This window comes from Triticum urartu, chromosome 5 (genome assembly GCF_003073215.2).
Source record: "Triticum urartu cultivar G1812 chromosome 5, Tu2.1, whole genome shotgun sequence".
Taxonomy (NCBI): domain Eukaryota; kingdom Viridiplantae; phylum Streptophyta; class Magnoliopsida; order Poales; family Poaceae; genus Triticum; species Triticum urartu.
This window is the reverse complement of record NC_053026.1, coordinates 385,134,428-385,206,516: the sequence shown is the minus strand read 5'-3', so window position 1 is coordinate 385,206,516 and position 72,089 is coordinate 385,134,428. Positions and strand designations below refer to the sequence as shown.

Sequence of the window (72,089 nt, the reverse complement as noted above, 5' to 3'; positions counted from 1 at the left end):
AACCTCAGCTGTAATGTAAGAGAAAAATATTGATGACTTAGTTTGGGAGGCCAGTTAATAGCCCCCGGTAGTGTTCGGTGACAGTCGGGGTCAAGCCGTAAACACTTCGGCCAATGTTATGAACGGCCCATCATTTAACATAGTCATCGGATCGCTGACCAGTTTATGCTTATTGTGAAAGTCAGTTTTCGGCTTTCTCCACTGAGGTGCTTAACCATGTGAGCTGGAAGCACAATTGCAGTGGGTCCCGCTTTGCACGCCTAGCTGAACAAAACGGAACGTAGGAAGCAAGTGCAGGAGCCGGGCAACCCAACTATTGACCGAAGACGCAATTCGAAACCGATGCATATATAGCAATATCTGAGAATGTTTTTTCCGAATCCCTAAAGGTGTCCGGCGTTGCACTGCGAGACTAATGCTGGAAAAGCACAAATAGTTTAAAAGTGCCAAAAAGCTTGGAAAACCAAGAAACGTCAGTAAAAACATGACGTCCGAACAATATCAAGTGTTCGGCGCCAATCCGAAAGTTGGTCTTAGAAAAAAGAAGTGCTTCTGTCGTGCTTTAACATGATACATCCTATCTCAAGACTTCGAGCGGGTCAGCCTATGGCTTCAACCTCCTATCCCGAGGGCGGAGTACTTCTCATTGGGCCAGTTTAGCAAACTAAAGTCTAGCGGCTTTGAGAGAGAAATTAGGCTCCCCGGCTAGTGACCGCACACTCGTGTCGGAAAAAGGAGTGATAAATAATAATAATAAAACTTTGCAACGACTAAGAAGAAGAACACTTATTATAAAATGGTTCAAATAAACTTAAGAGCCCCCAAGTGACTTGGGTAGAAGAATGATTGCATGTACGGAAGTACTTATATCATATCTATGTTCAACCGAACTTTAAATGCGTCTTAACCGACCGTCAGCTTCTCCCTCTTCGGTCAAGGACCGAAAAGTGTTATGTACTTCATCGGTCGAGAATATCGGCGGTGTTTCCAATAACCAGGCAATCAGGCCATAAGGCTGTAACAGACAAAGCGTGCTCAGAAAACTTATGCTATATTAACGTGAAGTGTAAGAAGCATCTTCGAAGAAAATAGTACCCCCACCGATACCTTTCTTCGGTGCTCATTGTTATTATGAGACTTGTGCAATAGATTTTTTGTACTCATGAGTTCCGTTGTGTGCCGACCATCATTGAAAACTATAAGAGCGCTAGCTTTCGGCTTCACCCAGTCTGAGGTCCGGCTCGGGCGACCCGATCGTGACAATCGCAGAGGTGCTCCCTTTACTCCCTAGCCGAACAATCGGGAACGTAGGGGTAAACATAGGAGCGAGGCAACCCAGCTTGCAAATTGCTTAAGTCAATATGGTGCATATTGTGGCGTAATACACGAACAAGGAACGAAGCCGTACAAGTATAATCATATGCAAGTGGAAAAGCTTCATGAAGGAAGCCCCCAAATGAATTGGGTATTTGAATTTATGCGTCACAAACAAAGTTTGGACACGGAAATTTTTTACAAGCAACTTTTTTTCCAGAAAAGTATAATGTTTGGTCGAACCGAACACAAGTTAGAAATTAAAGCTTTGAGCATGAAAGCGACTTAGCTGGTTAATGTGTTCGGTATTGATGACGCGGTCCGAGCTTGATGCGGGACAAGGTTCCATCCCCCAAGCCGGTCCCGAGGTGGCGGAGCGGAGAGCTCGACACGCCGAAGTGGTGACATAGCACGGTCAATGCAGACCGGTAGAGTGACGCCGAAGTCCCCGGATCATTTTTCCTGTGCACAAAAAATAGTGCAAACCGGAGATAATAGTAATAATGATAATTAAAAAAATGTTGCATAATAAATAATTTATGCAAAGTGGGGAATAGAAGAAATATGGCTGTCGTCGAAGTCAATGTCGATGCAGGACGTCGGCATGATGTAGTAAAGGCGTGGCAAAGCCTGAATTCACAGGCCGGTTCGAGCTCCGGATGCGGCGTTCGCCGGACTATGTACGGAAACTGTTCGAACCACCATGCGACCGTCGTTAATGCAGTCACCATTTGATAGACCTGTGTACATATCATGGACAAACCAGAGTAATAATTCCTTGGGAAAAATGAACCCAAACAAGCAAAAAATACTGGGATTAATAGCACCTGGTTTATTTGTTGTAGCAATTCGAAGGAAGGTGATTCCCAAAATTGGAAATCGCTCCGCACACCCATTGCCTGATGGGCGATAAAACGACGGCATGACAATACTGGTAAAGGTTGACTCGCCGACGCAAAGCCCTCGGCCCAGCTAACGTGACGGAGCTGGTCGGCTAGTGACGCCGAAGTGTCCGGAGTAGGTTGATGAAGAGATGGCGAAGCCCCCGGTCTAGCCGAGATGTCGAAGCCTCGACGTCAGCCGATGAGTCGAAGTAGGTCGGCGTGATGGACACCAGCTTGAAGAAGCAATAGTGCGGCCCTGTCGATGCAGGTCGTGACGTGGTCGATGCCGGCTTGATGAAGCGACCGTGCGGCGATGCCGGTATGCCCGCTCCGTGTAATCCGTCGGGTGGCGATGTTGATGATGATTTATCCTTCGCGATGCGGGACTCTTGTTCGGCTTGCCGAGATGATGATCCGAAGAAGTTGAGCTCGGTTAAAGTCACGACGTGTCTAGCGCAGGTTGGCAGCCGTGGAGTAATATTGCCGGACTGGTTTGACACCAGCATGATGTTGAAGATCATGTTCAAAAGATCTTAAAGTTAGTGGGATGTGTTCGGGAACAAAACACAATACCCCATACAAAACTTCCTTCAAAAGGGATGTCCGAAATCCCGTTCATAAAAAAGATGAACTCGGGTCGGATTCGTTTTTGTGCAGAAAACAGATCTGAAAAGTGATGCACTGATCGGAAGGTTCCCGGAGTTTGGACGGTCGGATCGAGCTGAAATTTGGAGGGGTGGTAGATATGGGAATTCCGCAGTAGATGAACGGTTGGATCTTCCAAAGGACCTCCGAGCTAGGCTCTGGAGACCACGCCCTAAACTCGTCCAGATTCCCGTCCAGATTTGACAAGGCTCCGGTATATCGTAGATTGTTGGACATTCCTCCATCAGAACTCAACGAAATTTTCCAGAGTTGTAGTAGACTCAATTGCGCACAATTCCACCGAAGCAATCGTTAAAGAGACACTTGAGGAGGCAGTGGCGGTGGACACAAGTTTGCTGTCCAGAAAAACAGCATGGTCGCCCGAGGGCAATGTTGACGTTGAGCCCCCGGGCTCCCTGGATGATTCCTCCATGATCTTGATAGAGATCGGAGTTGATGTTTATAAAGGCCCTCATCCGACCATGACGATCGGAGGTAGGGCGCAGTCCTTGGTCGAACCGAGGTGACCAGTCAAGCTGGTGACGAAGATGTCGAAGTCGCAGTTGATCTGCAGGCGAGCCATCGATCCTTTTGTCGATCACACGGCGGAACTCTCAATGAAAGCACCAATGTCGGTGTCAAAACCAGCGGATCTCGGGTAGGGGGTCCCGAACTGTGCGTCTAGACCGGATGGTAACAGGAGGCAAGGGACACGAAGTTTTACCCAGGTTCGGGCCCTCCCGATGGAGGTAAAACCCTACATCATGCTTGATTAATATTGATGATATGGGTAGTACAAGAGTAGATTTACCACGAGATCGGAGAGGCTAAACCCTAGAAGCTAGCCTATGATATGATTGTTGTTCTGTATGTTCTATCGACTAGCCTGGCCCTGGATTATATAATGCACCAGAGGCCTAGGTTAACAAGAGTCCTAGCCGAATACGCCGGTGGGGAGGAGTCCTTGTCTTGATCGTCAAGTCTTGTGGAATCTTCCTTGTATGCGGGAGCTATCTGAACTGGCCCATGAGTATACGACCATGGGGGTCCTCGGCCCAATCTAACAGATCGGGAGATGACGTGGTGGGTACCCCTAGTCCAGGACACCGCCAGGGGGTTTTTAGCACCGGTTGGAGCCACCACCCAGTACTAAAGGGGTGTCGTTCCCGCCGCTTGGCTTGGCCAAAACATACCTTTAGTACCGGTTGGTGGCTTCAACCGGTACTAAAGGTTATTCTATATAAGAAAACACTTCAAAAAAATTGTCAGTTTCTCATCTCTCCCTCTGCTTCTTTCTCCTCTGCCCCATCGCCGCCGCCCCTCGTCACCGCCCCCGTCGCCGTCCGTCGCTGTCGCTGTCCCCGTCCCCGTCATCCCCGTCGCCGCGCCACGCCCCGTCGCCACGCCCCGCCCCGTCCTCCCGTCTTCCCCGCCCGGCCCGTCCCCGTCCCCGTCGTCGCCGCCACGTCCCCATCCCCGTCGTCACCGCCCGTCTCCGTCCCCGTCGCCGCCCCCCATCGTCGCGCCTCGCCGGTGAGCTCTTGCCCCGGCCACACACACACATGTTAGTTATATAGAAATGGTAGTTATATTAGAAATATTAGTTATATAGAAATGTTAGTTATATATAAATGTTTTTTAGTTATAGAAATATTAGAAATGTTAGTTTTAGTTATAAAATTTAGAATTTGCATATATGAAATCACAATCCATCATTTAAAAAATGTTACTTTACTTTTGCGGCATATAGTATCTGTTGTCGATGATGCCCGGCCCGCATCGTCGCCGTCGACCAGTTCATGACGACGTCCTGCTTCAGAGGACCCATGTCCGGGACTGGGCTCCGCTGGGCTGGCACTGGGAGGTGCTACCTTCAGGGGCGCGACGCTTGGTGAGGAACCCAGCCCCGGGTCCCGTCGTCGACCCTGATCTCCTTTGGTGGCGTTCGCGTGGGCCACTTTCGGTGCGGAGGGAGCCAGCCCCGTCGGAGGTGGTACGTTGTCGTGTCAGGGAGGAGGACGAGCACGTCCATCGCTACATGGCTGCTATGGACGTCAAGTTCTCCAATACCTGGCAGGTTCTTTGGGGAGATCACCCGAGCTATGATCCAGTGATGGTTCCTTCACTTTGGTTGTCCACCACCTAGATTACTCTCTAATATTCGATCTTTATTAGCTAGCTAGCTAGTGATGTATTCAATATATAATATTCGAGATGATTTATTCGAGATTATATATATTATTCGAAACAATGTATTCGAGATTATATCTATTATTCGAGACGATGTATTCGAGATTATATTAGATGATGCTTATTATGTACTATGATTGATTTAGTTTTTCCTTATTAATTGATTGCATTCATGCATTGTAATTTGAATATATTTCTTTTGGATTAGTTAAATAAAACCTATGGCGGATAATACCGGCAGAGAGGGAGAAGAGGTCCTGTTCAATATCATACGCAATCCTCGCGGGCCAGATGATGATCAGAATGAAGAAGATTATGACGACTCCGAATATCTAAACAACACCGGGGAGGGTGATATGATATTCGATCGCGACGACCGAATTGATGAAGTCATGAACTATGAACATGACAAAGAAAATGTTGATCTTGAAACAACAAAGACCGGCAAGGTATATTTATATAAGCAGGCATCTGGTGATCATCACATGTTTTAAATGACTTGAAGATATATATTAACGAATCGATATTTCTTCTTTCAGCCATCTAGATCGAGCAAATCTTCAGGCAACAGGACAGTATGAGGCCCGAACAAAAAGTTGAAGGAGGGCATAAAGTACAATATCGAGGCCATCAAACCTAATGGCGAACCATTAGCGCCTAAGAAGATTGCGGACAAGTTCATTCGCCAGTGCGGAGTTCTTGTGAAGGACCAACTCCCGATCTCCCTTCAAGAATGGAGAGAGCCAGCAAAGCCACGTCCAAATCTTACTTTTGTCGACGACAGACAAAAACTTCTGCTTTGGGAAATGCTCATGAAACATTTCACCCTACCAGATCATTTCACATATGCAGATGTGGAGAAAGTCAAGGACACTGCTCTTAGGAAGATGGCGGTTGCATTCAACAACCACAAGAATCGTGTATGGGACCAGTACGTCAAGGGAGGAAAGAAGACTCCAGTATTCAAGGGAACACTAGAGAAGCAAAGTGCTCATTGGGACGATTTCATGAAATTCAAGGAATCAGAATTATCTAAGGAACGGTCGAGAATAAACAAGGCCAATGCCGCAAAAAAATATAAGTTCCATAAGCTGGGGCCAGGTGGCTACGCGGTGGGAATGCCTAAGTGGGATAAGTCTAAGAAAGAGATGGAGGATGCAGGTATCACTCCAGAAACATTGAGCCGGCCCTCCAGGTGCAGGACTTGGTTCTATACGCATGGGGGGAGTTGGACCCTAAGACAGGCAAAGTTTCGAAGAAGGCATGTCTGGACGGAGCTGAAGATAAGCTACTTGTTGCAATAGAAGAGGCTCGATCGGGGGTGTTCGAGCCCAACAAAGAGAACGACGAGCTTACGCGTGCCCTGGGAAATCTTGAACACCCGAGAAGAACATGAGGCAAGGGCGCTATTCCGTGGTATGAGGGGTTTTCGGACTGGAACGCCGACTACAGAACCCGTGCGAGAAAGAAGATTGCGGAGGAGAAGAAGAGGAAGATGGAGGAGGAGCAGAGGAAGCTGGACTATGAACGCCTTCAAGGCCTAGAATCAGCGCACGCAGACTTGGCAGTCAAATTCCAGCGGCAGCAGGAGCAGATCGACTCACTTAGCCAGCAAAGGGGGTCTCAACAGCTGTAGCAGCTAGCGGATGATCCAGCATTGGATAGCACCGTCCCATCCATGCCGAGAAGTAGCGTGGGTTCCGCCACGGGCGACGCATTGCTGGATAGCTACCCAGTGGATGACATCATGGAGAACACTAACTGCGAGCTACACTTCAAAATGAAGAACATATCCATGAAGGTGGCGGACGCCATTGCTTTTACAAATCCCCCCCCGAGGCAACCTTCCATTGCAACCCGATTCCAGCGGGCTATGCTCGTGTCTTGGTTGATGAGGTGGTGGACCAATATTCAGAGCTACAGCTTGACATTCCTGGAGGTGACGAGGAGCACACACTGGGAGAGTCCAACCATGGTATCATCCTATGGAGAAAGGATTGCATCATCTTTCGAAGGCCACCGACACCGCGTCATCCGACTCCTCGTCGAAGTCCGCCACCGAGTCAGCAGACTCCCGCTCCTCCAAGTCCACCAACGCGTCAGTCCACTCCTCCTCCAAGTCCGACACAGCTTCAGGCCACTCCTCCTCCTCCAAGTCCAGCAAAGCGTCAGGTCGCTCCTCCTCCAAGTCCGGCACAGCTTCAGGCCACTCCTCCTCCTCCAACTCAGCCACATCAGCCGTCTTCGCCGCCTCAGCAATCACGAAAGAGAGCCTCCAAAGCTATGGTGCGTAGCGGTACAAGTCGAGGTAGTACTGGAGGTACAGGCGGAGGCAAGCGATTTCAATATGGTCCAAGCAGCCTCGCGCCTCTTCCGCAGAGGCCTTACGACAAGTCCGAGGAGGAAAACGCGGCCATATCGAAGGCCGAGGTGGAAGCCCATTTTGCATCGAAACCGCCACCGCCGCCAAGGGAGAAAGTGCCTGAGGAAAAGATTGACCACTTCATTCGTATGGCTAGAGCACCAGCTCCCAAGCCTGTTGACACAGACTATGAGCACCACCTCAGGAAGTTAAATCGAGCATGTCTACAGAAAGAGGCGAGCTCGAGCTCGAGCAAATCAGCTGGCAAAAGGAGCGGTAAAACCGTTCCCCAGCTGGGAGAACAGGCAGCGCAATCAACCCCCCCGCTTGTTGTGGCCAACAACACATGAGAGTACGTGCGCCCAATATTATTGTGGGCAAACCGTTAACGTTCCCGGGATGGGCGATGTGGTAATAACCGAGGAGCATATTGAGCAGGCTGAAAGGCTCATGATCACTGTTGGACAACTCCTCGACATCGATCCCATGTCTCGGATTAGAGAGGAGGAAATAAAACGGAAATATGTCCGGGGCCAACCTTTGGTCGAGCCAGACGAGGTCAAGAAGCTCCCAACGAGAATGTATGAATTGCATCAATGGTACATGGACATTACCAAGATTTCCAATCGAGAGTCCCTCATGGTGAATGTCAAGAAGGATCATTACTACCATGAGAAAGTTGTGTCCGTTGAGTATTCAGAACTATTTCAGTTATACAATCAAGACGCACTCGACAAATCTATCGTCAGTTGCTATTGTCTGTAAGTGATTTCTTTCTGTAATTTAAGTCTCAAGCTAGCTGTAGTGATCATTTTGATCAATCATTACCTGTAATTATCCTCACTATATTCTTTTCTGTGCTATTATGCAGGATGAGGATTTATGAAATGAAAAAAGGTGGACGTTATGGCATTAGGTTCATTGGCCCAAATACCATTAATGAATACACATGGAAATTAGATCCATATTATGAAAAAAGTGTAGAGGAAAGCATGCTAGAGTTCTTCAAGCGCCTCAATACCAATGAAGATATACTACTTCCTTACAACTTCGGGTGAGTCACACTGTCTTGTACTACAAATTCTGTTTTTGCCTACTAGCTAGCTACATGTTTTTGCTTACATATGCCCGCCTAATTAAGACATGCAAACGTGTGTGCATGCAGATTTCACTGGATCTTATTAATCATTAAAGTTGAGGAAGGAACAATTGAAATACTGGACTCACTACTTAAAAAAGCAAGTGACTACACCATCTTGTTTGGGATAGTCAACAGGTAATTTCAATCATTATTAATTATATCTCGGTCTATTTAGTTCGTCATTTCCTGATATGAACTATTTAATAACCCCTTTATTCATTTTCTTTGTCGGTGGGCAGGGATTGGGCAAAGTTCATCAGCGTCACTCCAGGCCAATGGAACCGAAAGCTGAAATGGTATCGACCGAAGGTAAGTAATTAAGTAGTACTAGCTAGCTAGCTGCCATCTCTTTAATTATCATGCTTGATTAATTATTATCTGATCAAATTCCATTCTTGTAAAGGCCCTGAAGCAGGCGCCGGGGAATAATCTGTGTGCATACTACGTTTAGTCCCCATGAATAGCAGGATTTTTGCTCGACCAGGTCATAGATCCCAAAGGAGAATACTATTACTCGCTACCGCCCCCATGAACCACTTCCAATTGTCATCGTGCTCCGAAGGCACCAATTAGGCTAATGCCACTGGCTCCAAAGGCACCAATTAGGAGAAAATGTATATAGCTAGCTAATTGTATATATATACATGTGTGTGTATATGTGTGAATTAATTAATGATGGTTGTGAGACATTCGATGATATATATATATATATATGATCGGTTGTACTAGAAAATTCTATTTATATATATGCATAACGTGTACAATATGTAGTATCGTAAAATACCAGCAAACGAAAAAGAATTAAATGGAAAACACAAAATTAAATGAAAAAGAAATCATAAACCCAAAACCCCCCAACCTTTTAATACCGGTTGGTGTCACCAACCGGTACTAAAGGGCTACCTGCCCCGGGAGCTGGCTCGTGCCACGTGGTTGCCCTTTAGCACCGGTTCGTGCTGAACCGGTACTAAGGGGGGGGGGGCTTTAGTGCCCACACTTTAGTGCCGGTTACCAAACCGGCACTAAAGGGCCTTACGAACCGGTGCTATTGTCCGGTTCTGCACTAGTGGACGCTGTCAGCTCCCCATATATGGACCAGGACATCACCCTCTGGGAGAGAGAGCACGTCCGGGCTACCCGCCACACCATCTCCCGTTGCCCCCACAACCCAAGAGGGGAGCCAACATCAACTCAATGATGCCCGCTGACGAGCAAGCATGTGAACCGACATCCGGTAGTGTTCATTGCTTAAATTTATTTTTTGAAATATAAAGGGACATATCATTAGAAGTGTGGAAACATCAATTATATGACACATTCCATGAGGGTGCAATGTGTGCACATGCAAGTAAACAAATATATCACTTGAAAACAAAGATTTGCAGCAATCGATATTAGTTGAATTCGCCATGATGAGAAAGTTCACACACAAAAAATGAAAAAACAACAAACATGATGAAAGGATCGATATAGTTGACTAGAGGGGGTGAATAGGCAACTAACAATTTTTAACTTTTCTTTACCAATTTAAACTTTGCATCAAAGTAGGTTGTCTAGATATGCAACTAGGTGAGCAACCTATATGATGCAACAAGAACAAGAACACAAGCAAGCAAGGGATATAACACAAATAAGCTTGCACAAGTAAAGGCACGAGATAACCAAGAGTGGAGCCGGTAAAGACGAGGATGTGTTACCGAAGTTTCTTCCTTTTGAGGGGAAGTACGTCTCCGTTGGAGCGGTGTGGAGGCACAATGCTCCCCAAGAAGCCACTAGGGCCACTGTATTCTCCTCACGCCCTCACACAATGTGAGATGCTGTAATTCCACTAATGGTGCCCTTGGAGGCAGCGACCGGACCTTTACAAACAAGGTTGGGGCTATCTCCACAACTTAATTGGAGGCTCCCAACGATACCACAAAGCTTCACCACACTGGAATATGGCTCTGCGGTGACCTCAACCATCTAGGGTGCTCAAACACCCAAGAGTAACAAGATCCGCAAGGGATGAGTGGGGGGAATCAAATTTCTCTTGGTGGAAGTGTAGATCTAGGCCTTCTCAACCAATCCCTAAAGAATCAATAAGTATGATAGGCTAGGGAGAGAGATTGGGCGAAAATGGAGCTTGGAGAGCAACAATGGAGTTTTGGGGGAGAAGAGGCGAGTCTTCTAGAGGAAGAAGACCCCCTTATATAGTGGGGGACACATCCAACTGTTATGCAGCCCGCGGCCCGCATCTGGGCGGTACTACTGTTGCTGGAGCAGTACTACCGCCTCCACATCAGTAGTACCACTGAGGCAAGCAGGCATAGGGAAACCAGGGCTGAGGAATGAGTACACACACTAGGCCGGTACTACCATCCTGCGGGCGGTACTACCGCCTATATAAGTGGTACTGCCGCTCCCTACAGCCGCTGGAAAACTGAGGAGGGCAGCAAGCTGAGCGGCAGCAGGAGCGAACGTAGGAGTGGTACTACCGCTTATACAAGCGGTACTACCGCGCCCTACTGCCGTCCCTACTATCGCTCCCCCGCGTGGTCCTTTACGGAAACCCGACATGAAAAATCGAGACCACAGCAGGGGCGGTAGTACAAGCGGCACTACCGCTGATAGGCGGTACTACCGCCCTGGCCGCGGTACCGCCACTTAGCTCACATCACCCCTTGTTTTGCACAACATGGAAACTCCAAAGAAGCAGGAAGAAGGCGAGGGTGCAAGGAGGGTGTGTACGTGATGATTCCACCCATACTCTTCCGAAACGGATCCCTTCTTGATAGTACGGTTAACCCTACGACTCAATTTCACCGAAAAAGAAACGAGGGAAAATAAACCATCTAAAGTGAAGTCCATGAGGGGAACTATCGCATAGTGCCCTTATATTAGATAACCTGCAAAGCTTAATGCACACGATTAGTCCGCAAAAGTATTGTCATCAATCACCAAAACAAACCAGGGAAAAATATGCCCTAATAATCTCCCCCTTTTTGGTGGATTGATGACAGCACGGGATTTGCATAAAATGTAGTAACTTGAAATTAAGCAAACCACCTCCCTACAAAATATAGACGGGATCCCCCTAAAGGTGTGCATCAAGGAAATTAGCATGAAAGGCTATGTGCACATTTTTAGGATCGGACTCCCCCTATATTTTATAGACAGGCAACATCCTTGCAAATAAGAATAATAATAAGAACAGCTAAGCAAGGATAGGCATGAGAGCAATAATATAAGGGACGGTAATGATGCATCTCATAAGGTAACAGAGTACTTGAGACTAAAGTAGATAAGATAGGGTAGTTCACATATGTCTTACACCATATGGTCTCACTCAACCGAACAAAACAAGAAAGTGAATGAACACGAGCGAACACGAACACGCGAACACAAAACTCAAAGCCCAAAGCAAATCCCTAACTCTCCCCCTTTGGCAGCAAGACACCAAAGGGAAAGGAACGACACGAGACACGATGGTAGTAGATCTCCATGGCATCACCAGTCATGCTCCTCCTCCTCAGAGTCCTCTGCAGCACAGGGAGAAGCGCGAACTCTGGTGCCCTCCTTAGTGTCAGACCACAGGCAGTGCAGTTTGTTCCAAGACTCCTCATCAGTGATCTGCTCCTAAGAGCCACTAGCAACCTCGAGGCCAACCTGTCTCATAATGGCCTTGTCACGACTACGAGCCATCTTGGGCTCCTTATGAGACTTGTATTGGCCCTTGGCTTGAAGGCAGAACAGATGCTTCATCTTCTCCTTGAGTTTCTTCACCCAAGAGGGCTCCTCAGATGTGGGCACATACTCCTGCCCATCATCATCCTCGTCATCATCATCAGATAAGACAGTCTCCTGCACTGGAGGTGCCGAAGTAGACGAACTCCACTTCTCCTTCTGACGCAGCTTGATAGTATCATGAGAAATCATATTGTCATTGACAAGCTCCTCATTCGGAAACTTGGCTGCCCAAGTGTCCTAGATTAGCTGCATAAGATAGGGTCCATAAATGATGCACTTGCACTCCATGAAATCAGAGTGAAGCTCATACCACATCACATGAGACACATCCAGTACCTGCTGAGGGCCCTGCTCTTCTTGACAGAATAGAAGCAAGTCAACAAAGTAAGAGTGCACCTGATCCAAGTTTCGGAAGATCCGATGCATGATGTCTAGGAAGGGTCAAAGCTCATAAGAAACCTTCCCAGTCTCAGACACTTTCCTGGTAGAATAGGGCCAAAGCTTTTCCTTATGAGTAGCGGCAATCTCCTTATGAGGGCGAAACCCAAGTGGGGTCTGGGCACCCTCATCATTGTATGATAAGCTGACCATGAAGTCCTTCCATGGTGCATACAGAATACAACCATTGGTCATCCAAGACAGAGTGCGGGCTGGATCATGCCCAAAGTGAACGGTGGCAAAGAACTGGGCCACGAGCTCGGCATCAAAGTCCTTGTTGAAAGTAATGATCCTCTTGATATCCAACTCCTCACACCTCTGCAGAGCACTCCCCAAGTATGGCAAGTCCTTCTCCATGTGCGAGAGATCGACAAACTTGACCTTCACAAACAAATTCTTCTTTTGCTTCAAGACATCGTGATAGATGGACTGCTGAAACCTGTTCCAGAACGGACGGCGCTGAAGAGCAGGCTCCTGGGCCACATGGTAGGGATTGTGCTTCCTCTTGATACAGAATTCTATTGCAGACATCTGATTAGCTTGCTTACGCCCAGCGGAAGTCTTCGACGTTGGGATCTTGGCCTTGCATTTTGGCGGCTCAGTCAAGCCACCCTCAGCAACAGTAGCAGCTGCCTCTGATACATCCGGAGAGCGATAACGCTTGGAGCCTGTTGCACGGTCTAGATTCTTGCGGCGAGCCTGATGCCCGGAGCTACTACCACCTGAAACACACACACACAAGAACCACACGAGCAAGAAAGCATAAGCCAAGGAAATACAAACACAAAAGATGGAAAATTAGGTAGAGACACATGGGCATTGGCATCTCAGAGCGGTAGTACCGCGCACCAGAGCGGTAGTACTGCTAGGGCGCAGCGGTAGTACCGCCGGAGCGATTGTCAGTGGGCTGACACCTACCGCGGCAAGATCCGGTACTACCGGAGATGCAAAAGTCCATATACCTATACCTAATCATCAATCTACCTAGTCTAGCAGTCTCCCAAGTCCTTCCTAAGCTTCGATTCAACAAGAAAATCGAGGAATGCAACGAATATAGCCCAAAGCCTAGATTCAAGAAAGAGAACCAAATGAGAGAAGAACGGGGGCAATACTGGCATCCATGGCAACAGGAGAGGGTGGGGAACGAGCCCACCGGTCAGAACCGAGGGAGACGGCCTGGATCCGCCGGCCCGGCGGTGGACCTCCGGTGCTTGGGGAGTCACCTGAGAGAGGAGAGGACGAGGGGATGGGGCAAACTGAATGGGTATGGGGGAGTGGAAACTCCCCCTGCCCGATACATAACCCACGCACCCAGCCCTAAGCGGTAGTACCATGCAGGGCGCGGTAGTACCGTTTTGGTGCAGATCTGAAGCACAACACACCCAGCTGCACCGCTTCACGGTAGTACCGTGTCGGTAGGGCGGTAGTACCACTTGTATAAGCGGTAGTACCGCTCAGGCGCCCCAAGGCAGGAACAAGGGGGAAAAGATGGCTTACGCACGACTAGAAGAACAATAAAAACACACAAGACACAAGACAAGCCAAAAACAAACCCCTCAACAAACCCGAACACGACCACGTACAAGAGCACAACCACTCAAAAGAGAGAAGAACAAGCAACAGAAAACAAAACACAGACAAACTCTCTAAAAGAGAGGGCGGTGGTCGGGACCACCTATGTTTGAGCTATATGGTATGGCGCCACGAAGATTTTAACCTTGGGCCCATGACCAACACTCATCTTTGAAGCACAAGTACCATAAAAAATGGCTAAAGTGAAAGACTTGATCAATTTATGCATAATGGGGGAGGGAGAGTTCCTTGAGAGAACACCACCCCCCTATGTCCATACCTACACCTAAACAAGATATCAAGAGGAGTATGAAGGGATGTGCAAGGGTTCAAGAAACATTGCCAGCTCATGCCTTAACTCGCAAAATCTTGCTTCATCCAAAGGCTTCGTGAAGATATCTGCAAGGTTATCATAGGTGTTGACATAGTTGAGCTCGATCTCTCCTCGCCTAATATGATCTCGGATGAAGTGATACCTGATATCAATATGCTTCGTCTTGAAGTGTTGCACCGGGTTGAGAAAAATCTTGATTGCACTTTCATTGTCACACCAAAGAGGCACTTTGTCACAAATGACACTGTAATCCTTTAAAGTTTGCCTCATCCAAAGTAGTTGTGCACAACAACTACCGGCAGCCACATACTCCGCTTCCGTGGATGAGAGAGACACACAACTCTGATTCTTGGAAGACCAACTCACCAAAGAGCAACCAAGAAATTGGCACCCTCCGGAGGTGGACTTCCTATCCACTTTGTCTCCCGCCCAATCGGAGTTCGAATAGCCCACAAGGTTGAAGTTAGATCCTCTTGGATACCATAGGCCAAAGTTTGGGGTATGAGCCAAATATCGAAAGATTCGCTTGACCGCCACATAGTGACTTTCCTTAGGTGCGGCTTGAAACCGTGCACAAATCCCCACACTCAACATGATATCCGGTCTAGATGCACAAACGTAAAGCAAGGAGCCAATCATGGAGTGATATATCTTTTGATCCACCGCTTTACCATTGGGATCTATGTCAAGTTGGCATTTGACGGGCATTGGAGTGGAAGCCGGCTTGACATCATTTAGCTTGAATCTCTTGAGCATGTCTTGAGTGTATTTGGCTTGGTTGATGAAGGTTCATTCTCTTTGTTGCTTGACTTCGAACCCGAGAAAGAACTTTAACTCTCCCATCATGGACATCTTGAACTTGGAGGTCATGAGTGCGGAAAATTCCTCATTGAAAGCTTTGTTAGGGGAACCAAAGATAATATCATCAACATATAGTTGGCACACAAACAACTCCTCTTTGACCTTCTTAGTAAAAAGAGTGGGGTCGATTTTCCCAATTTCAAAACCATGGTCTTGCAACAACTTGGTAAGGTGGTCATACCACGCACGTGGGGCTTGCTTAAGGCCATAGAGTGCCTTATCGAGTTGATACACATGATCGGGAAAATAGGGATCCTCGAACCCGGGGGGTTGCTTGACATATACCAACTCATTAATAGGACCATTCAGAAAAGCACTCTTCACATCCATTTGTTGCAACTTAAAGTTATGATGAGAATCATAAGCAATCAACATGCTAATGGATTCAAGGCGAGCAACGGGAGCAAAGGTTTCACCGTAGTCGATACCCTCGACTTGGGAGTAGCCTTGTGCTACCAAACGAGCCTTGTTGCGAATAATAATTCCATGGGCATCTTGCTTGTTCTTGAAAATCCACTTGGTTCCAATGACATTATGGTTCCCTGTTGGCCTTGGCACCACTCTCCACACCTTGTTGTGTGATAACCCACAAGTATAGGGGATCGCAACAGCTTTCGAGGGTAGAGTATTCAACCCAAATTTATTGATTCGACACAAGGGGACCCAAAGAATATTCTCAAGTATTAGCAGTTGAGTTGTCAATTCAACCACACCTGGAACTTAGTATCTGCAGCAAAGTGTTTAGTAGCAAAGTAATATGATAGTAGTGGTAACGGCAATAAAAGTAAAGACAACAAAAGTAATGTTTTTGGTATTTTGTAGTGATTGTAATAGTAGCAGCGTGAAAGTAAATGAGCGAGAACCAGTATATGGAAAACTCGTAGGCACCGGATCAGTGATGGATAATTATGCCGGATGCGGTTCATCATGTAACAGTCATAACCTAGGGTGACACAGAACTAGCTCCAATTCATCAATGTAATGTAGGCATGTATTCCGTATATAGTCATACGTGCTTATGGAAAAGAACTTGCATGAAATCTTTTGTCCTACCCTCCCGTGGCAGCGGGGTCCTATTGGAAACTAAGGGATATTAAGGCCTCCTTTTAATAGAGAACCGGAACAAAGCATTAGCACATAGTGAATGCATGAACTCCTCAAACTATGGTCATCACCGGGAATGGTCCCGATTATTGTCACTTCGGGGTTGCCGGATCATAACACATAGTAGGTGACTATAGACTTGCAAGATAGGATCAAGAACTCACATATATTCATGAAAACATAATAGGTTCAGATCTGAAATCATGGCACTCGGGCCCTAGTGACAAGCATTAAGCATAGCAAAGTCATAGCAACATCAATCTCAGAACATAATGGATACTAGGTATCAAACCCTAACAAAACTAACTCGATTACATGATAAATCTCATCCAACCCATCACCGTCCAGCAAGCCTACGATGGAATTACTCACGCACGGTGGTGAGCATCATGAAATTGGTGATTGAGGATGGTTGATGATGATGACGGCGACGAATCCCCCTCTCCGGAGCCTCGAACGGACTCCAGATGAGCCCTCCCGAGAGGTTTTAGGGCTTGGCGGCGGCTCCATATCTAAAACGCGATGATTTCTTCTCCCTGGTTTTTTCTCTCTGATAGCAAATATATAGAGTTGGAGTTGGCGTCGGAGGGTTTCCAGGGGGCCCACGAGGTAGGGGGCGCGCCCTAGGGGGGGCGCCCCCACCCTCGTGAGAAGGGTGTGGGCCCCCTGGTCTTCATCTTTGGCGAGGATTTTTTTATTGTTTTTTCTAAGACGTTCCGTGGAGTTTCAGGTCATTCCGAGAATATTTGTTTTCTGCACATAAAACAACACCATGGCAATTCTGCTGAAAACAGCGTTAGTCCGGGTTAGTTCCATTCAAATCATACAAGTTAGAGTCCAAAACAAGGGCAAAAGTGTTTGGAAAAGTAGATACGACGGAGACGTATCAACTCCCCCAAGCTTAAACCCTTGCTTGTCCTCAAGCAATTCAGTTGACAAACTGAAAGAAAGAAAGAAAAACTTTTACAAACTCTGTTTGCTCTTGTTGTTGTAACTATGTCAAGCCAGCATTCAAGTTTCAGCATAAATCATAACTAACCACATTTGCAATAAGTCTCAGGTCTCATAATTAATCATATCAATAGCATAATCAACTAGCAAGTCATAATAATAAATCTCGGATGACAACACTTTCTCAAACACAATCATAATATGATATAACAAGATGGTATCTCGCTAGCCCTTTCTGAGACCGCAAAACATAAATGCAGAGCACCTTTAAAGATCAAGGACTGACTAGACATTGTAATTCATGGTAAAAGAGATCCAATCATAGTCACACCCAACATAGATTAATAGTAATGAATGCAAATGACAGTTGTGCTCTCCAGCTAGTGCTTTTTAATAAGAGGGTGATGCCTCAACATAAAAGTAAATGGATAGGCCCTTCGCAGAAGGAAGCAGGGATTTGTAGAGGTGCCAGAGCTCGGTTTTGCAATAGAGATAAATTGAATTTTGAGCGGTATACTTTCATTGTCAACATAACAACCGAGAGATGGTGATATCTTCCATGCTACACACATTATAGGCGGTTCCCAAACAGAATGGTAAAGTTTATACTCCCCTCCACCAACAAACATCAATCCATGGCTTGCTCGAAACAACGAGTCCCTCCAACATACATCAGGTCCCAGGGGGAGTTTATTTTGCAATTAATTTTGATTTAGTTTGCATAAAGCATGAGACTGGGCATCCCGGTGACCAGCCATTTTCTCGTGAGTGAGGAGCGGAGTCCACTCCTCTTGAGAATAACCCGCCTAACACGGAAGATAAGGACAACCTTAGTTGATACATGAGCTATTCGAGCATACAAAATAGAATGTTTATTTGAAGGTTTAGAGTTTGGCACATACAAAGTTACTTGGAACGGCAGATAGATACCGCATATAGGGAGGTATAGTGGACTCATCTGGAATAACTTTGGGGTTTAAGGGATTGGATGCACAAGCAGTATTCCCGCTTAGTACAGGTGAAGGCTAGCAAAAGACTGGGAAGCGACCAACTAGAGAGCGACAACAGCCATGTACATGCATTAAAATTAATAAACATTGCATGCAAGCATGAGTAGGATATAATCCACCATGAACATAAATATCGTGAAGGCTATGTTGATTTGTTTCAACTACATGCGTGAACATGTGCCAAGTCAAGTCACTTAAATCATTCAAAGGAGGATATCACCCCATCATACCACATCATAATCATCTCAATAGCATGTTGGCACACAAGGTAAACCATTATAACTCATAGCTAATCAAGCATGGCACAAGCAACTACGATCTCTAATTGTCATTGCAAACATGTTTCTTCATAATAAGCTGAATCAAGAACGCGGGACTCATCATATTTACAAAAACAAAAGAGGTTGAGTTCATACCAGCTTTTCTGATCTCAGTCAGTCCATCATATATCATCATAATTGCCTTTCACTTGCATGACCGAATGGTGTGAATAATAATAAGAGTGTACGTGCATTGGACTAAGCTGGAATCTGCGAGCATTCAATAAATAGGAGAAGACAAGGCAATATGGGCTCTTTGGTTAATTCAACAATAATGCATATAAGAGCCACTTCAACAATTTAATTATGGTCTTCTCCTACTGACCCCCAAAGAAAAGAAAAGAAATAAAACTATTTACACGGGAAAGCTCCCAACAAGCAAAAGAAGAACGGGAAATATTTTTGGGTTTTCTTTTTAATTATTACTACTACAGCAGAAAAATAAACTACTACTAATTTTTTTTGTTTTTCTTAAGGTTTAACCAACACACAAGAAGAAAGCAGGAAAAAGAAAATAAACAAGCATGGATATTACAGTGAAAAAGTATGAGCACCGACATCTAGCAATGAGTGTGTGTGAACATAAATGTAATGTCGGTGAGAAATACGTACTCCCCCAAGCTTAGGCTTTTGGCCTAAGTTGGTCTATGGCCACGGCCGGCCTAGCGGATATCCATAATAATAGTTGTTGGGGTCGTACTGTGATGAGGAAGAAGAAGGCTCCGATTGCCACTGGCTGACAATCATCTCCGGATCCCACTGATAGTTAGACTGTCGTGAAGGATCAAATTGTGGTTCCGGTTCTGGCTCCTCGGCTGGTGCAGGGTTCCGGTAGGTGTGAATAGCCATCAACGGGACAAGGTACGTGCCTACAGTCAAATCAAACAAAGAAGGAGCAGGCAAGGTAATAGTCTCAGGATGATGTTTATTAAAGAACAATTGATATTTAAGCTCTCCTGCCCTATTCTTAACAATAAAATCATGTGCCACCATACTTTTATGATCTAGATAAACACGGGGCAGCACCTTTTCTTCCTTCTCAGCATGCCTAATAGGTATGTTAAAATGTGCGGCTAGGCGTGTAGCATAGATGCCTCCAAAGATGGGGCCCTTAGTACGGTTCATATTTAACCGTCTAGCAATAATACCGCCCATACTAAAAGTGTTATCACTGTATAAACCTTGGAGGAGAATAGTTATATCAGGGATACTAAGGTTTCCACAGTTTCCGCGTCCAATTAAACAACGACTAGCAAATAATGCAAAGTAACGTAAAACAGGAAAATGTATGCTAGTGATTCGTGCATCGGAAACCTTCCTGGTTTCTCCTACAGTGATATTATTAATAAATCCCTCCACATCATCATGATGTGGTTCTTCTGTCTTGCCCTCAAAAGGGACTAAACAGATCCGACAGAAATCATAAAGTGACATCTCCTTATGCTCATCATATAAATGAAACTCCACCGTAGGTGGTGAGTTCCTAGAATGAAAATGAAAGTTTTGCACAAAGGTATTTGTGAGTAAGAGATACTGATCGCATTGGTCATGGAGGAAAGTGGTGAGGCCTGCATTGTGAGCCAATTCATGAAAATCTTCATAGATACCGGCTGCTCTCAAGAAATTCTCGGAGGGCCATTCACACGCCCGAACCTCCGCGGTGCGTGGCAAATTATACTTAGGCTTGGGTGCTTTTTCCTTCGAGCTTTGGCTCGATGAGCCCCTCAAGAATCTCCTCATAATATTCTGAAAAATTCTGAAATTTTTAGTAACTTCAAAATAAAAGTAAACCAAACTCAATAAAACTGATAGCAACTATTCCTACAAGTGCCTAGAGCCTATATCATGCATCAAAACTACTTGGAACCATATAAATTTGACATGCAAGCTCAAGAACATGGTCACTTATGCAGCATCAATTTGCAATGAATAAAGCACTAGAACAAAAACTAATTGGACCAATGGAGGAGTCACATACAAAGGAACAATCTCCCCAAGCAGTTTTGCGAGAGGTGCTTTGAGAAAGGAGATCGAAAATCACAGCAAAAGTGGCTGGAACTCGTGCTTGAGTTGGTTTTTCGGGTTTGTGTGAGACAGAGGAAGAAGATGGGTGCTGGGATAAGTGGAGGAGGGCTACTGTGGGCCCATGGGCAAGGGGCGCGCCCTAGAGGGGGGGCGCCCACCACCCTCGTGGCCAGGTGGCAGCTCCTCCCGTGGTAATTTTTGCACAGTAAATCCTCAAATATTCCCGAAAAAATCATATTAAATTGGCATGGCATTCTGAGAACTTTTATTTTTGGGATATTTTTATATTACGCGGATAAGCCAGGAAACAGACAGAAAAATACTATTTTTACTTTATTTCTACTAATTAACAGAAAGTATAGAGAGGGTACAGAAGTTTGTGCTTCTAGTTTCATCCATCTCATGCTTATCAAAAAGAATCCACTAACAAGGTTGATCAAATCTTGTTAACAAACTCATTCCGATAATCATGAAACCAGAGAAATTTTGAATAACACTAAGTTACCTAAACGGGGATATGCACATCCCCTATAATAAGTATATCATATTTCTTCTTAACAGTAGGAAGAGGAAATTCAAAACCTCCAAATATAATCGATGGAATTTTTTCGATAGAATTGATACTATGAACTTAAGGTTGTTTCCTCGGAAAGTGTACCGTATGCTCATTACCATTAACATGAAAAGTGACATTGCCTTTGTTGCAATCAATAATAGCCCCTGCAGTATTAAGAAAAGGTCTTCCAAGAATAATAGACATACTATCATCCTCGGGAAATATCAAGAATAACAAAGTCCGTTAAAATAGTAACGTTTGCAACCACAACAGGCACATCCTCACAGATACCGATAGGTATAGCAGTTGATTTATCAGCCATTTGTAAAGATATTTCGGTAGGTGTCAGCTTATTCAAGTCAAGTCTATGATATAAAGAGAGAGGCATAACACTAACACCGGCTCCAAGATCACATAAAGCAGTTTTAATATAATTTCTTTTAATGGAGCAAGGTATGGCAGGTACTCCGGTATCTCCAAGTTTCTTTGGTATTCCACCCTTAAAAGTATAATTAGCAAGCATGGTGGAAATTTCAGCTTCCGATATCTTTCTTTTATTATTAATGATATCCTTCATATATTTAGCATAAGGATTTGTTTTGAGCACATCAGTTAATCTCATACGCAAAAAGATAGGCCTAATCATTTCAGCAAAGCGCTCAAAATCCTCATCATCCTTTTTCTTGGATGGTTTTGGAGGAAAAGGCATGGGTTTCTGAACCCAAGGTTCCCTTTCTTTACCATGTTTCCTAGCAACAAAGTCTCTTTTATCATAACGTTGATTCTTTGATTGTGGGTTATCAAGATCAACAGCAGGTTCAATTTCTACATCATTGTTATTACTAGGTTGAGCATCATCATGAACATCATTATTAACATTTTCATTAGGTTCATGTTCATTACCAGATTGTGTTTCAGCATCAGACATAGATATATCATTTGGATTATCAGGTGGTTCAGCAATAGGTTCACTAGAAGTTTGCACGGTTCTATCATTTTTCTTTTTCTTCCTTTTAGAAGAACTAGGAACATCAATATTATTTCTCTGAGAATCTTTCTTGATTCTCTTAGGGTGGCCTTCAGGATACAAAGGTTTCGGAGTCATTCTACCAGTTCTAGTAGCCACTCTAACAGCATAATCATTTTTCTTACTATTAATTTCATCAAGCACTTCTTTTTGAGCCTTAAGTACTTGTTCTACTTGAGTGGTAACCATAGAAGCATGTTTGCTAACAAGTTTAAGTTCATCTTTAATATTAGCCATATAATCACCCAAGCGTCTAATCATATAAGCATTTTCTTTTAATTGTCTACCAAAATAAGCATTGAAGTCGTCTTGCTTATACATAAAGCCATCAAACTCATCCAAGCATTGACTAGCAATTTTAGTAGGAGGGACTTCAGCTTTATCATATCTATAGAGAGAATTTACCTTTACTACCTGTGTTGGGATATCGGGATCAGGAGGTTCTTCAATAAATAAATAATTGAGATCATATGTTTCTTCAACAGGTGGTATATTAAGACCATGTATTTCTTCAATAGGAGGTAAATTCTTAACGTCTTCAGCTTTAATACCTTTTTCTTTCATAGATTTCTTTGCCTCTTGCATATCTTCGGGACTGAGAAATAGAACAACTCTCTTCTTTGGAGTTGGTTTAGGAATAGGCTCAGTAATTGGAGCAGGAGCTGGCTTAGGAGCTAGCTCAGGAGGTGCCCAATTATTTTCATTTGTCAACATATTATTCAATAGAATTTCAGCTTCATCCGGTGTTCTTTCCCTGAAAAGAGAACCAGCACAACTATCCAGGTAATCTCTGGAAGCATCGGTTAGTCCATTATAAAAGATATCAAGTATTTCAGGTTTCTTAAGAGGATGATCAGGCAAAGCATTAAGTAACTTGAGAAGCCTCCCCCAAGCTTGTGGGAGACTCTCTTCTTTAATTTGCACAAAGTTGTATGTTTCCCTCAAAGCAGCTTGTTTCTTATGAGCAGGGAAATGTTTAGCAGAGAAGTAATAAATCATATCCTGGGGACTACACACACAACCAGGATCAAGAGAATTAAACCATATCTTAGCATCACCCTTTAATGAGAACGGAAATATTTTGAGTATATAAAAGTGACGCGATCTCTCATCATTAGTAAACAGGGCAGCCATATTATCTAACTTAGTAAGATGTGCCACAACAGTTTCAGATTCATAGCCATAAAACGGATCAGATTCAACCAAAGTAATTATACCAGGATCAACAGAGAATTCATAATCCTTATCAGGAACACAAATAGGTGAAGTAGCAAAAGCAGGGTCGGGTCTCATTTTATCTCTAAGTGATTCTTTGTTCCATTTAATTAATAACCTCTTAAGCTCATATCTATCTTTGCAAGCAAAAATAGTGGCAGAAGATTCCATATCAAAAAGATAACCCTCAGGAATAATAGGCATATTTTCATCATCACTATCATCATCGTATTCAGATTCAATGGTTTCTTTTTCTCTAGCCCTAGCAATTTGTTCATCAAGAAATTCACCAAGGGGCACAGTAGTATCAGGCATAGAAGCAGTTTCATCATAAGTATCATGCATAGCAGAAGTGGCATCATCAATAACATGCGGCATATCAGAACGAACAGCAGAAGCAGATGTAGGTGTCGCAAACTTACTCATAATAGAAGGTGAATCAAGTGCGGAGCTAGATGGTAGTTCCTTACCTCCCCTCGTAGTTGAGGGATAGATCTTGGTTTTTGGATCTCTCAAGTTCTTCATAATGATAAGCAGATATAAATCCCAAGTGACTCAAATAATAGAGCTATGCTCCCCGGCAACGGCGCCAGAAATTAGTCTTGATAACCCACAAGTATAGGAGATCGTAACAGCTTTCGAGGGTAGAGTATTCAACCCAAATTTATTGATTCGACACAAGGGGAGTCAAAGAATATTCTCAAGTATTAGCAGCTGAGTTGTCAATTCAACCACACCTGGAAACTTAGTATCTGCAGCAAAGTGTTTAGTAGCAAAGTAATATGATAGTAGTGGTAACGGCAACAAAAGTAATGTTTTTGGTATTTTGTAGTGATTGTAACAGTAGCAGCGGGAAAGTAAATAAGCGAGAACCAGTATATGGAAAACTCGTAGGTGATACGTCTCCGTCGTATCTACTTTTCCAAACACTTTTGCCCTTATTTTGGACTCTAACTTGTATGATTTGAATGGAACTAACCTGGACTGATGTTGTTTTCAACAGAATTACCTTGGTGATGTTTTATGTGCAGAAAGCAAATATTCTCGGAAAGTCCTGAAACTCCATGGAATACCTTAGAAAGAATAATAAAAAATCCTCGCCAAATATGAAGACCAGGGGTCCCACACCCTTTCCACGAGGGTGGGGGGCGCCCCCCAGGGCGCGCCCCCTACCTCGTGGGCCCCCTGGAAACCCTCCGACGCCAACTCCAACTCTATATATTTGCTTTCAAAGAGAGAAAAATCAGAGATAAGAAATCATCGCGTTTTACAATACGGAGCCGCCGCCAAGCCCTGAAACCTCTCGGGAGGGCTGATCTGGAGTCCGTTCGGGGCTCCGGAGAGGGGGATTCGTCGCCGTCGTCATCATCAACCATCCTCCATCACCAATTTCATGATGCTCACCATCGTGCGTGAGTAATTGCATCGTAGGCTTGCTGGACGGTGATGGATTGGATGAGATTTATCATGTAATCGAGTTAGTTTTGTTAGGGTTTGATCCCTAGTATCCACTATGTTCTGAGATTGATGTTGCTATGACTTTGCTATGCTTAATGCTTGTCACTAGGGCCCGAGTGCCATGATTTCAGATCTGAACCTATTATGTTTTCATGAATATATGTGAGTTCTTGATCCTATCTTGCAAGTCTATAGTCACCTACTATGTGTTATGATCCGGCAACCCCGAGGTGACAATAATCGGGACCACTCCCGGTGATGACCATAGTTTGAGGAGTTCATGTATTCACTATGTCTTAATGCTTTGTTCTGGTTCTCTATTAAAAGGAGGCCTTAATATCCCTTAGTTTCGAATAGGACCCCGCTGCCACGGGAGGGTAGGACAAAAGATGTCATGCAAGTTCTTTTCCATAAGCACGTATGACTATATACGGAATACATGCCTACATTACATTGACGAACTGGAGCTAGTTCTATGTCACCCTATGTTATGACTGTTACATGATGAACCGCATCTGGCATAATTATCCATCACTGATCCGGTGCCTACGAGTTTTCCATATACTGGTTTACGCTTATTTACTTTCCCGCTTTTACTGTTACAATCACTACAAAATACCAAAAACATTACTTTTGCTGTCTTTACTTTTGTTGCCGCTACCACCGCTATCATATTACTTTGCTACTAAACACTTTGCTGCAGATACTAAGTTTCCAGGTGTGGTTGAATTAACAACTCAGCTGCTAATACTTGAGAATATTCTTTGGCTCCCCTTGTGTCGAATCAATAAATTTGGGTTAAATACTCTACCCTCGAAAACTGTTGCGATCCCCTATACTTGTGGGTAATCAAGACCTTTTTCTGGCACCGTTGCCGGGGAGCATAGCTCTATTCTTTGAGTCACTTGGGATTTATATCTGCTGGACACTATGAAGAACTTGAGAGATCCAAAAACCAAGATCTATCCCTCAACTACGAGGGGAGGTAAGGAACTGCCATCTAGCTCTGCACTTGATTCACCTTCTGTTATGAGTAAGTTAGCGACACCTACACCTGCTTCTTCTATTCGTTCCGATATGTCGCATGTTATTGATGATGCCACTTCTGCTATGCATGATACTTATGATGAAACTGCTTCTATGTCTGATACTACTGTGCCCCTTGGTGATTTCTAGAAGAACAAATTGCTAGGGCTAGAGAAAGAGAAATTATTGAATCTGAATACGATGATGATAGTGATGATGAAAATATGCCTGTTATTCCTAAAGGTTATCTTTTTGATAAAGATGCTTCTTTAGCTATTTTAGCTTGCAGAGATAGATATGAGCTTAAGAGGTTATTAATTAAATGGAACAAAGAATCACTTAGAGATAAAATGAAACCCGATCCTGCTTTTGCTACTTCACCTATATGTGTTCCTGATAAAGATTATGAATTCTCTGTTGATCCTGATATAATTACTTTGGTTGAATCTGACCCATTTTATGGCTATGAATCTGAAACTATTGTGGCACATCTTACTAAGTTAAATGATATAGCTGCCCTGTTCACTAATAATGAGAGATCACGTTACCTCTATTTACTCAAAATATTTCCGTTCTCATTAAAGGGCGATGCTAACATATGGTTTAATTCTCTTGATCCTGGTTGTGTGCATAGTCCCCGGGATATGATTTATTACTTCTCTGCTAAATATTTCCCTGCTCATAAGAAACAAGCTGCTTTGAGGGAAATATACAATTTCGTGCAAATTAAAGAAGAGAGTCTCCCAAAAGCTTGGGGGAGGCTTCTCAAGTTACTTAATGCTTTGCCTGATCATCCTCTTAAGAAACCTGAAATACTTGATATCTTTTATAATGGACTAACCGATGCTTCCAGAGATTACCTGGATAGTTGTGCTAGTTCTCTTTTCAGGGAAAGAACACTGGATGAAGCTGAAATTCTATTGAATAATATGTTGACAAATGAAAATAATTGGGCACCTCCTGAGCCAGCTCCTGAGCCAGCTCCCACTCCAATTAATGATCCTATTCCTAAACCAACTCCGAAGAAGAGAGGTGTTCTATTTCTTAGTCCCGAAGATATGCAAGGGGCAAAGAAATCTATGAAAGAAAAAGGTATTAAAGCTGAAGACGTTAAGAATTTACCTCCTATTGAAGAAATACATGGTCTTAATTCACCGCCTGTTGAAGAAACATATGATCTTAATTCTTTATTTACTGAAGAACCTCCTGATCCCGATATCCCGACACAGGAAGTAAAGGTAAATTCTCTATATAGATATGATAAAGCTGAAGTCCCTCCTACTAAAATTGATAGTCAGTGCTTTGATGAGTTTGATAATTTTATTGTCAAACAAGAAAATTTCAATGCTTATTTTGGTAGACAATTGAAATATTATTCCTATATAATTAAATACTTGGGTGATTATATGTCTAATATTAGAGGTGAACTTAAACTTGTTAGCAAACATGCTTCTGTGGTTACCACTCAAGTAGAACAAGTACTTAAAGCTCAAAAATAATTGCTCCATGAAATGAATAGTAAAAAAATGATTATGTTGTTAGAGTGGCTACTAGAACTGGTAGAATGACTCAGGAACCTTTGTATCCTGAAGGCCGCCCTAAGAGAATCGAGCAAGATTCTCAGAGAAATAATATTGATGCACCTAGTTCTTCTAAAAAGAAGAAAAAGAAAAATGAAAGAACCGTGCAAACTTCTAGTGAACCTATTGCTGAACCACCTGATAATCCAAACGATATTTCTATGTCTGATGCTGAAACACAATCTGGTAATGAACATGAACCTAGTAAAAATATTAATGATGATGTTCATGATGATGCTCAACCTAGTAATGATAATGATGTAGAAATTGAACCTTCTGTTGATCTTGATAACCCACAATCAAAGAATCAACGTTATGATAAAAGAGACTTTGTTGCTAGGAAACATGGGAAAGAAAGAGAACCTTGGGTTCAGAAACCCATGCATTTTCCTCCGAAACCATCCAAGAAGAAGGATGATGAGGATTTTGAGCGCTTTGCTGAAATGATTAGGCCTATCTTTTTACGTATGCGATTGACTGATGTGCTCAAAACAAATCCTTATGCTAAATAAATGAAGGATATCATTACTAATAAAAGAAAGATACCGGAAGCTGAAATTTCCACCATGCTTGCTAATTATACTTTTAAGGGTGGAATACCAAAGAAACTTGGAGATCCCGGAGTACCTACTATACCTTGCTCCATTAAAAGAAATTATATTAAAACTGCTTTATGTGATCTTGGAGCCGGTGTTAGTGTTAGGCATCACTCTTTATATCGTAGACTTGACTTGAATAAGCTGACACCTACTAAAATATCTTTGCAAATGGCTGATAAATCAACTGCTATACCTGTCGGTATTTGTGAGGACGTGCCTGTTGTGGTTGCAAACGTTACTATTTTAACGGACTTTGTTATTCTTGATATTCCCGAGGATGATAGTATGTCTATTATTCTTGGAAGACCTTTTCTTAATACTGCAGGGGCTGTTATTGATTGTAACAAAGGCAATGTCACTTTTCATGAAGGCAATGTCACTTTTCATGTTAATGGTAATGAGCATACGGTACACTTTGGAAGGAAACAACCTCAAGTTCATAGTATCAACTCCATTGGAAAAATTCCATCGATTATAATTGGAGGTTTTGAATTTCCTCTTCCTACGGTCAAAAAGAAATATGATATACTTATTATAGGGGATGTGCATATCCCCGTTGAGGTAACTTAGTGTTATTCGAAATTTCTCCGGTTTCATGATTATCGGAATGAGTTTGTTAACAAGACTTGATCAACCTTGTTAGTGGATTCTTTTTGATGAGCATGAGATGGATGAAACTAGAAGCACAACCTTCTGTACCCTCTCTATATTTTCTGTTATTTAGTAGAAATAAAGTAAAAATAGTATTTTCTGTCTGTTTCCTGGCTTATCCGTGTAATATAAAAATATCCCGAAAATAAAAGTCCTCGGAATGCCATGCCAATTTAATATGATTTTTTCGGGAATATTTGAGGATTTACTGTGTAAACATTACCACGGGAGGAGCTGCCACCTGGCCACGAGGGTGGTGGGCGCCCCCCATAGCGCGCACCCCCTGCCTCGTGGGCCCACGGTGGCCCTCCTCCACTTATCCCAGCACCCATCTTCTTCCTCTGCCTCACACAAACCCAAAAAACCAACTCAAGCATGAGTTCCAGCCACTTTTGCTCTGATTTTCGATCTCCTTGCTCAAAGCACCTCTCGCAAAACTGCTTGGGGAGATTGTTCCTTGGTATGTGACTCCTCCATTGGTCCAATTAGTTTTTGTTCTAGTGCTTTATTCATTGCAAATTTTTGCTGCATAGGTGACCATGTTTTTGAGCTTGCATGTCAAATTTATATGGTTCCAAGTAGTTCTAATGCTTGATATAGGCTCTAGGCACTTGTAGGAGTAGTTACTATCAGTTTTATTGAAGTTGGTTCATTTTTGTTTGAAGTTACTAAAAATTTCAGATTGTTTCAGAAAAATGATGAGGAGATTATTGAGGGGCTCATCAAGCCAAAGCTTGAAGGAAAAGGCACCTAAGCCTAAGTATAATTTGCCACGCACCGTGGAGATTCGGGCGTGTGAATGGCCTTCTGAAGATTCCTTGAGAGCAGCCGGTATCTATGAAGATTTTCATGAATTGGCTCACAATGCAGGCCTCACCGCCTTCCTCCACGACCAATGCGATCAGTATCTCTTACTCACAAATACCTTTGTGCAAAAATTTTATTTTCATCCTAGGAACTCACCACCTACGGTGGAATTTCATTTATATGATGAGCCTAAGGAGATGTTAGTTTATGATTTCTGTCGGATTTGTTTAGTCCCTTTTGAGGGCAAGACAGAAGAACCACATCATGATGATGTGGCTGGGTTTATTGATAATATCACTGTAGGAGAAACCAAGAAGGTTTCCGATGCACGAATCACTAGCATACATTTTCCTGTTTTGCGTTACTTTGCATTATTTGCTAGTCGTTGTTTAATTGGATGCGGAAATTCTGGAAACCTTAGTATCCCTGATTTAATTATTCTGCTCCAAGGTTTATATAGTGATAACACTTTTAGTATGGGCGGTATTATTGCCAGACGGTTAAATATGAACCGTACTAAGGGCCCCATCTTTGGAGGCATTTATGCTACACGCCTAGCCGCACATTTTAACATACCTATTAGGCGTGCTGAGAAGGAAGAAAAGGTGCGGCCCCGTGTTTATCTAGATCATAAAAGTATGGTAGCACATGATTTTATTGTTAATAATAGGGTAGGGGAGCTTAGATATCAATTGTTTTTTAATAAACATCATCCTGAGACTATCACCCTACCTTCTCCTTCTTTGTTTGATTTGACTGCAGGCACATACCTTGTTCCGTTGACGGCTATTCACACCTACCGGAACCCTGCACCCACTGAGGAGCCAGAACAGGAACCACAAAACGAGCCCCCACGACAATCTGTTTATTCTTGGGATCCAGAGATGACTGTCAGCCAGTGGCAGTCAGGGTCTTCTTCTTCATCACAGTATGATCCCAACTATTCCTCCTCATCATAGTACGACCCCAACAACTATTATTATGGATATCCGACAGGCCAGCCGTGGCCATAGACCAACTTAGGCCAAAAGCCTAAGCTTGGGGGAGTACGTATTTCTCACCGACATTACATTTATGTTCACACACACTCGTTGCTAGATGTCGGTGCTCATACTTTTTCGCTGTAATATCCATGCTAGTTTATTTTCCTTTTCCTGCTTTCTTCTTGTGTGTTTGTTAAACCTTAATAAAAAAATTAGTAGTAGTTTATTTATCTGCTGTAGTAGTAATAATTAAAAAGAAAACCCAAAAATATTTCCCGTTCTTCTTTTGCTTGTTGGGAGCTTTCCCATGTAAATAGTTTTAATTTCTTTTCTTTTCTTTGGGGGTCCGTAGGAGAAGACCATAATTAAATTGTTGAAGTGGCTCTTATATGCATTATTGTTGATTTAACCCAGAGCCCATATTGCCTTGTCTTCTCCTGTTTCTTGAATGCTCGCAGATTCCAGCTTAGTCCAATGCACATGCACTCTTATTATTATTCACACCGTTCGGTCGTGCAAGTGAAAGGCAATTATGATGATATATGATGGACTGACTGAGATGAGAAAAGCTAGTATGAACTCGACCTATTTTGTTTTTGTAAATATGATGAGCTCGTCGTTCTTGATTCAGCTTATTATGAATAAACATGTTTGCAATGACAATTAGAGATCATAGTTGCTTGTGCCATGCTTGATTAGCTATGAGTTATAATGATTTACCTTGTGTGCCAACATGCTATTGAGATGACTATGATGTGGTATGATGGGGTGGTATCCTCCTTTGAATGATTTAAGTGACTTGACTTGGCACATGTTCACGCATGTAGTTGAAACAAAATCAACATAGCCTTCATGATATTTATGTTCATGGTGGATTATATCCTACTCATGCTTGCATCCAATGTTTATTAATTTTAATGCATGTACATGGTTGTTGTCGTTCTCTAGTTGGTCGCTTCCCAGTCTTTTTCTAGCCTTCACCTGTACTAAGCGGGAATACTGCTTGTGCATCCAATCCGTTAAACCCCAAAGTTATTCCAGATGAGTCCACTATACCTTCCTATATGCGGTATTTACCTGCCATTCCAAGTAAATTTGTATGTGCCAAACTCTAAACCTTCAAATAAACATTCTGTTTTGTATGCTCGAATAGCTCATGTATCAACAAAGGCTGTCCTTATCTTCCGTGTTAGGCGGGTTATTCTCAAGAGGAGTGGACTCCGCTCCTCACTCACGAGAAAATGGCTGGTCACCGGGATGCCCAGTCCCATGCTTTATGCAAACTAAATCAAAATTAATAGCAAACAAAACTCCCCCTGGGACCTGATGTATGTTGGAGGCACTCGTTGTTTTGAGCAAGCCATGGATTGATGCTTGTTGGTGGAGGGTGAGTATAAACTTTACCATTCTGTTTGGGAACCGCCTATAATGTGTTTAGCATGGAAGATATCACCATCTCTTAGTTGTTACATTGACAATGGAAGTATACCACTCAAAATACAATTTATCTCTATTTCAAAACCAAGCTCTGGCAGCTCTACAAATCCCTACTTCCCTCGGCGAAGGGCCTATCCATTTACTTTCATGTTGAGTCATCACCCTCTTATTAAAGAGCACTAGCTGGAGAGCACAGCTGTCATTTGCATTCATCACTATTAATCTATGTTGGGTATGTGACTATGATTGGATCTCTTTTACCATGAATTACAATGTCTAGTCAGTCCTTGATCTTTAAAGGTGCTCTGCATTTATGTTTTGCGGTCTCAGAAAGGGCTAGCGAGATACCATCTTGTTATATCATATTATGATTGTTTTGAGAAAGTGTTGTCATCCGAGATAATCATATGACTGCTAGTTCTTGATTATGCTATTGATACGAGTAATTGTGAGACCTGAGAATTATTGCAAATGTGGTTAGTTATGATCTATGCTGAAAACTTGAATGCTGGCTTGACATAGTTACAACAACAAGAGCAAACAGAGTTTGTAAAAGTTTTTCTTTCTTTCTTTCAGTTTGTCAACTGAATTGCTTGAGGACAAGCAAGGGTTTAAGCTTGGGGGAGTTGATACGTCTCCGTCGTATCTACTTTTCCAAACACTTTTGTCCTTGTTTTGGACTCTAACTTGTATGATTTGAATGGAACTAACCTGGACTGACGTTGTTTTCAGCAGAATTACCTTGGTGTTGTTTTATTTGCAGAAAGCAAATATTCTCGGAAAGTCCTAAAACTCCACAGAATACCTTAGAAAGAATAATAAAAAATCCTCGCCAAATATGAAGACCAAGGGGCCCACACCCTTTCCACGAGGGTGCCCCCCCTAGGGCGCACCCCCTACCTCGTGGGCCCCCTGGAAACCCTCCAACGCCAACTCCAATTCTATATATTTGCTTTCGGAGAGAAAAAATTAGAGAGAAGAAATCATCACGTTTTACGATACGGAGCCGCCCCCAAGCCCAAAAACCTCTCGGGAGGGCTGATCTGGAGTCCGTTCGGGGCTCCGGAGAGGGGGATTCGTCGCCGTCGTCATCATCAATCATCCTCCATCACCAATTTCATGATGCTCACCGCCGTGCGTGAGTAATTGCATCATAGGCTTGCTGGACGGTGATGGGTTGGATGAGATTTATCATGTAATCGAGTTAGTTTTGTTAGGGTTTGATCCCTAGTATCCACTATGTTCTGAGATTGATGTTGCTATGACTTTGCTATGCTTAATGCTTGTCACTAGGGCTCGAGTGCCATGATTTCAGATCTGAACCTATTATGTTTTCATGAATATATGTGAGTTCTTGATCCTATCTTGCAAGTCTATAGTCACCTACTATGTGTTATGATCCGGCAACCCCGAAGTGACAATAATCGGGACCACTCCCGGTGATGACCATAGTTTGAGGAGTTCATGTATTCACTATGTGTTAATGCTTTGTTCTGGTTCTCTATTAAAAGGAGGCCTTAATATCCCTTAGTTTCCAATAGGACCCCGCTGCCACGGGAGGGTAGGACAAAAGATGTCATGCAAGTTCTTTTCCATAAGCACGTATGACTATATACGGAATACATGCCTACATTACATTGATGAACTGGAGCTAGTTCTATGTCACCCTATGTTATGACTGTTACATGATGAACCGCATTTGGCATAATTATCCATCACTGATCCGGTGCCTACGAGTTTTCCATATACTGGTTTACGCTTATTTACTTCCCCACTTTTACTGTTACAATCACTACAAAATACCAAAAGCATTACTTTTGCTGTCTTTACTTTTGTTGCCGCTACCAACGCTATCATATTACTTTGCTACTAAACACTTTGCTGCAGATACTAAGTTTCCAGGTGTGGTTGAATTGACAACTCAGCTGCTAATACTTGAGAATATTCTTTGGCTCCCCTTGTGTCGAATCAATAAATTTGGGTTAAATACTCTACCCTCAAAAACTTTTGTGATCCCCTATACTTGTGGGTTATGAGTAGGCACCAGATCAGTGATGGATAATTATGCCGGATGTGGTTCATCATGTAACAGTCACAACCTAGGGTGACACAGAACTAGCTCCAATTCATCAATGTAATGTAGGCATGTATTCCGTATATAGTCATACGTGCTTATGGAAAAGAACTTGCATGACATCTTTTGTCCTACCCTCCCGTGGAAGCGGGGTCCTATTGGAAACTAAGAGATATTAAGGCCTCCTTTTAATAGAGAACCGGAACAAAGCATTAGCACATAGTGAATGCATGAACTCCTCAAACTATGGTCATCACCGGGAGTGGTCCCGATTATTTTCACTTCGGGGTTGCCGGATCATAACACATAGTAGGTGACTATAGAATTTCAAGATAGGATCAAGAACTCACATATATTCATGAAAACATAATAGGTTCAGATCTGAAATCATGGCACTCAGGCCCTAGTGACAAGCATTAAGCATAGCAAAGTCATAGCAACATCAATCTCAGAACATAATGGATACTAGGGATCAAACCCTAGCAAAACTAACTCGATTACATGATAAATCTCATCCAACCCATCACCGTCCAGCAAGCCTACAATGGAATTACTCACGCACGGTGGTGAGCATCATGAAATTGGTGATGGAGGATGGTTGATGATGACGACGGCGACGAATCCCCCTCTCCGGAGCCCCGAACGGACTCCAGATCAGCCCTCCCGAGAGGTTTTTGGGCTTGGCGGCGGCTCCGTATCGTAAAACGCGATGATTTCTTCTCCCTGGTTTTTTTCTCTCCGAAAGCAAATATATAGAGTTGGAGTTGGCGTCGGAGGGTTTCCAGGGGGCCCACGAGGTAGGGGCGCGCCCTAGGGGGGCATCCCCCAGCCTCGTGAGAAGGGTGTGGGCCCCCTGGTCTTCATCTTAGGCGAGGATTTTTTATTGTTTTTTCTAAGATGTTTCGTGGAGTTTCTGGTCATTCCGAGAATATTTGTTTTCTGCACATAAAACAACACCATGGCAATTCTGCTAAAAACAACGTTAGTCCGGGTTAGTTCCATTCAAATCATACAAGTTAGAGTCCAAAACAAGGGCAAAAGTGTTTGGAAAAGTAGATACGACGGAGACGTATCATTGTGCTTGAAGTTGTTGAGTTCTTCATGCATGGCATTAAGCCAATCTGGATCCTCAAGCGCCTCATAGACCTTTTGGGGTTCAACACAAGAGACAAACGCGTGATGTTCACAATAGTTTGCTAATTGTCTACGAGTGCTTACCCCCTTTATTAAGCTTCCAAGCACATTTGTCATGAGATGATCTTTGGTGGATAGCTCGGATGCGATCTTGGCGGCACGACGCTCTAATTCCTCCTCTGGAGAGAGTTGAGGAGCGGTCACTTGATCATCTTGAGCGTCGTCTTGAGCTCGTTCTTGATCTTGAGCTTGCTCTTGATCTTGAACTTGCTTGGATGATAGAACTTGACCTTGGGCATCACTTGGTGATTCAACACCATCTTGAGGTTGATCTTGCCCTTGGTCTTGTTCATGAGGTTGAGGGCCTTCACTTTGTTCTTCGGAAGCGTGTGGGCCTTGAGTTGGTGATGGCTCCACGTGAGTGGAACATTGTCCTTGTCCTTCGGCCACAAGGGGATCCTCAATGGGTAGGATAAAACCAACACCCATTATTCTTATGGCTTGGGGAGGAATTTCATCACCTACATCACAAGTGACACTTTGCTCCACTTGGGATCCATTATTCTCATCAAACTCCACGTTACATGTCTCCTCAATAAGCCCCGTGGACTTATTGAGGACACAATAAGCATGGGAGTTTGTAGCATAACCAACAAATATGCCCTCATGAGCTCTAGCCTCAAATTTAGACAAATGAACACCTTTCTTGAGAATGAAACACTTACACCTGAACACCCAGAAGTACTTGAGGTTGGGCTTGTTACCGGTGAGTATGTCATATGGAGTCTTGTTCAATCCTTTGCGGAGGTAGAGCCGATTGTATGCATGACATGTGGTGTTGATGGCTTTGGCCCAAAAGTTGTATGGAGACTTGAACTCCACCATCATGGTCCTTGCCGCATCCATCAACATCCGGTTCTTCCTCTCTGCTACACCATTTTGGTGAGGGGTGTAAGGTGCGGAATATTGATGCTTGATCCCCTCATCACTAAGAAACTCATCCAAGGTGTAGTTCTTGAACTCGGTGCCGTTGTCACTTCTTATTGTCAAGATCTTTGCATTGTGTTGACATTGAGCTTCATTTGCAAAGTCAATGACGGTTTGTTGGGTCTCACTCTTCCTCTTGAAGAAATATACCCAAGTGTATCTTGAATAATCATCCACAATCACCAAGCAATACTTCCTACCCCAAGACTATCAAAAGATGGAGTCCCAAAGAGATCCATGTGAAGGAGCTCCAAAGGCCTCTTCGATTAAATTATAGTCGTGGGAGGGTGAGCCTTTTCATGTAGCTTTCCTTCGATACAAGCACTGCAAGCACGATTTTTGGCAAAACTAACATTTGTTAGTCCACGGACATGGTCCCCCTTGAGAAGACTTTGCAAAGATCTCATATTGACATGGGCTAAACGGCGATGCCAAAGCCATCCCACGTCAACTTTAGCCATTAGACATGTCGCGGTCTTAGTGAGTCACTCCGAAAAGTTAATCACATCGAGACAGTTTCCGACATGCCCAACAAAGGCTACTTTAAGAGTCTTGCTCCACAAGAGGGCCACGGTATCAACATCAAAGAAGGTGGAAAAGCCCATGAACACAAGTTGACGAACGGAAAGTAAATTGTATGCAAGGGACTCAACAAGCATGACCTTCTCGATCGTGAGATCATGAGAAATGACAACCTTGCCGAGTCCTAATACCTTAGAGGACGAGGTGTCACCCCACTCGATGTTGGTGGGCATAGATGAAATCTTTTGCACGTCCACCACCAAGTCCTTGCTTCCGGTCATATGATTAGTAGCTCCACTATCAAGCAACCATAATCCCCCACCGGAAGCAAACACCTACACGAGATCAATGCTTGGTTTTAGGTACCCATTTTGTAATGGGTCCTTTGATGTTAGTAACAAGGGTCTTAGGAACCCAAATAGACCATTCAATATACTCATAACAAGAACTAACAAATTTGGCATAGACATGTCCATCACTAGCATGGCATAACACATAAGAAGGGTTAAAGTCGCCGGCTTTGTTGGGAGGAGTAGCATTGCCCTTCTTGGCATCACTACCCTTCACATTGTTCTTCTTCTTCTTAGAGGCACCCTCTCCCTCTGACAAAAGTTTGCATGAGAGGAGGAGGTCGTTTGGTCTTGTTATTCTTCTTCTTGTTCTTGGACTTGGATGCAACCCAATCCCTTCCTTGGCCACAACTTCCTTTTGATTGCTCAAAAGGTCGTTGAGGTTCTTCTCGTCTTGTATGCATGACACAAGGCCTTTCTCAAGTTGCTCCTTCAACTTAGCATTCTCCTCCACAAGATGCACATGCTCACAACACGGGTTAGTAGCATTTGCATTATCAATTAAGACCATATGAGGAAATGTGGCTTTCTCCTTGGTTAGCTTTACTTGGAGTTGATCCTGAGACTCTTTGAGGCTAGCATGAGCACCCTTCAAGACCTTGCGAGCCTTGTCAAGTAAGTCAAACTCCTCTTTGAGTCTAGCAAGATCAACTCCAAGCTTGGCCTTCTCGGAGTTTAGCACACGAGAAACAACAAGAGCATGATCAAGATCTTTCTTTATTTAGCATGGTCATCGTTGTGTGAATCCTCAAGAGCCAAGCGATGACCACGCTCTTCCTCAAGAGCATTAGAGAGATCCGATATCTCATCGGCATAGTCACGACTATGCCCCTCCATATTGGAGATGGTGTCCTCGTGAGCCCAGATCATGTGATTGGCTTCACCAAGTTGTTCCAAGAGAGCAACAAAGTGCTTCTTGGATTTACCCTTAAGCTTACTCATAAAAGACTCAAACTCATTTTCCTCCACATTGGACCCCTCATGTTCATTAATGCAATCCGTCAAAGAAGGATTATTAATGATGGTAGTTTTGATGTTGGGGGTTACCTTGTTGGTGGCTTTAGCCATGAGGCACTTGGCAGTGATGTTCTCATTGGGTGAATCGAAGAGAGACACCCATGGAGTTGTCGCAATGCCAACGGAGGCCATGGCAACCGGCTCGCCGTCTTCATCATCATCATCATCATCATCATCATTGTACTCTTCTTGTGCCACCAACCCCTTGGGGGAGTCTTCTTGGTGAAGTTTCTCTTGTTGGGGAAAGCCTTGGCATTGTCCTTTCGGATGAGCTTGCCACCATTGTCTTCCCTCTTCTCATAAGACATTCCACAACAAAGTGGCTCATATTGCCACAATTATAGCATGTCCTCACTCGTTGCTTGACCTTCGCGCCACTTGAGTGGTTTTTGTTAAAGTTGGACCTTGTGTTCTTCTTGCTCCAAAATTGCCTTGAAGCAAGATCCATGTGTTCATGATAGGCATACTTTGTATCTTCGGGGTTGCTCTCCTCTTCGTCCTCTTCTTCCACACTAACCTTGGCCTTCAATGCAAGGTTGGGCTTCTTTGCTCTTTGAGAATGTAACACCGCATTGTCGGCGGTCTTGTCCAACATGCTCATAGCCACAAACTCATCCAACACTTCACTTGAGGACAAGGTTGTTGGAAATATGCCCTAGAGGCAATAATAAATTGGTTATTATTATATTTCCTTGTTCATGATAATCGTTTATTATCCATGCTAGAATTGTATTGATAGGAAACTCAGATACATGTGTGGATACATAGACAACACCATGTCCCTAGTAAGCCTCTAGTTGACTAGCTCGTTGATCAATAGATGGTTACGGTTTCCTGGCCATGGACATTGGATGTCATTGATAACGGGATCACATCATTAGGAGAATGATGTGATGGACAAGACCCAATCCTAAGCCTAGCACAAGATCGTGTAGTTCGTATGCTAAAGCTTTTCTAATGTCAAGTATCATTTCCTTAGACCATGAGATTGTGCAACTCCCGGATACCGTAGGAGTGCTTTGGGTGTGCCAAATGTCACAACGTAACTGGGTGGCTATAAAGGTTCACTACAGGTATCTCCGAAAGTGTCTGTTGGGTTGGCACGAATCGAGACTGGGATTTGTCACTCCGTGTAAACGGAGAGGTATCTCTGGGCCCACTCGGTAGGACATCATCATAATGTGCACAATGTGACCAAGGAGTTGATCACGGGATGATGTGTTACGGCACGAGTAAAGAGACTTGCCGGTAACGAGATTGAACAAGGTATCGGGATACCGACGATCGAATCTCGGGCAAGTATCGTACCGCTAGACAAAGGGAATTGTGTACGGGATTGATTGAATCCTCGACATCGTGGTTCATCCGATGAGATCATCGTGGAACATGTGGGAGCTAACATGGGTATCCAGATCCCGCTGTTGGTTATTGGCCGGAGAGTTGTCTCGGTCATGTCTGCATGGTTCCCGAGCCCGTAGGGTCCACACACTTAAGGTTTGATGACGCTAGGGTTATAGGGAATATATGTACGTGGTTACCGAATGTTGTTCGGAGTCCTGGATGAGATCCCGGACGTCACGAGGAGTTCCAGAATGGTCCGGAGGTAAAGATTTATATATGGGAAGTCATCATACGGTCACCGGAATAATTCGGAGGGTTACCGGTATTGTACCGGGACCACTGGAGGGGTTCCGGGGGTCCACCGGGAGGGTCCACCTGCCCCGGAGGGCCCTATGGGTTGTGTGTGGAGAGAGGACCAGCCCCTTAGTGGGTTGGGCGCCTCCCTCCTAGGGCCCATGCGCCTAGGGTTTGGGGGAACCCTAGAGGGGGGGCGCCCCCTTGCCTTGGGGGGCAAGGCAACCCCCCTTGGCCGCCGCCCCCTCCTCAGATTGGATCTGAGGGGGCCGGCCCCCCTATCCCTTGCCCCTATATATATGTGGGGGTGGGAGGGCAGCCGCACCCAAGTCTTGGCGCAGCCCACCCCCTCTCCCAAGTCCTCCTCTTCTCCCGCGGTGCTTGGCGAAGCCCTGCAGGATTGCCACGCTCCTCCTTCACCACCATGTCATCGTGCTGCTGTTGGATGGAGTCTTCCCCAACCTCTCCTTCACCCCTTGCTGGATCAAGGCATAGGAGACGTCACCGGGCTGTACGTGTGTTGAACGCGGAGGTGCCGTCCGCTCGGCACTAGGATCATCGGTGATTTGGATCACGACGAGTACGACTCCATCGACCCCGTTCACTTGAACACTTCCGCTTAGCGATCTACAAGGGTATGTAGATGCACTCTCCTTCCCCTCGTTGCTAGATTACTCCATAGATTGATCTTGGTGATGCGTAGAAAATTTTGAATTTCTGCTACGTTCCCCAACAAAGGTGTGGAAGTCCGGCCTTTGATGAATGACGGAGGACATTGCCTTGTGATAAGGCATCATGGCCTTGAGGAATTTGCGCTTGATCTAACTGTCATCTGTATCCTTACTCCCATGATCTCGGAGTGAGACCGCGAGTTTGGTTAATCTCCGATAAAGCTCACGAGGTTCTTCATCTTGTTTCATTGCAAACTCATCGGCTTCATCTTGCACCACTTCATAGTTGGAGCGTTGAATGCTTGCGCTTCCCCTGTAGAGGGAAACAACATGGTGCCATGCATCCTTGGCCGTGGTGAAGGGCCGGAGATGAGCAAGATCTTCGGGTGGAATTGCATCTTGGATGATCAAGAGAGCATTCTCATTGAATTGATTATCTGCGGCTTCTCTAGGGGTGAAGTTGCTTCGGTCATGCAGATAAAAACCTTCTTCAATGATTCTCCAAAGGTTAGTATTAACATGGTTCAAATGACGCTTAAAGCGATAAACCCAAGAATCAAAGTCCTCATTTTTCCCAATCTTAGGGGGAGGACCGGCATGATTCAAATGAGTGGAAGGAATCGGTCAACCATAAGTAAGCGGAGGTTCCACATGGGCAAAGATGTCGTTGCCAATTTTACCACTAGAAGGAGCCTTATCACTAGTAGCTTCCCCCTTGTCGGAGTTAGCATCCGTCACCTTGTTAGTGGGATCACCCACTTTCAACGGTGTGGTAGATAGTTTAAGCCCTTCTAAGAATTTAGTAAACATGCTTTCAACCTCGGTCTTCATGGAGGTTTTCAATGTGTCCAAAGTGAAAGAACATGCGGTGCCCCCATGTTTGGTTTTGGTAATTGATGACAATCTCTATGGACTAATGGTTGCCTTGAGTTATATTTGAAGGTTTTGTCCATAGGCTTTTCTTGGAGTACATGTGTTGGTTTCAAGGAGAGTTTGTGTCGACTAAGGTGCTATTCAAGGAATTACCTAAATATTGGTCTTGTGAGAGGTTGGTCAAGACTAAGTCAAAGAGTGAATCAAGTTGATCAACCCACAAAGCGTAGAAGATGTACCGAGAGGGATCAACCCACAAAGCATAGAAGATGTACCGAGAGGGATCAAGTGATCCCTTGGTACAGTAAGCATTATCAATTACGCTTTGTGTACTAACCCATGGTCTTCGTGAGAGTTCTTTGTGGGGTTAGGTTGCGGTGTGCAAGTTCAAGTGGAGCATCACGAAAAGATCAAATTCTTGAAGCTTGCCGTCCTTTGTGGTGACAATGGACTTGTGAAGATGTGCGGAAGAGTGGCTCACCCATAGTGGAGTATGGGGGAGCAATCAACTAGTCTTCATCGAGTCAACCCAATCAAGAAAGGTGGTCCAACTTGAGGGAGTCAAGATCGTCATCATCTAGTTCAAGTGGACCATGTGCAAGGAAAAGGTTTGCCCTTGATAGGTTTTCTATTTTACCAGTCTCATGATGGTAGTTGGGAGACCGGGTTATAGGATCAATTGTCGTACTATCAAGGGGGCTCTCGATAAGTAGCTTGATCGTATCGTTCATTGAGAGCTCAAACCATTGCATCCTTGCATCATATTTCTTGGTTCTTGTTTGGTTCTCTTTGTGGGTCTTAGAGCTTATGGTCATCTTGATGACAAGCTCGAGTTCATCGAAAACGGAGTTCACATGCATCTTCTATGATGTTTTCAATGTTGGAGGTTTGCCGGTTCTTCTCGGTTGGAGGTTTCACTCCTCTTTTTGTTAGGCATACCTCCCCTGCCTCTTCTTACTATAAGAGCTCATATGCAGAAGTTTCACTCCTATTTTTGATGCTACTCGTCATCTTGTTTCCAACAAGCTTGAGTTTGCTCAATTCAGAGCTCATATGCAGAAGTTATGGCAGTTCTTGTTTTCTTGAGAGTGGCTTTTGTCTGGTCCCAGCGGTAGTACCGCGAGCCCAAGCGGTAGTACCGCTTGGAGCTCTCAGCCGTAGTACCGCTGCAGTGCCGCTCTTCTACCGCCTCGATTTTGGGTCCAGCTCTTCTCGTGTCGGGTTCAGCGGCAGTAGGAGCGGTAGTACCGCTCTTGTGCGGTAGTACCGCTGGGCCAAGCGGCAGTACCGCTGCGGCCAACGGTAGTACCGGTGGCTACAGCGGTAGTGCCGCTCATACTGCTCTACCTCTCTGGCAGTTTTTCAGCTCGTATTTTTCTCTCTCGTTAGGGTGTTTTAACCATGCTAAGCGGTAGTACCTCTCCTCCAGCGGTAGTACCGCTCGTGTGCGGGCTGACCACATAACGGTTGGTTTCAGGAGCTCCTATAAAAGGGGGTCTTCTTCCGCAATGAACCTTATCCTTTGAGCTCGTGTTCTTCCCCCATTGTTGACCTTATTCGAGCTTGCTAACTCTCAATCCCTCCATGGATTCTTGCTAGTTTTTGAGGGAAAAGAGAGAGATCTAGATCCACATTTCCACCAATCACTTTCTCCTCTATGTGAGGGGAACCCCTTGGATCTAGATCTTGGAGTTCTTTGTGTTCTCTTTCTTGTTCTTCCTCCCATTTTCCTCCCTAGCATTAGTTGCTTCGGTGGGATTTGAGAGAGAAGGATTTGGGCACTCCGTGTTCCCTTGCCATTGCATTTGGTGCATCGGTTTGAGTTCTCCACGGTGATACGTGGAAGTTACAAGTTGAGAAGCTTATTACTCTTGGGTGCTTGGTACCCTTGAGCTTGTTCCTCTTGGGTGCTTGGGAGCCCTAGACGGTTGGTGGTGTTCGGAGCTCAATCATTGTGGTGTAAAGCTCCGAGCAAGCGTCGGGGTCTCCAATTAGGTTGTGGAGATCGCCCCGAGCAATTTGACGGGTACCGATGAACGCCCCCAAGGGTTGCCAAAGTGTATGGGTTCGGTGACCGCCCCCAAGGGTTGCCATTTGTACGGGTTCGGTGACCGCCCTCAAAGGGTCCCTTAGTGGAATCACGACATCTTGCATTGTGCGAGGGCGTGAGGAGATTACGGTGGCCCTAGTGGCTTCATGGGGAGCATTGTGCCTCCACACCGCTCCAAACGGAGATTAGCATCCGCAAGGGTGTCAACTTCGGGATACATCGTCGTCTCCGCGTGCCTCGGTTATCTCTTACCCGAGCCCTTTACTTATGCACTTTACTTTGTGATAGCCATATTGTTCTTTGTCATATATCTTGCTATCACATAGTTACTTATCTTGCTTAGCATAAGTTGTTGGTGCACATAGGTGAGCCTAATTGTTTTATGTTTTGTTCTTGGCAAATTAACCGCTAGGTTTATTCCGCGTTTGTTCAAGCCTAAACCGTAATTGAATTCCTCACGAGAGATCGCGGTTCCCCCATCGGCCGTAGACGAGACCGGATTCACACCGGAGTGCTCCTCCACACCGTCTACGGTGTCAACCATACTCTTCGGATGACAAAGTCCTTAATAAAGAGACGAGGCTCTGATACCAATTGAAAGGATCGATATAGTTGACTAGAGGGGGTGAATAGGCAACTAACAATTTTTAACTTTTCTTTGCCAATTTAAACTTTGCATCAAAGTAGGTTGTCTAGATATGCAACTAGGTGAGCAACCTATATGATGCAACAAGAACAAGAACACAAGCAAGCAAGGGATATAACACAAATAAGCTTGCACAAGTAAAGGCACGAGATAACCAAGAGTGGAGCGGGTGAAGACGAGGATGTGTTACCGAAGTTCCTTCCTTTTGAGGGGAAGTACGTCTCCGTTGGAGCGGTGTGGAGGCACAATGCTCCCCAAGAAGCCACTAGGGCCACCGTATTCTCCTCACGCCCTCACACAATGCGAGATGTCGTGATTCTACTAGTGGTGCCCTTGGAGGCGGCGACCGGACCTTTACAAACAAGGTTGGGGCTATCTCCACAACTTAATTGGCCAACGATACCACAAAGCTTCACCATAATGGAATATGGCTCCGCGGTGACCTCAACCGTCTAGGGTGCTCAAACACCCAAGAGTAACAAGATCCGCAAAGGATGAGTGGGGGGAATCAAATTTCTCTTGGTGGAAGTGTAGATCTAGGCCTTCTCAACCAACCCCTAGAGAATCAACAAGTTTGATTGGTTATGGAGAGAGATCGGGCGAAAATGGAGCTTGGAGAGCAACAATAGAGTTTTGGGGGAGAAGAGGTGAGTCTTCTAGAGGAAGAAGACCCCATTATATAGTGGGGGACACATCCAACCGTTATGCAGCCCGCAGCCCGCATCTGGGCGGTACTACCATTCATGGAGCGGTACTACCGCCTCCATAGCGGTAGTACCGCTGAGGCAAGCAGGCATAGGGCAACCAGGGCTGAGGAATGAGTACACGCACTAGGCCGGTACTACCGTCCTGCGGGCGGTACTACCACCTGTATAAGCGGTACTGCCGCTCCCTACAGCCGCTGGAAAACTGAGGAGGGCAGCAAGCTGAGCGGCAGCAGGAGCGAACGTAGGAGCAGTACTATCGCTTATACAAGCGGTACTACTGCGCCCTACTATCGTCCCTACTATCGCTCCCCTGCGTGGTCCTTTACGGAAACTCGACATGAAAAATCGAGACCACAGCAGGGGCGGTAGTACAAGCGGCACTACCGCTGATAGGCGGTACTACCGCCCTGGCCGCGGTACTACCGCTTAGCTCACATCACCCCTTGTTTTGCACAACACGGAAACTCCAAAGAAGCAGGAAGAAGACTAGGGTGCAAGGAGGGTGTGTACGTGATGATTCCACCCATACTCTTCCGAAACGGATCCCCTCTTGATAGTACGGTTAACCCTACTACTCAATTTCACCGAAAAAGAAACGAGGGAAAATAAACCGTCTAAAGTGAAGTCCACGAGGGGAGCTATCGCATAGTGCCCTTATATTAGATAACCTGCAAAGCTTAATGCACACGATTAGTCCGCAAAAGTATTGTCATCAATCACCAAAACAAACCAGAGAAAAATATGCCCTAACACATGATCCAAACAATATTACTTGAGAAAGTGAACAACTAGTGAGGAAAAGTTAGCCAACAAGATTTATGTCGTTTCTTAATTCTACATGCAAGATACATGTTTGGGCAAATAATGCATGCAAAACGCGTAAGTACTTTTAAACATGATAGATAACAATCCATATCAGACAAAGTAAAATAAAGTTTTACAAGACATAGGAAGGGATCACACGGGATCCCAAATAAGAAGAAGTCTTGTAACTCCAAAAAGGCACTAACATCTCACACACCCTCTTAAACAACTAAAGGGCACTTGCTTAAGCCTATGATATTCACATCTTCTCCCCCTTTGGCATCAAGATACCAAATGGTAAGAAAGAAGTCATCTACCCATCTACTAGGCTTGGGGCTAGGAGGAGGAGTTGATGATCCTTGGAATTTTTACTCTCCTACATCTTGAGAAAATATGCTTCTTAAAAATTCATGCATCTTTTCCAATTCAGCCATATCCCTTGTTGTTATGTCCTCTTTCCTCTTGAGAGTTTCTTGTCTCTTTCTATTAGTCTAATTCTTTTGAGCTTGAGTTTTTGGTGCAGGCTTCTTCCCGCTTCCAATTTAGGTGGCCTTAGTTGCTGGAGCTTTTCTTAGCCATTGCAGATCAAACAACTAAGCCTTGTGAAAGAGTTTAGATAAGAGCAAAGATAAGATACAATGAGAAGTTAAAATACAAAGCAAAATAAATAGCATTTTTTGTCCATTCTGATGATCTGGTAGTTCCAAGATTTTTTTTCCGGTATTACCTAGCAAGTTAAACTTGCTAGAGTACTACATGTAAACCACATCACCTATAATTCAACCTAGAGCTTGAATTCGCTAGCATCAAGTGAATTTCAGTGGTACTTTTGGGTCATCGGAGAAAAACCTAAAACTGACTGAAGTTTTGAAATTATTTTGATTTATTTGAAGGACAACCAGTTTGCACTTCATCCGTATTGGTTCCTAAGGTAGTCAAATAAAATATAGCCATAGATTGGACAAGGTATAGCCTAGGGTTTGCAAGTGCCCTAACTTTGCGGTTTTCACACTAAAGCGGAGATGGTTTTATAGTTTCGACAAGGATATCAATGAGCGGTCATCAGAAAGATGTTGTGAGTAATGTTGTAGGATGACAAAAGTTACAAAACTAGCGATCCAGAGGCTTGAGAGCAACTAGCGTGAGAGAATTTTGGAGTGAACTGAAAAACATGCCTTGGTTGTTCTTAAGTGAATTTTTGGTTTGCACACTGTACAATAGTACCTGAAAAGAAATGCCTATGTGCATTGCAGTTGCAACATGCAAATCCTATTCCGTGCGAAATAGTGACCAAACACGTACCCCCTAGCGATAATATTGGCCTTCCCATTGCAGAGTGGGGCAGGGCGCCCTTTTTTGTTCCTTAACTTTTCTTTTCTTCCCACGTCCTAGTTGGGCGGCCTAAGTGAGGCGTTTGTTTTCTTGTCTTTTCATTCTTTCTAAATTTGTCAGTTTAACATTGTTTTTTGGTTTATTTTTATTTCATTTTTCCTATAAGTTTCTTCGTTTTCATTTCATGCTTTTTTTACTTCAGCATTTTATTAATTTCATTAATATTAAAAAGTCATGAATATTATTTGTATCATTTATAAATTTAAATTCATGAACATTTTATTAATAACATACTTTTTTTAGAAAAACAAACATTTATGACCATTCTTTCAAAAATATGAATATAAAAAAATTCAAACTTATATAAGTTTTTAATTTATAAAAATCATTATATATATTGATGTACGGTCGATCGGCGCGTTACGGTACTTTTGTGTCCTATCAAAAGGGTGAAATCACAAGTTGAGGAGTACTTCTAAAGATCACTCCAACTCCCCAGGTTGCGACAAGTGACGCACATGCAGCGCGTCATTTGTCGCAACCTGAGAGTTTTTCCTTTTTTTTAGATCCGTTTATTCAAAACGTTTTATCTCTCAAATCGTGCATCCAAATCTCAAACCGCTTTCAACGTTGGATTCCTCGCGTGGAGATCTTAAAAACTAGATCCCGTATTGATAGGTTTTGACGAACTTTTTTCACGAAAAAATCGGACGAAAAAACTGAACCGGGAGCACGAGTTTTTTCCTTTTCGAAAGAGGCACGTCCGTGCCTCTCACGAAATCACAACGGTGACTCTCGCTGAAACAAAACCGTAACTCTCGTGGAAGGAAAAAAAGAAGAGAAAACGTGTTTTTTTCCGTTTATGAGGAGGCACGGCCACGACTCCCGCGAAAGCACACCCGTTCCTCTCGTGGAAGCAAAACCGTGACTCTCGCGAAAGAATAAAAAAATAGAACCCGTTTTCGAGAGGCACGACCTTGAATCCCGCGAAAGCACAACCGTACCTCTCGCGGAAGCACAACCGTGACTCCCGCGAAAGAAAAAAAACATAAAAACACGTTTTTTTTCGTTTCCGAGGGGCATGATCGTGACTCTGGTGAAAACACAACCGTGCCTCTCGCGGAAGCAAAACCGTGGCTCTCGCGAAAGGAAAAAATACAGATTCCAAAAGGACGGTCGTGCCTCTCGCGAAAGAAAAAATGCGTTATTTCATGCAAAAAACAAGGCCGGTGAAAAATCAAAACGTCAAAAAAACCTAGAAAACCCATTTAAATATTCGAAAACGCGTGCAGAAAAAAAAATTAGAAAAAACACGCAAAACGTGACACGCGGCAAATGGTTGATAGCAAGTCAAATGATACTGATCATTGCGAGGCTCTTAAAGAAGCGCTCGTTAACTAGTGGCTCCTCTAAAAAGGGATTGGAGGCAACAAATTTGTTCACGGGCCGAGCCGAGCCGAGCTCGGCCACTGCCCATCTCAGTTTTCGTCGTGACTTGAGCGGTAACAGCGCGCGAGTTTTAACTCTTTGTTTTGCTCTAAAGGAAAACGAGCTTTAACTCTTGTGGTAGTACTACTACTACCAACTTACCGGAAGGAAAGCTGGATCTGACCAAGAAAGAGCCTCACATCACAGGGGAAAAGGCCATTCACCGTCGACAAGGCTAAGGTGTCGCGCACCGAGCCCCACACGTCCGCCCGCGGCCTCCACGGCGGGCCCTGCACGTGCCCGCGCGGCCACCTGGCACCGCCGTGGGCTGCGCGACGGCGGACGACGCGTCCAAGACATCGGCCCACCCCCCGCGCCGGATTCGCGTCTTCCCCTCGCTTCCCTCCACCTATAAATACCCCGCCCCCCCGCCTCCACACAAAACACCAATCATTTCCTCCTCACTCTCGCTTCTCCTTTTCTGCCTTCCAACCGAAGCCCCATCCCTTGATTCCATCCATCGTTCGGGATCCTCCTCCTCTCGCGCGCTTCTAGGACCGGTCCCTCGAAGCTTCTTCTTCTCCTTGGACTCGTGCTTGGCATGGCGCAGACGACCGTGGTGGTGCCGGAGGTGGGCATGACGGCGCCCGCGCCCACGGCGTGCCCCTGCCCGGGGTCCCTGTTCCCGTACCCGCCGCCGCGTGCCGGGATGGCCGTGAGCCGCAAGTGCCTGCGGGCCGCGCAGGCGGAGCTTGGCGCCGGGATGCTCAGTGGCCTGGTCGAGTCCATGCGGGCGTCCTCCCCCACGCACGCAAGGGCCGCCGCGGCCCTCGCCGCCGGCGTCGACGACGAGCACGCCGCCTGGATGGCGAAGCACCCGTCCGCCCTGGGCAAGTTCGAGGAGATCGTGGCCGCGTCCAAGGGGAAGCAGATCGTCATGTTCCTGGACTACGACGGCACGCTGTCCCCCATCGTCGATGACCCCGACGCCGCCTTCATGAGCGAGACGGTGAGCCACTCCCCTGCCCACTCTGCTTCTCCAAATTTCATACCACCATGCACCTCTGCTCCCGACCTGCGGACACGTTATTAATTTTGTGATTCGGAAATGAGCAGATGCGGATGGCCGTGCGCAGCGTGGCCAAGCACTTCCCGACGGCGATCGTCAGCGGTCGGTGCCGCGACAAGGTACGCCCGCCAGCAATTAATGAACTCCCATTGCCATCGCCCACCACGACCACCGCCGCCGCTGACGAAACGAAGCTAACCGAACCGATGTGTGCGTGTTCAATTTCGCAGGTGTTTGATTTCGTGAAGCTGGCGGAGCTCTACTACGCCGGCAGCCACGGCATGGACATCAAGGGCCCGGCCAAGTCCTCAAAGTCCAAGGTGAATTGATGCTCCTCTCCTCTCGCCCATCATCTACTCCTAGCTAGCTGCTAGCATGGTCGCTCGATCCATCTATCTCCAGCTCCATTTTTGTGGGCACGAATATTCCCATATCTTGGCAAACTAAAGGCATATACCTTTTTGCCCCGCAGGCCAAAGGAGTTCTCTTCCAACCAGCAAGCGAGTTCCTGCCCATGATAGAAGAGGTACGCACCTAGCTTCAACCTCGCAGCCGCCCACTCATTCGCACCAGAAATCTGGTCAGTAGAAACCGTTCTAAACTCGAATCCATGCATGGTGTTTCTCCAGGTGCATCAGCGGCTGATAGAGGAGACGAAGCACGTAGCCGGGGCCAAGGTGGAGAACAACAAGTTCTGCGTGTCTGTCCACTTCAGATGCGTCGACGAAAAGGTAGGCGACGGACGGAGCAGAACGGAAATGGGCGCTGCCACCGCGAATGGCAGCCGCTTTCCTTCCCATTTATAGCTTTATCCCTCCCCACCACCCGTATTCATTCACTTAACCACCGCTAGTGCTCATAATATAAGATTGAACCTCCCTTTTGTCCCTAGTGGAGTAGTGGGGAGGTTAGTTAGGTTTAATCACTTAATAACTAGTGACTGATCAGCGTCGATGATGATGATGGTTTGCAGAGCTGGGGCGCGCTGGCGGAGACGGTGAAGGGCGTGATGCGGGAGTACCCGAAGCTGCGCATGTCGCAGGGGCGGATGGTGTTCGAGGTGCGGCCCACCATCAAGTGGGACAAGGGCAAGGCCCTCGAGTTCCTGCTCGAGTCGCTGGGCTTCGCCGACTGCCCCAACGTGCTCCCCGTCTACATCGGCGACGACCGCACCGACGAGGACGCCTTCAAGGTGCTGCGCCGGCGGGGCCAGGGCGTCGGGATCCTCGTCTCCAAGCACCCCAAGGACACCAGCGCCTCCTTCTCGCTGCAGGAGCCGGCCGAGGTCATGGAGTTCCTGCTCCGCCTCGTCGAGTGGAAGCAGCTCTCCAAGGCGCGCCTCAGGCTGCGGCGGCAGGCCGACGCCTGATCGGACGACGAGGATCGGCCGGCCGGCGGGAATGGCCGAACTAATTATTTCACTGCTACGTGTAGCTTAGCTAGTTAATGAAAATCCCCTGCTTGCTCATCCGAACAAAGCCAAAGGCTACGTACGTGGATGGGAAGAAGGAACGTACTACGGCGAACCTGCGGAGCATTGTTGCGCCACATGTTGTGTTCTAATTAACCGTCCTTCTTTTTCTGGGGATGTATACCGTACCTACCGATTATGCATGCATGTAAATTACCTTTGTCCACGTACAAGGGGAGGAACCATGGAATAAACAAAGAGAAATCTGAGTAAATAGCAACAACAAAGCCTTCTCTGTCCGTGCATGCGCACACCATCATCAAAATCTGTTTCAATTAATCAATCGATGAGGCAAATGTGTTGCCTCCGTTTCAAAAACTATTACTACACTACACTACAATCTTACAAGGTCATGTTATTCGTAAGCTGTATTGAAAATGTAATAAATTCGATCTTTCTGGCCGTTGGATTCAAATCCAACGGTTGGCATATTTCTTATTTCATCCTTTTCCCCCGCTTCTTCTCGAAGCCGTCTTTTTCCTCTTGCTCTCGATCGCCACCGACGTAGCCGCCACCTCCACACCCGCAACCGACGCCGCTGTCGCGCCTTTCTCACTGCCTCGCCATCCTCATGCCGCCACATCCGCCTCTGGCCATTCCTCTAACCCCGACCTCTTCTCTCCAGCCTTCCACCCTGCGCACCTGAACCAATCAGCTTCCCACTCCCTTTCACCGGTGACCACCCGGCCGGTTCGGCCTCTCGCCGCGCGATGCCCCGCCTCTTAATCGGAGTTGCACGCGAGAATCGATCGGCACGAGCTGTGAATTCAGGCGACTTACAAATAGCAAACGCGAGCGTACAAATTTATGTGTAGTGCATCCAAGATTCCGTGCCCTCGGACGGTCCCGAGTGAACTGCATGCAGATCGATGCAGGAGCAACGCAATACAAGGATGATCAGCTGCATGCATGCATGCATGCAATCATGCATGTGATGTGCGCTAGTGGTGTCGGTAGGGCACACGTACGCCTCGGCGGCTTGCCTACCAAAAACCGAAGCCAATGGTTTTCCCTTTACTTGATTGATCGAGGAGTTGCTCGCGCATGCGGCCAACGCTGGGGTTCACGTGATGGCACGCACAACAGCACACACAGCCCAGCCGCGCAGCGGTGACACGGCACCGTACGTCGTCGTTTGTCCCGCTCGCATGGTCCGTCCCGGTCTCCGACGTGGCCGTGCGTGGCTCGTGCCTTGCTTGTTAAGCGTAGCGCCTCCGAACAATCGTTGTACCCCCTCGGCTGTTTCCCTTCTCTGTGGGCGCCAACTTTGTTTGCGACCGTAGCTACAAATGTTGACCATGCCGAGGCCCATCGCTGCCCTGCCCAAAAATGTTGTGAGCGAACGATCCTTGTCGCGGCTCGAGTTAGCACTACGGTTTGTCATGGAGCGGGAGGTACAGTACGTACGTAGCTAGCACACAGTATAGCTGAAGCAATCAATGCTTGCACCCACCTGCAAACAGAGAAGCTAGCTGCACTACAGTGTGGCCACTTAACTTTGAATCGATCGAGCGACTCATCTGGTCACAGCTGCTTCTGCTGCTGCAGATGAATCATTTGGATGGGACTCCTCGGATGGATCCACCTACCAAGAATCCAAGATGGATCGGAACGTGGAAAATAAATGTCCAAGAACTGAACCTCGTACTCTTGGTCTTGGATGCCAAAACCTGTCTGATTCGCTCCTCCCTCCCTGCATCGACAGCCGGTGGGGCGAATGGCGAACCACCATGCATGCAAGCAATCATCGACCGATGCACCTCTTGGAGACCAATGATTTAATCCGTTTTACCACCATCTTTTAGTATAGATAGATAGATAGATCCCTTCCGAAGAATCGGAAGCATGCGGCCACCAATACTGGACGAAGCAAGTGCGGCTGGCAATACACAACACACGCAGCGATCAATCATCAACGGCGATATTTGCCAGTAGTAAAGGCGCACTAGATTTCACCTGATGGCGAGGCGATCCAATCTCGCACCACCATTGGCCAGCCCCACATCAGAAAAGAAGAAACAAGAGGAGATGGTAGTAGCAAAGCAGGCGAGTGGTGGAATCTAGGATAATATACAATGCATGTCGATCGATACATACATGTTCCCTGTTTTTTTTACCATTTGAGGATAATATCTGTGCATGCACCTGCGCTGAGCCCCCATGAAAGGGAGGCGCCACCACTTGGGCGCTGCGGCCACGAGAAGCCAAAGGGAATCTACAAGGAACACGCGTGATGATGATGATGTGCCTGCCTCTTCGGCGAGGAGTTGGATTCCACATTGGGGATGGCGACCTTAGAATGGCCGCAACTCCTTTTCGGCCCGTTTGGAAAGATGATGGCGTAGTGGGTGAATTTGGATGGGTTTTGGTTGGCCCATGGGTGGTCGATGCCGACTTGGATATTTTAGATGGTAAATTGGACTGCCACATTTGTTTATATCCGTGCGGAAACAGAGATGCATATGTCTGCAGTGATTTTTGAGAGGACATGGACGGCATGTTTGGCGATTTCCTTGGAGGTTTGGATGGATATGAAAATGATCCAAGATCAAGAGAGCGATAGATGCTCATCCGACTGGATTGGGACCGGTTCCTGTTCGTTCAAACAATGCCTTTGGCAATGCATAAATAGCTGGAGCGTGCAGGTGTACATTATCTATTTATCTTGCATCGAATGCAACGGGTCCCGTCTCGTGGAGGTCGCTTGTTTCCAGGGGGGTCATGGAGAAATGCATCCTCCATGTGTTAGGGGTTGATCGGTAGAGGCTTTCCCGGGGTGATCCCCTTTTTCAGAGAGAAAAGGTCGATCATGCGCTCACCGTTAACTGGCGGGAAAGCGGTGCACATACAAATCCATCCATCCAGCTCGTCCAATCGTTCTATCCGTCTAAACGTATATATAATCACCAAAAGGGACCATCTACAGATGTAGTCTAAGACCCTACGAACCAAGGCCTATCAGTTATCACCAAGTCTTTATCTTCAAGTAATTATCATCAGGATAAACATGCCATGGTCACATATAGTTAACCTAAAGTTTGAGAGGACATGCACATGGGCCAACAGATACGTAGGTGGCTAGGTAGATCAAATCAAGGTGGCCCTTCATCATAGCAAATCATGCATCTATGATGCTGTGTTAATTTGAGTGCGCTGGTTTGCCTTTACGTAACATTGCATATATTCTTTCTGTGGGGAAGTAACGTCTCTTATAGAACTACTAAAAAAACATTGCATATAGTTATCTTTCGCGATAATCCACTTCGGAGCTCGGGCTCAGATGAGTCAAGTGAACAGTAAAATCACCAAAAACAGAAACAAAAATCAAAAAATTATGATTCTTTTTTGCAAGCAAGATGTGCATGTGCGTGATGTTTGTGCAAAATTTAGTGATACTTGGACATTTGAGGCGTGCGAGGCAAAAAAGACAAATCCACGCATGAGCAGTACTGCTTTTCAAATATTTCTCTCAGACCTGAATTTGTTTTTTTTGCCACGAGCTCCTCGAATGTTCAAATGTCATCAAAATTTGCACGAACGTCACGCACTCAATTATATTTCACGACATTTTTTAAAAATTTGTTTCATATTTTAAATGCAGTTACTGTTCACTCCGGGCTCGTCTGAGCACGGGAGCCAAAAGGCCGCTCTCTATCTTTCGTCTTTTGTCTTTGTTCCATGAATCAGGTTTTCCATCAGATGAGAAGGCAGGTATAAATTTTCCTTTTAGATGAGGAAGACACCCTTTGGGGATCCACCCACAATCATCAATAACGAAACAAGATTCACGAAACAAAGAAGAAAGATACTACCATATGTGAAGTTTACGATTATGGTAATGAAATTCAGTACTAAATGCAAAAACTAATTATCCGCCCCTGCTAGTGAACAAGCAAATTATTGCTGAAATTTTTGAGAATTCATTGAATGCTAGGACAACTTTGAAAAGAAACCTGGTCATTCCCGTGCCAAGTTCATTTGCCATGGATGCTCTTTTATGCGGTATTGGGCACGTTTGCAAAATGGGGGGTGAACAAACTGAATAGGGAGCGGCGACAGCTTTGGAGCTCCATAAGAGCATCTACAGCCGGGTGTCTCAAACCCGCCTCATATGCCCGGGCAGGCCGCCCGGTTACTGTCCGGTCACAGAATTTCGACCCAGACGGGCGCCTCAAACGGATCTCAAATGCCCGCGCTAAGCGGCATCCCTCATATTCAGCCCAAATATGGGGCGGATATGGGGGCGCCCAGGCACGCCCGCCACGTTGGACCCGACAGCCCAATCCCACCGCAAATTGCACCAAATCCAACCCCCAGACCTATTGGATCCATTTGATATCTCTTCTCTTCTTCCTCCTCTGCGACGATTGTCTCGCAGCTCCACAACCGTTCCTAGCCTTTGCGCCGCCAGCTCCGGCAGAGCAGTCCTCTCTTCCGTCCTCGCCGCGGGGGACGTCTACGTCAGCTCGGACGCCACCGCGGTATGTCCGGCCACTATCTGGCTCCGTCTTGCGCTTCATGTGTTCGACACATTGTCTGAACGGATTTTTGAGATTTTATTAGGGAAACCGATGGATTCCAGTGCTTCGTCGGATGAGGAGTCTGGACGATGGAGCTTGATCAAATGATTCAAGATGAGTTCTTTGATTCCTCGGATTTGGATGAAGAAGTGGACATGATCATGCTCATGAGCATGCAAGAGGGAATGGATCGGCAAGTGGAGCATATTCTTGAAGGAAATATGCCCTAGAGGCAATAATAAAGTTGTTATTTCTATTTCATTATATCATGATAAATGTTTATTATTCATGCTAGAATTGTATTAACCGAAAACTTAGTACATGTGTGAATACATAGACAAACAGAGTGTCCCTAGTATGCCTCTACTTGACTAGCTCGTTAATCAAAGATGGTTAAGTTTACTGACCATAGACATGTGTTGTCATTTGATGAATGGGATCACATCATTAGAGAATGATGTGATGGACAAGACCCATCCGTTAGCTTAGCATTATGATTGTTTAGTTTTATTTCTATTGCTTTCTTCATGACTTATACATATTCCTCTGACGAGATTATGCAACTCCCAAATACCGGAGGAACACTTTGTGTGCTATCAAACATCACAACGTAAATGGGTGATTCTAAAGATGCTCTACAGGTGTCTCCGATGGTATTTGTTGAGTTGGCATAGATTGAGATTAGGATTTGTCACTCAGAGTATCGGAGAGGTATCTCTGGGCCCTCTCGATAATGCACATCACTATAAGCCTTGCAAGCAATGTGACTAATGGGTTAGTTGCGGGATGATGCATTACGGAACGAGTAAAGAGACTTGCCGGTAACGAGATTGAACTAGGTATGAGGATACCGACGATCGAATCTTGGGCAAGTAACATACCAATGACAAAGGGAATGACGTATGTTGTTATGCGGTTTGACCGATGAAAATCTTCGTAGAATATGTAGGAGCCAATATGAGGATCCAGGTTCCGCTATTGGTTATTGACCGGAGATGTGTCCCGGTCATTACTACATAGTTCTCAAACCCGTAGGGTCCGCACGCTTAACGTTCGATGACGATTTGTATTATGAATTATGTGATTTGATGACCGAAGTTTGTTCAAAGTCCCGGATGAGATCACAGACATGACGAGGAGTCTCTAAATGGTCGAGAGGTAAAGATTCATATATTGGAAGGTTATATTCGGACATCGGAATGGTTCCGAGTGATTCGGATATTTTACCGGAGTACCAAGGGGTTACAGGAACCCCCCGAGGGAATAATGGGCCTTAGTGGAGAGAGAGGAGGGCCGCACAGGAGGTGGCGCCCCCCTTGCCCAATCTGAATTGGACAAGGGGAGGAGGCGTGGCCCCCCTTTCCCTTTCCCTTTCCCTTTCCCTCTCCCTCTCCTTCCTATTCCCTTTGGTGGAAGAAAGGAAAGGGGGGGGGTCAAATCCTACTTGGACTAGGAGTCCAAGTAGGACTCCCCTCCATGGTGCGCCCCTCCTTGGCCGGCCTCCTCCTCCCCTCTCCTTTATATACGTGGGAAGGGGGCACCCCAAATCACAACAGACAATCTCTTAGTCGTGTGCGGTGCCCCCCTCCACAGTTTAACACCTTGGTCATATCATCGTAGTGCTTAGGTGAAGCCCTACGCCGGTAACTTCATCATCACCATCGCCACGCCGTCGTGTTGACGGAACTCTCCCTCGTCCTCAACTGGATCAAGAGCATCGTGATGAACGTGTGCTGAACACGGAGGTGCCATACGTTCGGTACTTGGATCGATTGGATCGTGAAGACGTTCGACAACATCAACCGCGTTACTAAACGCTTCTGCTTATGGTCTACGAGGGTACGTGAACACACTATCCCGTCTCGTTTCTATGCATCTCCTAGTTAGATATTGCATGATCGTAGGAATTTTTTTTGAATTACTACGTTCCCCAACAATGGCATCCGAGCCAGGTCTATAAGTAGATGTTATATGCACGAGTAGAACACAATGAGTTGTGGGCGATAATAGTCATACTGCTTACCACCAACGTCTTACTTTGATTCGGTGGTATTGTTGGATGAAGCGGCCCGGACTAACATTACATGACCGCCTTCATGAGACTGGTTCTACCGACGTGCTTCGCACACAGGTCGCTGACGGGTGTCTGTTTCTCCAACTTTAGTTGAATCGAGTTTGACTATGGCCGGTCCTTGTTGAAGGTTAAAACAGCAAACTTGACGAAAAATCGTTGTGGTTAACAAGACCACTAGTTTCAATAAAAAGGGTAAGGGAAGAAGGGGAACTTCAAGAAGAATAGCAAGCAAGTTGCTACTCCCGGGAAGAAGCCCAAGTCTGGACCTAAGCCTGAAACTGAGTGTTTCTACTGCAAATGGACTGGTCACTGGAAGCGGAACTGCCCCAAGTATTTGGCGGATAAGAAGGATGGCAAAGTGAAAGGTATATTTGATATACATGTTATTGATGTGTACTTTACTAGTGTTCATAGTAACCCTAGGGTATTTGATACCGGTTCAGTTGCTAAGATTAGTAACTCAAAACAGGAGTTATAAAATGAACAGAGACTAGTTGAGGGCGTGGCAACGATATGTGTTGGAAGTGATTCCAAGGTTGATAAGATCACCATCACATACTCCCTCTACCTTCGGAATTAGTGTTGAACCTAAATAAATGTTATTTGGTGTTTGAGTTGAGCATGAATATGATTGGATCATGTTTATTGCAATACAATTATTCATTTAAGTCAGAGAATAATTATTGTTCTGTTTACATGAATAAAACCTTCAATGGTCATACACCCAATGTGAATGGTTTGTTGAATCTCGATCGTGGTTATACACATATTCATAATATTGATGCCAAAAGATGCAAAGTTGATAATGGTAGGGCAACATATTTGTGGCACTGCCGTTTAGGTCATATTGGTGTAAAGCGCATAAAGAAACTCCATGCGAATGGAATTTTGGAATCACTTGATTATGAATCATTTGATGCTTGCGAACCATGCCTCATGGGCAAGATGACTAAGACTCTGTTCTCCAGAACAATGGAGCAAGCCACTGACTTATTGGAAATAATACATACCGATGTATGTTGTCTGATGAGTGTTGAGGCTCGTGGCTGGTATCATTATTTTCTAACCTTCACAGTTAATTTGAGCAGATATAGGTATATCTACTTATGAAACACAAGTCTGAATCATTTTGAAAAGTTCAAAGAATTTCAGAGTGAAGTGGAGAATCATCGTAATAAGAAAATAAAATTTCTGCGATCTGATCGCAGAGGCAAATATTTGAGTTACGAGTTTTGGCCTTCATTTAAAATAATGTGGAATAGTTTCACAACTCACGCCACCTAGAACACCACAACGTAATGGTTTGTCCGAACGTCGTAACCGTACTTTATTAGATATGTTGCGATCTATGATGTCTCTTACCGATTTACCGCTATTGTTTTGAGGGTTATGCATTAGAGACATCTGCATTCATGTTTAATAGGGCACCATCTAAATCCGTTGAGACGACACCGTATGAACTATGGTTTAGCAAGAAACCAAAGCTGTCGTTTCTTAAAGTTTGGGGTTGCGATGCTTATGTGAAAAAGTTTCAAACTGATAAGCTCAAACCCAAATCGGAGAAGTGCGTCTTCATAGGATACCCAAAAGAAACTGTTGGGTACACCTTCTATCACAGATCCGAAGGCAAGATATTTGTTGCTAAGAATGGATCCTTTCTAGAGAAGGAGTTTCTCTCGAAAGAAGTGAGTGGGAGGAAAGTAGAACTTTATGAGGTAATTGTACCTTCTCCCGAATTGGAGAGTAGTTCATCACAGAAATCAGTTCTAGTGATTCCTACACCAATTAGTGAGGAAGTTAATGATGATGATCATGAAACTTCAGATCAAGTTACTACCGAACCTCGTAGGTCAACCAGAGTATGGTCCACACCAGAGTGGTATGGTAATCCTGTTCTGAAAGTCATGTTACTAGACCATGACGAACCTACAAACTATGAGGAAGCAATGATGAGACCAGATTCCGCGAAATGGCTTGAGGCCATGAAATCTGAGATGGGATCCATGTATGAGAACAAAGTATGGACTTTGATTGACTTTCCCGATGATCGGTAAGCCATTGAGAATAAATGGATCTTCAAGATGAAGACGGACGCTGATAGTAGTATTACTATCTACAAAGCTCGAATTGTCGCAAAAGGTTTTCGACAAGTTCAAGGTATTGATTACGATGAGATTTTCTCACTCGTATCGATGCTTAAAGTCTGTCCGAATCATGTTAGCAATTACCGCATTTTATGAAATATGGCAAATGGATGTCAAAATTGTATTCCTTAATGGATTTATTAAAGAAGAGTTGTATATGATGCAACCAGAAGGTTTTCTCAATCCTAAAGGTGCTAACAAAGTGTGCAAGCTCCAAGTGATCCATCTATGGACTGGTGCAAGCATCGCAGAGTTGGAATATACGCTTTGATGAGTTGATCAAAGCATATCGTTTTATAAAGACTTGTGGTGAAGCCTGTATTTACAAGAAAGTGAGTGGGAGCACTACATCCTTTCTGATAGGTATATGTGAATGACATATTGTTGATCGGAAATGATGTAGAATTTTCTGCAAAGCATAAAGGAGTTTTTCAAAGAAAGACCTCGATGAAGCTACTTACATATTGGGCATCAAGATCTATAAAGATATATCAAGACGCTTGATAAGAATTTCGATGAGTACATACCTTGATAAGATTTTGAAGGAGTTCAAAATAGATCAGTCAAAGAAGGAGTTCTTGACTGAGTTGTAAGGTATGAAGTTGAGTAAGACTCAAAACCCGACCACGACAAAAGATGGAGAGAGAATGAAAGGCATTCCCTATGCCTCAACCATAGGTTCTATAGAGTATGCCATGTTGTATACCAGACCTATTGTGTACCTTGCCATGAGTTTGGAAAATGGGTACAATAGTGATCCAGGAGTAGATCACTGGACAATGGTCAAAATTATCGTTAGAGGACTAAGGAAATATTTCTCGGCTATGGAGGTGATAAAGAGTTCATCGTAAAGAGTTACGTCGATACAAACTTTAACACTGATCTGGATGACTCTGAGTCTCAATCTCGATACATATTAAAAGTCGAAGCAATTAGCTAGAGTAGCTCCATCCAGAGCATTGTTGTAACGCCCCGAGACCGATGTGCCAGGTGTCGTCCAGTTATTTGCTGTTGTTGCCTTGTCATTGCTTGTGTGTCATGCATTGCATATCGTGTCATCATGTGCATTTCATTTGCATACATGTTCGTCTCATGCATCCGAGCATTTTCCCCGTTGTCCGTTTTGCATTCCGGCGCTCCGTTCTCCTCCGGTGGTCATTTCTACCTTCTTCTCGTGTGTGGGGATTAAACATTTCCCGATTGGACCGAGACTTGCCAAGCGGCCTTGGTTTACTACCGGTAGACCGCCTGTCAAGTTTCGTACCATTTGGACTTCGTTTGTTGCTCCAACGGTTAACCGAGGGACCGAAAAGGCCTCGTGTGTGTTGCAGCCCAACACCCCTCCAATTTGGCCCAAAACCCACCTAAGACATCTCCATCATCTCGGTCGTTCGATCACGATCGCGTGGCCGCAAACCGCACCTCATTTGGACTCTCCTAACTCCCTCTACCTATATATATGTGCTCCCCTCCCGAAATTCGCGGATGAACTCTAGCCTTCCTCTACCTCGCTCCACCGGACAAAACTCCCCACCGCGCCGGACATGTCCGCCGCCCTGCAGCCACCTCACTCCGGCCAATAGCAGGCAACCACGTCACCGCCTCCGCCGCCTCAGCCAACCGCGCGCCGCCACCTCACCGCCCTCTCTCTCCTCCCACCGCGGGCCCGAGGAGACCCAGATCCGGCCCGCCCGGGCCCGGATCCCGCGCCTGAGCGCCGCCTGTGCCCGCATCTCTTTTCCCGCCGGCCGCCGCCGTTCGCCGGCGCGCCTCGCCGCCTCCGCGCCATTCCCGCCGCCCACGCCGGCTCGGCCCCGACGCCGCATCACCGCCCCGCCCCTGGAGGAGCTCCACCACCGCCCGCCGCCAGATCCGGCCACGGGAGCCCGAGCCCGGCCGGATCCGCCGCCCCGCCGGCGACGACCTCGCCAGAGCCGCCGTCTCCGTCGCTCGGGTCCTCCTCTGCCTCGGCCCGGCCCGATCCGCTCCGCCTCGCCCGACTAGATCCGCTCCGTCTCGTCCGACCCGATCCACTCCGCCCGTTGACTTTTGAAGGAGTTCAAAATAGATCAGTCAAAGAAGGAGTTCTTGACTGAGTTGTAAGGTATGAAGTTGAGTAAGACTCAAAACCCGACCACGACAAAAGATGGAGAGAGAATGAAAGGCATTCCCTATGCCTCAACCATAGGTTCTATAAAGTATGCCATGCTGTATACCAGACCTATTGTGTACCTTGCCATGAGTTTGGAAAATGGGTACAATAGTGATCCAGGAGTAGATCACTGGACAATGGTCAAAATTATCGTTAGAGGACTAAGGAAATATTTCTCGGCTATGGAGGTGATAAAGAGTTCATCGTAAAGAGTTACGTCGATACAAACTTTAACACTGATCTGAATGACTCTGAGTCTCAATCTCGATACATATTAAAAGTCGAAGCAATTAGCTAGAGTAGCTCCATCCAGAGCATTGTTGTAACGCCCCGAGACCGATGTGCCAGGTGTCGTCCAGTTATTCGCTGTTGTTGCCTTGTCATTGCTTGTGTGTCATGCATTGCATATCGTGTCATCATGTGCATTTCATTTGCATACATGTTCGTCTCATGCATCCGAGCATTTTCCCCGTTGTCCGTTTGCATTCCGGCGCTCCGTTCTCCTCCGGTGGTCATTTCTACCTTCTTCTCGTGTGTGGGGATTAAACATTTCCGGATTGGACCGAGACTTGCCAAGCGGCCTTGGTTGACTACCGGTAGACCGCCTGTCAAGTTTCGTACCATTTGGACTTCGTTTGTTGCTCCAACGGTTAACCGAGGGACCGAAAAGGCCTCATGTGTGTTGCAGCCCAACACCCCTCCAATTTGGCCCAAAACCCACCTAAGACATCTCCATCATCTCGGTCGTTCGATCACGACCGCGTGGCCGCAAACCGCACCTCATTTGGACTCTCCTAACTCCCTCTACCTATATATATGTGCTTCCTTCCCGAAATTCACGGATGAACTCTAGCCTTCCTCTACCTCGCTCCACCGGACAAAACTCCCCACCGCGCCGGACATGTCCGCCGCCCTGCAGCCACCTCACTCCGGCCAATAGCAGGCCGCCACGTCACCGCCTCCGCCGCCTCAGCCAACCGCGCGCCGCCACCTCACCGCCCTCTCTCTCCTCCCACCGCGGGCCCGAGGAGACCCAGATCCGGCCCGCCCGGGCCCGGATCCCACGCCCGAGCGCCGCCTGTGCCCGCATCTCTTTTCCCGCCGGCCGCCGCCGTTCGCCGGCGCGCCTCGCCGCCTCCGCGCCATTCCCGCCGCCCACGCCGGCTCGGCCCCGACGCCGCATCACCGCCCCGTCCCTGGAGGAGCTCCACCACCGCCCGCCGCCAGATCCGGCCACGGGAGCCCGAGCCCGGCCGGATCCGCCGCCCCGCCGGCGACGACCTCGCCGGAGCCGCCGTCTCCGTCGCTCGGGTCCTCCTCTGCCTCGGCCCGGCCCGATCCGCTCCGCCTCGCCCGACTGGATCCGCTCCGTCTCGTCCGACCCGATCCACTCCGCCCGTTGACTTTTGAAGGAGTTCAAAATAGATCAGTCAAAGAAGGAGTTCCTGACTGAGTTGTAAGGTAAGAAGTTGAGTAAGACTCAAAACCCGACCGCGACAAAAGATGGAGAGAGAATGAAAGGCATTCCCTATGCCTCAACCATAGGTTCTATAAAGTATGCCATGCTGTATACCAGACCTATTGTGTACCTTGCCATGAGTTTGGAAAATGGGTACAATAGTGATCCAGGAGTAGATCACTGGACAATGGTCAAAATTATCGTTAGAGGACTAAGGAAATATTTCTCGGCTATGGAGGTGATAAAGAGTTCATCGTAAAAGAGTTACGTCGATACAAAGTTTAACACTGATCTGGATGACTCTGAGTCTCAATCTCGATACATATTAAAAGTCGAGCAATTAGCTAGAGTAGCTCCATCCAGAGCATTGTTGTAACGCCCCGAGACCGATGTGCCAGGTGTCGTCCAGTTATTCGCTGTTGTTGCCTTGTCATTGCTTGTGTGTCATGCATTGCATCATCGTGTCATCATGTGCATTTCATTTGCATACATGTTCGTCTCATGCATCCGAGCATTTTCCCCGTTGTCCGTTTTGCATTCCGGCGCTCCGTTCTCCTCCGGTGGTCATTTCTACCTTCTTCTCGTGTGTGGGGATTAAACATTTCCGGATTGGACCGAGACTTGCCAAGCGGCCTTGGTTTACTACCGGTAGACCGCCTGTCAAGTTTCGTACCATTTGGACTTCGTTTGATGCTCCAACGGTTAACCGAGGGACCGAAAAGGCCTCGTGTGTGTTGCAGCCCAACACCCCTCCAATTTGGCCCAAAACCCACCTAAACCTCTCCATCATCTCGGTCGTTCGATCACGATCGCGTGGCCGCAAACCGCACCTCATTTGGACTCTCCTAACTCCCTCTACCTATATATATGTGCTCCCCTCCCGAAATTCGCGGATGAACTCTAGCCTTCCTCTACCTCGCTCCACCGGACAAAACTCCCCACCGCGCCGGACATGTCCGCCGCCCTGCAGCCACCTCACTCCGGCCAATAGCAGGCCGCCACGTCACCGCCTCCGCCGCCTCAGCCAACCGCGCGCCGCCACCTCACCGCCCTCTCTCTCCTCCCACCGCGGGCCCGAGGAGACCCAGATCCGGCCCGCCCGGGCCCGGATCCCGCGCCGCCGATCCCGCGCCTGAGCGCCGCCTGTGCCCGCATCTCTTTTCCCGCCGGCCGCCGCCGTTCGCCGGCGCACCTCGCCGCCTCCGCGCCATTCCCGCCGCCCACGCCGGCTCGGCCCCGACGCCGCATCACCGCCCCGCCCCTGGAGGAGCTCCACCACCGCCCGCCGCCAGATCCGGCCACGGGAGCCTGATCCCGGCCGGATCCGCCGCCCCGCCGGCGACGACCTCGCCGGAGCCACCGTCTCCGTCGCTCGGGTCCTCCTCTGCCTCGGCCCGGCCCGATCCGCTCCGCCTCGCCCGACTGGATCCGCTCCGTCTCGTCCGACCCGATCCACTCCGCCCGTTGACTTTTGAAGGAGTTCAAAATAGATCAGTCAAAGAAGGAGTTCTTGACTGAGTTGTAAGGTATGAAGTTGAGTAAGACTCAAAACCCGACCACGACAAAAGATGGAGAGAGAATGAAAGGCATTCCCTATGCCTCAACCATAGGTTCTATAAAGTATGCCATGCTATATACCAGACCTATTGTGTACCTTGCCATGAGTTTGGAAAATGGGTACAATAGTGATCCAGGAGTAGATCACTGGACAATGGTCAAAATTATCATTAGAGGACTAAGGAAATATTTCTCGGCTATGGAGGTGATAAAGAGTTCATCGTAAAGAGTTACGTCGATACAAACTTTAACACTGATCTGGATGACTCTCAGTCTCAATCTCGATACATATTAAAAGTCGAAGCAATTAGCTACAGTAGCTCCATCCAGAGCATTGTTGTAACGCCCCGAGACCGATGTGCCAGGTGTCGTCCAGTTATTCGCTGTTGTTGCCTTGTCATTGCTTGTGTGTCATGCATTGCATATCGTGTCATCATGTGCATTTCATTTGCATACATGTTCGTCTCATGCATCCGAGCATTTTCCCCGTTGTCCGTTTTGCATTCCGGCGCTCCGTTCTCCTCCGGTGGTCATGTCTACCTTCTTCTCGTGTGTGGGGATTAAACATTTCCGGATTGGACCGAGACTTGCCAAGCGGCCTTGGTTTACCACCGGTAGACCGCCTGTCAAGTTTCATACCATTTGGACTTCGTTTGTTGCTCCAACGGTTAACCGAGGGACCGAAAAGGCCTCGTGTGTGTTGCAGCCCAACACCCCTCCAATTTGGCCCAAAACCCACCTAAGACATCTCCATCATCTCGGTCGTCCGATCACGATCGCGTGGCCGCAAACCGCACCTCATTTGGACTCTCCTAACTCCCTCTACCTATATATATGTGCTCCCCTCCCGAAATTCGCGGATGAACTCTAGCCTTCCTCTACCTCGCTCCACCAGACAAAACTCCCCACCGCGCCGGACATGTCCACCGCCCTGCAGCCACCTCGCTCCGGCCAATAGCAGGCCGCCACGTCACCGCCTCCGCCGCCTCAGCCAACCGCGCGCCGCCACCTCACCGCCCTCTCTCTCCTCCCACCACGGGCCCGAGGAGACCCAGATCCGGCCCGCCCGGGCCCGGATCCCGCGCCGCCGATCCCGCGCCTGAGCGCCGCCTGTGCCCGCATCTCTTTTCCCACCGGCCGCCGCCGTTCGCCGGCGCGCCTCGCCGCCTCCGCGCCATTCCCGCCGCCCACGCCGGCTCGGCCCCGACGCCGCATCACCGCCCTGCCCCTGGAGGAGCTCCACCACCGCCCGCCGCCACATCCGGCCACGGGAGCCCGAGCCCGGCCGGATCCGCCACCCCGCCGGCGACGACCTCGCCGGAGCCACCGTCTCCGTCGCTCGGGTCCTCCTCTGCCTCGGCCCGGCCCGATCCGCTCCGCCTCGCCCGACTGGATCCGCTCCGTCTCGTCCGACCCGATCCACTCCGCCCGTTGACTTTTGAAGGAGTTCAAAATAGATCAGTCAAAGAAGGAGTTCTTGACTGAGTTGTAAGGTATGAAGTTGAGTAAGACTCAAAACCCGACCACGACAAAAGATGGAGAGAGAATGAAAGGCATTCCCTATGCCTCAACCATAGGTTCTGTAAAGTATGCCATGCTGTATACCAGACCTATTGTGTACCTTGCCATGAGTTTGGAAAATGGGTACAATAGTGATCCAGGAGTAGATCACTGGACAATGGTCAAAATTATCGTTAGAGGACTAAGGAAATATTTCTCGGCTATGGAGGTGATAAAGAGTTCATCGTAAAGAGTTACGTCGATACAAACTTTAACACTGATCTGGATGACTCTGAGTCTCAATCTCGATACATATTAAAAGTCGAAGCAATTAGCTAGAGTAGCTCCATCCAGAGCATTGTTGTAACGCCCCGAGACCGATGTGCCAGGTGTCGTCCAGTTATTCGCTGTTGTTGCCTTGTCATTGCTTGTGTGTCATGCATTGCATATCGTGTCGTCATGTGCATTTCATTTGCATACATGTTCGTCTCATGCATCCGAGCATTTTCCCCGTTGTCCGTTTTGCATTCCGGCGCTCCGTTCTCCTCCGGTGGTCATTTCTACCTTCTTCTCGTGTGTGGGGATTAAACATTTCCGGATTGGACCGAGACTTGCCAAGCGGCCTTGGTTTACCACCGGTAGACCGCCTGTCAAGTTTCGTGCCATTTGGACTTCGTTTGTTGCTCCAACGGTTAACCGAGGGACCGAAAAGGCCTCGTGTGTGTTGCAGCCCAACACCCCTCCAATTTGGCCCAAAACCCACCTAAGACATCTCCATCATCTCGGTCGTTCGATCACGATCGCGTGGCCGCAAACCGCACCTCATTTGGACTCTCCTAACTCCCTCTACCTATATATATGTGCTCCCCTCCCGAAATTCGCGGATGAACTCTAGCCTTCCTCTACCTCGCTCCACCGGACAAAACTCCCCACCGCGCCGGACATGTCCGCCGCCCTGCAGCCACCTCACTCCGGCCAATAGCAGGCCGCCACGTCACCGCCTCCGCCGCCTCAGCCAACCGCGCGCCGCCACCTCACCGCCCTCTCTCTCCTCCCACCGCGGGCCCGAGGAGACCCAGATCCGGCCCGCCCGGGCCCGGATCCCGCGCCGCCGATCCCGCGCCTGAGCGCCGCCTGTGCCCGCATCTCTTTTCCCGCCGGCCGCCGCCGTTCGCCGGCGCGCCTCGCCGCCTCCGCGCCATTCCCGCCGCCCACGCCGGCTCGGCCCCGACGCCGCATCACCGCCCTGCCCCTGGAGGAGCTCCACCGCCGCCCGCCGCCACATCCGGTCACGGGAGCCCGAGCCCGGCCGGATCCGCCACCCCGCCGGCGACGACCTCGCCGAAGCCACCGTCTCCGTCGCTCGGGTCCTCCTCTGCCTCGGCCCGGCCCGATCCGCTCCGCCTCGCCCGACTGGATCCGCTCCGTCTCGTCCGACCCGATCCACTCCGCCCGTCTCGGAGAGCACATCATTTCATCTCATTGCATCATTTTCATTTGAGTTCATCTTGATGCCCGAAATGCTGTTAGAAGAGTGCTATTTGAGATAATTGTCAGATCTGCTGCTCCAATTAGATATTTGTCATGTTTGCCATGATTATTGTGTGCATGATATGCCCCTGAGCTCTACATGTATTTTGTTATATGCTTTTCCGTCTTTCCAGAGGTGCCATCCATGTATTTTTGTGATGTGTGTGGTGACTAGCACAAGCTTGCAAAGTGATGCATTCGTTAATGCTGTTTTCAGGGACTTAGCAATTCCACTAAGTCCTTGATCTGTTTATCTCAATATGCCATATGTTCATGTTGTTTCCTAGTGATCCGTGCCTCTTTTGAGGATGATCAGTAAGGATGATTTGTTAATCTTGTAGTGCTCTATCCATCCATATCTTTGTTTGAAATTATGGAGCACCCTAGCTTGAGTCAATCGAGCTCTACTTTTGCTATTTCGTGAATCTAGGCAGATTGTCTACTTATTAGCGATTTTGCCGAGGATGTTGTAGTTGATCCGTGCATGCTATGTTATTGTTCTTGCCATGTATAGCTTGTATAATGTGTATTCTTGATGGTTGTATGCTTAGATTGTCATGCCTTGCTCTGTAGTGAGTGCATCGAGCTCGTAAACATGCCTACTCGCTATCTGATTTGCATGCTCCAGTTTTCCTCTAAGTCTGTAACCTGATTATGTTTTTGCCATGTTCACATGCTTGCAATTGTATTTTCTGATCCCTTTTTGCTCAAGGTCACTAAGGGACTTTTGTTAAGCTCTTTGAGTAGCTCCATGCCATGCCTTGCTTTGCCATGTTAAGTTTCTGTAGCATATAGTTTTCTTGCTCCAAAGTGTGCTACCTGATCTGAAATTCCAGGCTTGTGTTAATTTCACAAAGTCTGAAACCTGTTTACCAATTGCACTTTTGCCATGCTTGTTTGAACCTGTTAATTGATGAATTAGCCGTAGCTCAGTGTTCATCTTTTGTTAAGCATCTTGAGAGGATCCCTGCCATGTATTTTGTTGCCATGTTTGTGTGTTGTAGCATGTTCATCTTCATGCATTTAGATGGCTACTTGCTGTATATCACAGACCGGTGCCATATTTGAATTGCTTGCCATTTCCAAACCGTAACTCCGCTTCCGGTGATCTTTATATCGTTTTCAAGTGATTTCATCTCATCTTTCTAGTGGCACACTTGGATTTCCAAGTTGAGGCCAGGTTTCATCTTTCCTTTGCAAATCATGCATATGCATCGCATACCGCATCCCGCATATCATACCTTGTTCATGTGTTGGTTGTTTACTATGTTGTCTGCTTCTTTCCGGTGTTTGCTTCTTCGGATTGGTTCCGGTAACGTCGCGTTGTGAGGACCCGTTCGTCTACGTTCCGTTTGTCTTCTTCATGGACTCGTTCTTCTTCCTTGCGGGATCTCAGGCAAGATGACCATACCCTCGAAATCACTTCTATCTTTGCTTGCTAGTTGCTCGCTCTTTTGCTATGCCTATGCTGCGATACCTACCACTTGCTTATCATGTCTCCCATATTGTTAAACCAAGCCTCTAACCCACCTTGTCCTAGCAAACCATTGTTTGGCTATGTTACCGCTTTGCTCAGCCCCTCTTATAGCGTTGTTAGTTGCAGGTGAAGATTGAAGTTTGTTCCTTGTTGGAACATGGAGATCGTTCCTTGTTGGAACATTGTTTACTTGTTGGGATATCACAGTATCTCTCATTTAATTAATGCATCTATATACTTGGTAAAGGGTGGAAGGCTCGGCCTTATGCCTGGTGTTTTGTTCCACTCTTGCCGCCCTAGTTTCCGTCATATCGGTGTTATGTTCCCGGATTTTGCGTTCCTTACGCGGTTGGGTAATAATGGGAACCCCTTGACAGTTCGCCCTGAATAAAACTCTTCCAGCAATGCCCAACATTGGTTTTACCATTCGCCACCTAGCCTTTTCTTTTCCCTTGGGGGTCGCGCGCCCAAGGGTCATCATTATTTTAAACCCCCGGGCCAGTGCTCCTCTGAGTGTTGGTCCAACTTGTCAGCCGCCGGTGGCCACCAGGGGCAACCCTGGGCTGGCCTACCGGAAGTTTGGACAATTCGGTGTGCCCTGAGAAAGAGATATGTGCAGCTCCTATCGGGATTTGTCGGCACATTCGGGCGGTGTTGCTGATTTAGTTTTACCTTGTCGAAATGTCTTGTAACCGGGATTCCGAGTCTGATCGGGTCTTCCCGCTAGAAGGAATATCCTTCGTTGACCGTGAGAGCTTGTGATGGGCTAAGTTGGAACACCCCTGCAAGGATTTGAACTTTCGAAAGCCGTGCCCGCGGTTATGGGCAGATGGGAATTTGTTAATGTTCGGTTGTAGAAAACCTGAAGTTGACCTTAATTAAAATGCATCAACCGCGTGTGTTACCGTGATGGTCTCTTTCCGGCGGAGTTCGGGAAGTGAACACGGTGTTGGAGTTATGCTTGACGTATGTTGTTCTAGGATCACTTCTTGATCATACTTTCTCGAACGTGCTTTGCCTTCTCTTCTCGCTCTCATTTACGTATGTTAGCCACCATATATGCTAGTCGCTTGCTGCAACTCCACCTCATATCTTTTACCTTACCCATAAGCTTAAATAGTCTTGATCGCGAGGGTGCGAGATTGCCGAGTCCCCGTGACTCACAGATACTTTCAAAACCAGCTTGCAGGTGCCGTTGAACCGTGCAGATGACGCAACCAAGCTCAAGGAGGAGCTCGATGCAGATCTTGTCCTTTATGTTGTTTCGTTCTAGTTGATCAGTAGTGGAGCCCAGTTGGGGTCGATCGGGGACCTTGTCGCATTTGGGGTTCTTCTTTTATTTTGGTTCCGTAGTCGGACCTTGATTGTATTTGGATGATGTAATGCTTTATTCATGTATTGTGTGAAGTGGCGATTGTAAGCCAACTATGTATCTCTTTCCCTTATGTAATACATGGGTTGTGTGAAGATTACCTCACTTGCGACATTGCTTTCAATGCGGTTATGCCTCTAAGTCGTGCTTCGGCACGTGGGAGATATAGCCGCATCGAGGGCGTTACAATTGTAGACCTAGAAATTTGTAAAATACATACGGATCTGAATGTGGCAGACCTGTTGACTAAACTTCTCTCACAAGAAAAACATGATCACACCTTAGTACTCTTTGGGTGTTAATCACATGGCGATGTGAACTAGATTGTTGACTCTAGTAAACCCTTTGGGTGTTGGTCACATGGTGATGTGAACTATTGGTGTTAAATCACATGGCGATGTGAACTAGATTATTGACTCTAGTGCAAGTGGGAGACTGAAGGAAATATGCCCTAGAGGCAATAATAAAGTTGTTATTTATATTTCCTTGTATCATGATAAATGTTTATTATTCATGCTAGAATTGTATCAACCGGAAACTTAGTACATGTGTGAATACATAGACAAACAGAGTGTCCCTAGTATGCCTCTACTTGACTAGCTCCTTAATCAAAGATGGTTAAGTTTCCTGACCATAGACATGTGTTGTCATTTGATGAACGGGATCACATCATTAGAGAATGATGTGATGGACAAGACCCATCTGTTAGCTTAGCATTATGATCGTTTAGTTTTGTTGCTATTGCTTTCTTCATGACTTATACATATTCCTCTAACTATGAGATTATGCAACTCCCGAATACCGGAGAAACACTTTGTGTGCTATCAAACATCATAATGTAACTGGATGATTATAAAGATGTTGTACAGGTGTCTCCGGTGGTGTTTGTTGAGTTGGCATAGATCAAGATTAGGATTTTTCACTCCGAGTATCGGAGAGGTATCTCTGGGCCCTCTCGGTAATGCACATCATTATAAACCTTGCAAGCAATGTGACTAATGAGTTAGTTGCAGAATGATGCATTACAGAACGAGTAAAGAGACTTGCCGGTAACGAGATTGAACTAGGTATGAGGATACCGACGATCGAATCTCGGGCAAGTAACATACCGATGACAAATCGAATGACGTATGTTGTTATGCGGTTTGACCGATAAAGATCTTCGTAGAATATGTAGGAGCCAATATGAGCATCCAGGTTCCGCTATTGGTTATTGATCGGAGATGTGTCTCGGTCATGTCTACATAGTTCTCGAACCCGTAGGGTCCGCACGCTTAACGTTCGATGACGATTTGTATTATGAGTTATGTGATTT

General features: G+C 46.1%; 1 protein-coding gene across 1 annotated transcript; it reads left to right on the top strand.

Annotated features, from left to right (window-relative positions):
- Positions 1-48,880: 48,880 nt before the first annotated feature.
- On the top strand, positions 48,881-51,209 carry LOC125509190 (probable trehalose-phosphate phosphatase 7). Its single transcript, XM_048674102.1, has 6 exons — positions 48,881-49,458; positions 49,566-49,637; positions 49,749-49,838; positions 49,991-50,044; positions 50,148-50,249; positions 50,492-51,209. The coding sequence occupies exons 1-6, from the start codon at positions 49,051-49,053 to the stop codon at positions 50,885-50,887; spliced, it is 1,122 nt and encodes a 373-aa protein (XP_048530059.1). The 5' UTR covers positions 48,881-49,050; the 3' UTR covers positions 50,888-51,209.
- The last annotated feature ends 20,880 nt before the right edge of the window (positions 51,210-72,089 follow it).

Bases quoted from the DNA above. Each gene is read 5' to 3' on its own strand.
- LOC125509190 (XM_048674102.1), top strand. From the start codon at position 49,051: ATGGCGCAGACGACCGTGGTGGTGCCGGAGGTGGGCATGACGGCGCCC. The intron at 49,839-49,990 runs GTGAATTGATGC...TTTGCCCCGCAG, and splicing joins CCAAGTCCTCAAAGTCCAAG to GCCAAAGGAGTTCTCTTCCA. The intron at 50,045-50,147 runs GTACGCACCTAG...GTGTTTCTCCAG, and splicing joins TCCTGCCCATGATAGAAGAG to GTGCATCAGCGGCTGATAGA.